This window comes from Hyperoodon ampullatus, assembly GCF_949752795.1.
Source record: "Hyperoodon ampullatus genome assembly, chromosome: 3".
In the NCBI taxonomy this organism is placed as follows: domain Eukaryota; kingdom Metazoa; phylum Chordata; class Mammalia; order Artiodactyla; family Ziphiidae; genus Hyperoodon; species Hyperoodon ampullatus.
In genome coordinates, this window is record NC_136916.1 from 83,852,886 (window position 1) to 83,920,758 (window position 67,873).

The window sequence follows — 67,873 nt, forward strand, 5'->3', positions numbered from 1 at the left end:
TGGCCTCCTTACCAGTGGGAAGGAGGAAGCCCCGGCTTTTGGGGTCAGGACGCTGAATGCAGTTTGCTTTTTGGCCACTTTCTCTTGAGGCCTAGGATCTTTGCCTGCCGTCTGGCTGAGCCTCATTCCCATAGTACCACAGTGGGGTCTTGGGTCATGCCATCGGCCAGACTTTAATCCAAGTGCTCTGGAATCCCCACGTTCCAGCGGGCGATGAGCCTGTGTCTGTCTGCTCTGGGGACCCACACTCTGAGCCCCAGGTCCCGGGCCCGGCAGAGGACGCCAGATGAGGGGGCAGGTGGAGCGTTCACTGTGGCCCGGGAGCCTGGAGTCGCCTGTCGGGACCAGGGAGGCTCCGATGGCTACAGGTTTTCCTGCTGCTTTGGTTGAGGCAAATCTGGATTGCTTTAGCGTCCCGCTGTCACCCAGGACTTTGTCTTGGCTTCCCCTTGGGACCTCGGAATCGAGCAGGTGTCCAGAGGGTGAGCCACAGGCTAGCTGGAGTCATCTCCACACCTTGCTTATCGCAGCTGGGTCCGGAGGCCTCTGGAGAGCCCTGGATTTGCAGAATGTGTCTATGCTGAGCGCTTGGGCTGTGACAGCAGTTCTTGGGGAACTTTCCAAGGGCAAGGGGTGTGAGGGACGTGGCCAGGGCTGCTTGGAGCCCAGCTCAGGACAGGGCGCGCTGGGAGCAGAGGGGGGCGTAAGGCTCTGCGTGGGGTCTGTGGCTCTTTGGGAACGGCTTTCAAAAGTCTCCCTGCAGGAATCCCTGTCTCCTTGGGCCAATGGGGGGTAGAGGTTGGGCTGGAACCAGACAGCCCACGAGGGAATTCTGGCTGCAGCGCGTGAGGCAGCCACTTTGCGTCTCTGAGCCTTGGCTTCCCCGGCTGCAGAATGAGGCCACACGGTAGCATCCCCGGACGGTGGAATGCGTCCAGAGCACACGCTCCTTAGCGCTGCCCTGCTGTCTTCTTAACCAGGCTGGGGACACTATTGCACGTTCTAGCAACCACGGGAGGCAGCTGCAGCTCGAGGTCACCCAAGGAGGCTCGTATCCAGAGCTGGTGCAAAAGCGGTTGGTCTGAACCCCAGCCTCTACCATCTGACTCGTCCTTGGCTGGCAGATTGAGGGGTGGGGCTTGGGCCGGGTTTGGAAGAGCCGAGCAGAGAGCAGGGGTGGAGGGGGCGGGCCGGCCATGCTTGGGGGCTGAGCGGGGCGCTGCGGGGGCGCCAGGCCCTGGCCCCGCTCACCTGTGGCGTTGTCCCCCCCCCCCGGCAGGTTGGCTCAGCATGTCGGTCAGCGTCCATGAGACCCACAAGTTGCGGAGCAGCACGGGCTCCATGAACATCACGCTGTTCCACAAGGCCTTGCACCCCGACTGCGTGCTGGCGCAAGCACCGCATGTTCACAGACGTCACGCTCTGGGCTGGCGACTGCGCCTTCCCCTGCCACCGCGCCGTGCTGGCCGCCTCTGGCTGCTACTTCGAGGCCATGTTCAGCCACGGCCTGTGGGAGAGCCGCGACGACACGGTCAACTTCCAGGACAACCTGCACCCCGAGGTGCTGGAGCTGCTGCTGGACTTCGCCTACTCGTCCCGCATCGTCATCAATGAGGAGAATGCGGAGTCGCCGCTCGAGGCGGGCGACATGCTGCAGTTACACGACGTGCACGACGCGGCCGCCGAGTTCCTGGAGAAGAACCTGTTCTCGTCCAACTGCCTGGGCATGATGCTGCTGTCGGACGCCCACCAGTGCCGCCGGCTCTACGACTTCTCGTGGCGCATGTGCCTGGTGCACTTTGAGGCCGTGCGGCAGAGCGAGGACTTCAACAGCCTGTCTAAGGACACCCTGCTGGACCTCATCTCGAGTGACGAGCTGGAGGCGGAGGACGAGCGCGTGGTCTTCGAGGCCATCCTGCAGTGGGTCAGGCACAACCCGGAGCGACGCAAGGCCCACCTGCCCGAGCTGCTGCGCGGCGTGCAGCTGGCCCTGCTGCCGTCCGACTGCCTGAAGGAGGCCGTGTCTGGCGAGGACCTGCTCATGGCTGACGAGCGCACGCGGCTCATCGTGGACGAGGCACTGCGCTGCAAGGCCCGCATCCTACAGAACGACGGCGTGGTCACCAGCCCCTGTGCCCGGCCGCGCAGGGTCCAGATACCGTTTCCCAGGGAGTAAGTCTCACCAAGGCGCCTGGAGGGAAGCGCAGCCCAAACTTCAGTGGGACTATTTACAGCTGTGTGAGTGATCACTGTAAGGTCGGATCTTAACAGACGGCACTGCGAAACAGAGGAAAGCTTCAAGTGAGCTTTATTAGGGGGCGCTCCCGGGCAAGGTTCACTGGTCTGAGAGAAGGGGGCCAGAGAAGTCGCACCCGGGCGAGGGTTGGGCAAGATTTTATAGGGGAAGAAGGGAAAGGGGTGTGGTGAATCTGGGAGGGCGCAGGGTATTATTCCTTATTTGGTGGTCTCTTCGGGTATCGTGGCAATATCTGGTGCCGTTGGTCCTGCCCCTCGAACAGCGGGAAGGCTGGGCCGGGTGGAAAGTCCCCAGGTCAGTTCCTGGAACTGGGTGGTCCGGAATGTCTCCAGGTCAGTTCCTGGAACTGGGTGGTCTGGAGAGTTTCGGTCTGATGCAACCTGTGAATCTGATTGTGTTCCCCTGCCTCGGGCCAGTTGGCCTTACACCAACCTCTTCCCGGCATTTGTTGACTCAGGTTTCTGTCCTGCTGCATTGGTTAGTAGGACTCCCTTCCTGGGCACGTGGCTGCTACAACCTGGTTTTCCTTCCGGTGGGAGGTCCTCAGACAGGAGCGGCCCCTTTTATCTGGGGCACCTTCTCCCTCAAGAACAGGCAGACACCCCACGCCCCACTGGACGGATGGCCGGTCCTTGTGGAGCCCTGCACGCTTTGTGCCTCTGCACTTCTTCTGGAACAAAGGGTGGCACCTCCTCCCTCCTCTGGCCTCTGCCTCCCACATGGAGCCTGTCCCTGGCTCAGACCCAAGCACGATGGGAGCAGAGCGGCGGAGGAGGGAGGCCGTGGGAACCACTCTCCCAGCCCCGCTGGGGGTGTCGGGATGCTGCAGCTGCCGTGACAGCCAAGGGCAGGCGGCAGAGAGCAGGGACCAGTGTTTGCTGGCTTCTGGGGAGGCATCTATTGCCAGGGCTGCAAGACTCCTTAGAAATCTGGGCACTTCCAAGTTCACTGAGCAAGGCAAAGCGCTTGGCAACCCGGCAGGAATTTCCTCTTTTTGGTTGTCTCTTGGGGAGGGACAGGGAGCTTGGGAGCGCAGAGCTGGGAACTGAGGCAGCTCTGCCCACGTTCTTCGCATTACACCACGCGGCCGGCTGGACCGAGGGGCCTCTCATAGGATGACAGCAGGCCTGGACTCCGGGGAGGCAGCCAGCGACTCGGGAAGGGCGGCACAGGTGCCCGCAGGCAGCAGCGGCAACAGCTCCTACCGTGTGCATTCCAGCACTTTCTCAGACGATCAGACCCAGTAAATCCCTGTGGAGCTACATGCAAATGGGATTCTTCTTTCTGAATTAGTTTTTGGCAGCTCCCTTGTTTGCGGGTGGGATGAGGTGAAAAAAGTTGGCAAAGGAAGGCAAACTGACATTCATCTTTTTTACGTAGTAGAATCTATAGCAAGGACGTTTCTTACCGCGCTGATTTGACTGGAAATGGTTCTGACTCTTGGTGCCCCCGGGTTAGGGTCCAGCTCCAGGGGACTTGAGTTCCCCGGGAGCTGCTTTGTGCTCCGGGGCTGTCCTCCTGAGTCCTGTTCCTGAAGGTACAGAAATAAGGTTTCACTGGGGAGAAGGGTCCCTTAGAGCTGGGTAGGGGGTGCCCCTTCACCAGGAACCCAGAGTATCCTGGAAGCCTTCACTTCAGGAAGCCCACAGGGACAGGAATACAACACAGTCACCATCGAGACTTAAAGGACATTTATTATTTTTTTTTGAAAGGGTGGAGGGGGACTTTACAAGGGTCGGAAGCCGCTAACCAGAAAGGAAAATAAATAAAATACAAAGCCAGTACGTTGTGGCAGAATTCCAGAAAACACGCTGAAAAAATCTTTACAGTTTAAAACTGCTTCACTTTATACATAATTACAAATTAATATACAGCATCTGGGTTTTAACCCCTTCTTATCTAATAGGATTCAGCACAGAAACGTTCATTTAGCATTTGAGAACAGACGAGAGCAGAGGTATAAGGTGCATGGTAACCACCCTCCTGCATGTCCTGGTGTTCCCTGCGCGTCCGGCGGGGCGACATGCCAGAAACCTCAGGCTAAACCGCGACCGTGGGCCAGCGGACCGGGCAGGCCCCTGTCAGTGCTCTGGAGCTGCCCATCCTGGCAGGTGGTCACAAAAGGCAGAGGCATTCAAGCAGGGTGAACACTGGAGTGAGCAGAGACTGGGCTCAGCCTGGGTGTCTGGAGCAGGCTGTCACCGTCTGTGGCAGGAGAAACTTTAGCCAGCTGGGTCTGCCTGTCTTTAAACCTTAGCAAGGTGGAGAACTCGCTCAAGGCCTGTCGAGCTTTTGACAAATTAAATCCGATTGATACATGGAAAGAAGCCTTTTTTTTTTTCCCTCTTATGGCAGCACTAAAAGACTTTTCACTTTAAAACCTGGCCAGCAGGCAGTAGATCCCAAAGCTCCGGTTAACTAGGAATGTTCCGCTACATGGAAAGAAAAAGAAAATGAAGAACCGAACCAAAACAATCTCTTTGCCCCTTTCCTTGTCTCCGAGGGTCAATCGGAGCAACAGCACCAGGTGGGGCCGTGACCCCAGGACCACAGGTGTGTGTGCCACACTGTCCCGCTGCAGGAAGGCAAGGCACACATCCCTCAACCGCTGCCACCGTGGAATTGGAAGGGTTCTTTCTGGGCTTCCACATTCCAAGTGTGTCCACACCCCTTGGCAGTGTCTGGGGTCCCCTCCAAGCCACCCTCTTCATGGCTGCTGAAGCCCACTCACCAGGACCGTCTCTCTCAACGCGCTCCCACCCCAGTCCCTGGGCTTAGCTGTCCTCTGGGCACAACTGGCCCCCCCATCAACGCCGTATCAACAACTGCAGCTCCAAGGCCGATACCAAATCCTTGGCGAGAAAGAACCGGTTATGGAAAAAGAACTTTGTGACCAATGGATGAAATATAAAGTACTTCTGTGAACGGTACCTTCGGGATGGAGTTCTGGCCCCTAAGGTTATGGCTCTACCTTTTATTTAAGGCGGGGCCTAGTTATAAACCCTACATACTAACACCCACTCTCCAAATAAAGGCACAGGACAGTAGGGGTTGGGGCTGCAACCGTGGCGGGACAGGAGCGGCTGCCTCGGAGAGGAACGGGGTCAGCAGAAGATCTCCTCCCCCTCTGCGGGTACTTCAGATGCAGGGCCATCTGGAAAAAAGGAAACCAAGGCAGAAAAAGAAATTCAGAAAAACTGCTCTTTTCATTGGTAAATTCTGTTCTTTCCTCCCCAAACACAAGTCTTCTGGGATGCAAACAGATGCCGGGCTGGTGGGCAATGACATCCGCCAGCCGGGCCTCCAGGTGACGTAGTGCACGAGGTCGTCAGTGATGTCCTCCGTGTCTACAGCTCCTTAAACTTTACAGAAACACTAGGCTTGCTGTTTATAAACAGGCCTGGAAATAGGGATTTCTCTTCCACCTCCCACACAGAAGGGAGAGAGCAATCCTAATGAGAAGGACTCAGACCTAGTGCAGTGTGATTTGATAGTACGCCCTGTGGCGGCAGGCAGGTCAGTTAATCCCGAGCTTCAGCTTCCCAGTGTTTCTGGGGGTCAGAAACACCTCTCTCAGACGAAGTAACTGTGTATGTAGGAGGGAAGTCAGCACACAGTGAAAGGTATTACAAAGCTCCAATTATTTAAAATGACAGGCACAAAAATGGCACACACACCAATGTAACAAAATAGAAAGCCCAGAAGCAAACCACAGCATTAGTATATGATACAAAGAGCATTTCTAGTCAATGGAGAAGGAAAGAATATTCAGTGAACTGTTCTGAAAAAACTGGCTAAATCTTTGGAAAAAATTAAGTTGGGATCCACAGAAAATAACATTCAAATGGGTTGAAATGTTAAGTGTAGAAAAGAACTGTAAAAGAGCTGTAAGAAAATGTGAGAATGTTTTCTGATCTTGAAACAGGGAAGGCTTTTCAGAGACAGAAACAATGGAAGAAACCACACACACACACATACACACACAATTTCAACTTTTACTATGTAAAAATGTATAATAAAAAGGCAAAGGAAACAGTGAACAGAACAAGGCAAAAAAAACCCCTTTAATTTAAAAAAGGCTCTTGTAGATCAATAAAATAATGAATATTCTAGTAGAAAAACAGGCACAGAACCTAAACCAGCAATTTACAAAAGAAGAAATACAAATGGCCAATTATATAACATATTAAAAATGATTCAACCTTATTTGAAATCAGAAGAATGCAAAAATAAATAACCGCTTGAACTTATCAACAAAATGTCAATTAAAAAATAATTCCCAGTGTTGGTGAAGTATGAGAATGGATACTCTTGTACTGACAGGGAAGAACGCTGTATAACCTTTCTAGAGAGCGGATGACATGCTGAGGAAATAATCAGAGCCGTGCAAAAAAAAGTATGAGGATGCTCTTGGCTGCATCATTTAAAAAGCAAAATAGCAGAGAAAGAACCACTGGAAAGATTAAATAAATTATGGCACATAACATAATAATATGCAGCTGTTAATTAGCATGGGTTTTTTTTGTTGTTTGTTTGTTTTGCGTTATGCGGGCCTCTCACTGTTACGGTCTCTCCCGTTGCGGAGCACAGGCTCCGGACGCGCAGGCTCAGCGGCCATGGCTCACGGGCCTAGCCGCTCCGCGGCATGTGGCATCTTCCCAGACCGGTGCACGAACCCGTGTGTCCTCTGCATCGGCAGGCGGATTCTCAACCACTGCGCCACCAGGGAAGCCTAATTAGCATGTTTTGTACAAATATGCCCTGGGGAAACACTTCTGGTGTGTTAAGAGAAAAAAAGCAGGATATGAAGCTCCAGGGAGTAGTGAAACAAATTGTATAAAACTATGTTTATGCAATTCACACTCACACATAAAATACATGTCCTGTATAAGAAAAGGCTGGAAATATGAACACCAAACATTTAATAGTAGCTATTTCTCAGTGGTACTATGTTTACTTATTTTTTTTCTTTTTTACATTATTGGATGTTTTCCAAATCTTCTACCACAAACATGTATTCCTTTTATCATATTTAAAACACAAAAACTTAATTATCAGGCTTAGCTCTTCTGAGAATACGATTTGCCCCTCATTTCACTTTATTCTTAATTAACAGCGAGAGGGAGAAGTCACAGCAGACCAGCTGACTCTGGCTGAGCATCTGTAGTGTATAATCCATGCTGGAATGCCTGAAAACCACTGCTCTTGTACTGTCTCTTGTCTGACTCTTCTCACTAAATATGAGGGGAAAGTTGCCAGGTGAAAAAATCAACTAAGGGCTACTTTTTAAGCAGCACCAGAGCACAGCAGCCTGTGTGGGATCAGGTTTACTTCATTCAAGGATGGACACGCTGAAGGGGGTTACGATGTCAGCGTGTAGACTAACATGCCAACAAACAGAAGACAACAAACACCCTTCTGTGTTTTAGGGAAAAAAGGAAAGATTTCCTTAACCTGAAATTTCAAAAGAAAGCTCCTCAGGGATTTAAGGTATTCTATTAAAAGCAGGAAGAAACACAGAGAACACCCTGAGAGGTACACCCTAGCACCCCACTGTCCTGTGTCCAATTCCAGCCTGCTGACACAGTCACACGCTTGGAGTCAACTAGGTTTGGAGACAGTAGTAACCTTGAGGAGGATTTCCTAAGAGGGACCCAAGGAGACAAGGAAACAGTGAAAGGCGTGGGTTATCCTGCAGGGTCAGCGGAGCTCAGCGGAAGGCAGGTGAAGGACTTGCATGGGGACCTGATCTCTCGCTAGGAGATGACAAGGCTACTTCTAGAGTGACACAGAGTGAAAAGCAGTGCTCGAAGAAGAAAACTCAAGCTGAGTTGCAGGATAAGAAATTATTATGCAAAACTTTACCCACAAGTTAATTTGCCACGTTCCAGACTGTGGCTTTTGGTGCCAGGCTTGTGTTACAGCAAAGGTGGCTACAAATTCTACTCAGTGTGCGTAGATGGAAAGAAATCACCATGGGAGCTTCATGGCCCACGTTTAGAGAAAGCAAGGGGCTTCTCAAGGACAGAGAAGCAGAGGCAGTACTCTGGCAAAAGGGCAAGACGAGGCCCTGGGGCCAGGGAAAGGAAACGCAACTGCACAGATCAGCCAGGAGCCCAGCTTGTTCATCATGGCAAAACAGAAATGAGTATTCCTAACCTAGCAATTATAACAAAATCATATGCTTTTAAATAGCTCATAATGTTCTTACCTGATTCTTTTAAGCATAAATACCAGGTTAGCATTACCACCCTATAAAACAAACAAAAAAAAGTGCATTTAAAAACAACGGGGCTTCCCTGGTGGCGCAGTGGTTGGGAGTCCGCCTGCCGATGCAGGGGACGCGGGTTCGTGCCCCGGTCCGGGAGGATCCCACATGCCGCGGGGCGGCTGGGCCCGTGCGCCATGGCCGCGGAGCCTGTGCGTCCGGAGCCTGTGCTCCGCAGCGAGAGAGGCCACGACAGTGAGAGGCCCACGTGCCGCAAACAAAAACAAAAACAACGAAGACTCTGAGGCAAGAATGATATTCAGCGTGTGTCTGAGTTATGCTGTGACTTCCCCGTTTTCGTTCTTTTCTACAATAGCTTCTCACTGCAGGGCAGTGAAGATTTGAGGCTGAACTGTTACTGAAGCCTTGCAAAGAGTTCAGGTGGATGTGTGCATTTAAACAAGCCTCTCAATGAAACTGGTCCAGCCACGGCCGCGGCAGAGCTGTGCACGTAGGCGTGGTGTCTGGAGACAGGCCCTACGGCCAAGAACGTGGGGCTCTGAATTGTACTGTTTGCTTAGAGACGTGCTTTCCTCTTAAGATAAAACAGGAAATCAAAACGGCAAATTGGGCGTCCAAAACAAAACCAAAGTAGGCTAATTTCAAAGACTATGAATTTAGAGGAAGTGTCAGGGAGGACTTAGGGAGTGTATTTTAGAAAGAAATACCTTTTTCAGACCACTATCCGATTCTGTTCTCCTAAGATCTTGGCCATCATCTCCCTCTTCCTTCTCACCTCCTAAACAAACAAACAAGGTTTTTTCGGTTTTTTTTTTTTTTTTTTTTTTTTTTGCAGTTGTAAAACAGATTAGCCAAGGAAATACTATATACATAGCTTAGGGACAGAATATTTCTGAATCCTATTAATGCCAATGGCAGCTAAGTGACTGATTATTAATAATTTTACTGATGCAGAAGAAGTAGAAGCAGAAAGGAAAAACAAGTGTTATTACCTCCCTTTGGCTATAGCTTAGCTGAGATCTCAGGAAAACCTCTTTTATTACTGAAAATGAACATGACATTCATAGCGGTTCCTGAGTGTTTTAGCAGCTAGATACTTACTAGGATCTCACTAAAACATTTACTGACTGATTGGGACAGAGGAGATGGAGCTACCAGAGTACAGATCATTTTTAGTTGTGATAGTTAAGGATTGCCCACAAGAACACATGAGTTCAAAACCACTGACCTTTTGAAGCATTCATCTGATGGCTGTCAAATCCTCCAAAGGTCTCTGCTCTCCGGGGCAAGGAAACGGGGCCTACCATGCCTTCTTGTTCAACAGGGCTGCTGACAGCCTGCCCAAGTGTGCCTCCCAGGCTTCCACTCACCAAACCCTGAAGGATCTTCACTGGAAGAAAGGAAACATGCAAAACTGACATCTCCTCTTTTAATGGGAAAAAGAAAATCTCATGGTAATACACTATATGTACAGGGAAGATGAACAGAAAATTCCAAAGTGACTACGTGACTTCCTTTGCTCAGAGAAAGCTCTCAGCTCAGGATACATGCGTTAGTTGGATTCTAATGGAAATGCAGAGATTAGCTCTTCAGCCTTATTCACATGAGACCTAGGAGATTTAAAAGGGTACAGGGAAGGCAGAGTAATTTATTGGAAGGAGCATGGCCCCTGGAGTCAGATCCAAAGCAGCCAAAAGGAATTCCCTAGGAAGTAAGGTGAGACAATTTGAGAACTGCAGTTCAAACTGGCAGGCTTTTTGCCCCTCCCATAGGGAGGTCAAGGGGCTAGAGCAGTCTAAGCATCTGAATTCTCAAATCCAACCAGCTAGGGTTCTCTTCTAGAGCAGCAGTGTCCCACAGAAAGGAGAAAGTGCTGAAAGTGGAATAAAATTTGAGCGGCAGAGAAGCAACAGAGATAAAGGAAAAAGAAGGTCCAGATGGAATAAGGGAGGAAACAGAGGCAGGGAATCTCCTAAGACAAGCCATTGTTATTTTCTAAAAACACTACATGAAAAAATAGAAGAGTCCGATGAAGCAAAAAAGCTATCTGAGCCTAAAAATGTAGGAAATGTATTTCACGCAAAAACGAGCAACAGAAAAACATCAAAGTCAAATCCCACACAAAGTTAAGAAAAGGCAGAGAGAGAGAAAGAACAAGGGGCATAACTTCCCTACATATAATAAAAGCACATCAGAAGGACATGTCCATAAAATAAGTGAGCTAATAAAATAAAATGACACAAGACATGAAAGAACCTAAGTCAGAATCAGAAAACACAGAAAGGAGGTGGCAAAACTCAAGTGGAAATGAAAGGAAAAAAGGTATCCCTTTAAGAAATGAAAACAACTAGAATATGAGAGCAAATAAACCCCAAAGAAAAGGACTTAATAGATGGTGAAAGGGTATTTAAACATTAAAAAGATGAAGCTATAAAAAGTACTATGGGAAAGCAAGAAGTATTGAAGACAGGCAAAGATGATCCAACATATGGATAGTGGGAGTTCTTGAAGAAGAAAATCAAAGCAAGGGTGTAGGAAAAATATGAAAAACTATAAGAATACATCTCTGAAATCTGAAAAATCTGAAACTATATGTCAAAATGGAACACTGTGAACCCAAGAACATCATTCCAGAATAACCAACACCAAGGCATATTCTAGTAAAACTACTCGGATTTAGGGGAAAAAAAATCCTTTGGGCGTCTAGGCAAAGAGCACGCGACTTACACGGGGAATATCAAATTACGGCCAGACTCTGCCAGCAATGCTTTACGTCAGAAAAAAATAAATAACATTCGAGAATTAAGATACTCAGGGGAAGAGAACATGAACCAAGGATTTTATGTCCAGCAGAACAGATTTTCAAGTATAAAGGGCACAAATTATTACCAGTATGCAAGGACTCGGTATATTATCCTCATGAACCTTTCCTGAGACATCTACTAAAGAATAAGCTTTAGACATCCAAAATGACTGGAGAGACACTGATAAAAACTGGTGGTGGTTCTTGCAGAATGAAGACTACAGGTTGGGTCTAAAAAGGGGAGAGTGCCGTATACAGTGGTTGTAAGCTGACAGTATAGACAGAGTACAACTGGTAAATAAAAAAGGGGGGAGGGAATGGGGATAGCATAAGAGAGTCATATTTAGTGACAGTAGTATTAGTATTGTTATTCTGATGTGTATGTTAGGGTAAATATAGGATATTTTATTTCTACGATGTATCCTTGAGAATGAGGATTCACAATGTGGAAGAAAAGAGATACAGATGTAATATAAAAGAGATTAAGCCCTGTAGTCCACAATTTGAATGAAATATGTATCAGTGTGAATTCATTACCCCATCCCCTCACGCACACACACAAGTATATTTCCCCCAAAGTGGCCCACTGAAAAGGCCCAACCTAGTAACGATGAAAACCCCAGCAGCAATAACCACCCCTAGCGCCTAGACAGTGGTCTTGAAACATCATTTCCCACTGAAAGAAACCAGAGCTTCTCAGAAAGATGGCTAATTCCAGGTATGGGCAGAAAACAAGATGAGCCTGGAACATCTTAATATACCAAACAGCAAAGCAGCTCTCAAAGACTGCTGGGGTCACGCCAAAAGGACTCAGAGGCCCCACAAAGAGGTGCTCCTTGGCAAAGAGAGGACCTCTTTAACTTTTAATAAGGATAAGAACTGCAATGACTTGAAGCGCATCAGACATATTTAATTCATGAGTCTAGAATAATATATTAAAAGTACTGGTCACTTTCAGAGAATGACCATAAATCAATTGACTACTTTGAAAACTGGTAAATAACGGGGGGGGGGGAATCAAGCATTTATCCTTTTATCTTGTTTCCCTATATGTTACAAAATAAAGAATACAACTAGGGCCTCCCTGGTGGCGCAGTGGTTGAGAGTCCGCCTGCCGATGCAGGGGATACGGGTTCGTGCCCCGGTCTGGGAGGATCCCATATGCCGCGGAGCGGCTGGGCCCGTGAGCCATGGCTGCTGAGCCTGCGCATCCGGAGCCTGTGCTCCGCAACGGGAGAGGCCACAACAGTGAGAGGCCCGCATACCACAAAAAAAAAAAAAAAAAAAAAAAAAAGAATACAACTAGACATTTTGTGTCCCCAGATGAAAGAGCACAACACTACGGTAACACAGCTTGCCAAAGGGATTATGTCTGAGCAACTGAGCCTCCAAGTCCAGCAGAGGAAACGGAGGGCAGAAGAACAGAACCCCTGTGTGAATAAAACCCAAAAAGAGAAACCCACAGGTCAAAGCTCAAGGATAAATTGTGTGGAAAAGAAAGGGATGGTGGGGTGGGTGGAGGACTGTAAAGAAAGAATCCTAAAAGGCATATCAAAAACCATGAATACAACTGAACCACAGGGTCTATGAACAGGCACTTGGCCATAAAGAAACCGAAGCGATTACTATAAAAGTCACAATATACTTTCGGGAGGGAGGGAGAGAGCTCTGATGGGGACAGGACATGTGGAAGGGCTTTTAGGGGTCTGGCCACATTTTATTTCTTGACCTGGGTAGTAGTTACAAGGATGTCCACCTGATGCTAATTTACTAAAGTGAAATATGTATTGGGTTGTGGTCTGTATTTGTGATTTGTTTTACAATAAAAGAGTACAAACTGGTAGATAATATTAGTGTGTAAACCACTGCGGGAGGAGACAAAGAGAGGGGCGATGCTGAATGTAAATTACCCTCATTTATGGCACTTTTCATTAAAGGCCCTCCTTTGAGAGCCTCTTCTGTGTTGGATCGGAAGAGGATCCTAGAGCTTTGAGTTGGGGAGCAATCCTCTGGCAAGGGAGTGCTGCACTCAGTCATGTCCCGGAAAATCATCTCCTTCTCTTCCAGTAAGAGTAGGATCTGCTGGTCCTTTTGCTGAAGTTGTTCTGCAGGTGCACAGAGAAGAGATCTGGTGACTTGACTGTTCACTATGATGAGATGACTAAGACATGAGCACCACCTTGTGGTAACGCACGGAACCACAAGGAACATAGCTTGCCCCACTTTCTTTTTCATCATGAAGGCAGTATCAAGCTTTTGATCTGTAATGTCTACCTGGAAAACTATCCTGGGTCTTTCTAGGCAAATACCAGAATTTCTGACATAACGAACTTGCACTCTGTTCCATTCTCCTGCCTCCTGTTTATTTCTCAACCCACACACTCTTCTCTGGCTTCTGCCCATCACTCTGCATCTGCTCTTTCCAAGGTTACCCTTCACTGCTGAATCCAGTGAAGTCTTTCATTTCATCTTTTCCAGCATGGATGACTTCCCCCATTTAAAACTGTTTCCCGGACCTCCCTGGTGGTGCAGTGGTTAAGAATCCGCCTGCCAATGCAGGGGACACGGGTTCGAGCCCTGGTCCGGGAAGATCCCACATGCCGTGGAGCAACTAAGCCCGTGTGCCACAACTGCTGAGCCTGCGCTCTACAGCCTGCGAGCCACAACTACTGAAGCCTGTGCGCGCCTAGAGCCCGTACTCTGCAACAAGAGAAGCCACCGCAATGAGAGGCCCCCACTAGCCACAACTAGAGAAAGTCTGCGTACAACAGCGAAGACCCAAGGCAGCCCAAAATGAACGAATGAATGAATGAATAATAAAATAAAATAAAACTGTTTCCCTCCCCATCCGCTTTTGAGGACACTGCTGGTTCTCTCTTCCTACCACTCTTACTCCAGCACTTTACAGACCAGACCTGCCACCTGCCATGAATGAGTGTCTGGGCTCCCCCCACCCCCCAGCCCTGGGCTCCATCCTAAACTCCTTTCTATACTTTACATGCTTTCCTCTCGGGGACCTCAGTCACTCCCATGGCTTCAATTACCTCATGTGCTGATAACTCACAAAAGGCACCCCAAATCCTACCCACTTTTTGAGCTCCAGACCGCTGAGTCCCACTGTCAGGCGGCTCTCTCCACCTAGACGCCTTGTTCTCCGCAGGTCAGAAACCTCTGTTCTCCCTTCTTGCCACCCCTCTTGCCTCCTCCCGGTAGCCTGTGGCCTCTTCCTCAGGCAACAACATTGTCATCCCCCAGTTACCCAGCTGGAAACCTGGGAGCGGTTTTGTCTCCTCCCTCTGTCCCACCACCCACCACAGTGGTTCCTTATTTCTTACTCATGTCCATCCCCCCTCCAGCCCATTTCTCACCAAACTTATCCCAAGAGTTCCCCAACTGGCTTTTCCACTCCCAGTGGGCTCCCCCAGCCCCCCAAGCAATTCTCCGAACTGGTGTCAATACCAATTAAAAAAATTTAAGTCTAAATTTTGCTAAAGAAATTGTATCATTCCCTTTGTTGCCTTTCAAGATGTGGTGGCTTCCTGGCTTAATCTCCCATCACTCAGCCCTGACTCTCCAGACATACCAAACCTTCATTCCTTGGCAGACATGTCAGGTCCTTTTTCACTTTTCACCTAACTATTATTCTTCATCTGGTGAGGTAATTTTTTTCAGATGTAGCTCATGTGTCATCTTCTCTGTGAGACTCACCACAGGCAGGATTCGTGGGTCCTACACACTTTACATGTGTCCGTGGTCTAGATGGCCTGTCATTTATGTAGATCTCCCTTGCCAGAGTGTGGGTTTCCCAATGGCAGGGACAGTGTTTTAGGGCTTGTTGCACCCCTAGCACCTAGCGTTATGCCTGGCCAGGTGCTTCATACATGTGAAAAGAAGGCAGTTCTTATCTCTGCCATCCCAATCACAGGCAGAGATTAAAAAATGAGATACTGGCTCCAGTCTAAATCTGTCCATCTCTTTTTTTGTTTTTCTCCCCATTGAAACAGAATGAAGTAATAAGTAAACTCCTTGGGCGCCTATATTTACTTGACTCTGGGCCTTACTTCTACCCAAAGCACAACACGTATTTACTTCAGAACACTCAGCAAGCACCGGCAAAGGGGCACGAGCACTGCGCCCTGCAGTTGAGCAGACAGGGAGCACAGCCCTGGCTCTGCCATGAACTGTGTGTGTGTGACCCTGGCTTGCTTGGCCTTCATGGGCCTCAGCTTTCTCACCTATACAGTGGGGACCGCAATACAGGGCTTGCAGGGATGCCAACAAAACTACATGAAACAGTAGGGCCTAGACAGAGAGTGGTCAAATGTAACCCATAGGCACACTTCTCCCCAAACCACCTCATGACGGATTTGGAACGCAGGGCACAGTGGCGGGGGTAACTGACAAATGGATCAACTGGAAAATTCTTTCCCGCAAGTACCTTTCTCTCCTTGTTTTAATCTTAGATGTGACCATGAATTCTGGCAGATTCTTCTGTGACAAAGTACAAAGACTGTCACCAGGGTCCAAGGACACTGATACCGAGACGAGAGGCCCAACATCCCCTCGATCTAGTATCAGACACATTCCTACAGCCATTGTTCACCAGGACCTGTGCCAGCTCAGATTTGGTCTCTCTTTTGTTAGGAGCTATTCCCCTCCTCGGTTGACATGCCTGCCGGGACGGCTCTGGGATGGAGGAGCAGCGGGGACTCCATGGGACTGCAGATGCCCCCAGACAGGGCCTCAGACCGCTTCCACCAGCTTTACCTTTTAACTCCCGAGCTTTGGTGTCCAACATCTTCTTTTCTTCCTCATTCTCACTGGGAATTCCTTCATCTTCATCTCTGTTCCTAATACAACCACAACAAAACAGCACATTCTGAAGATGTCGATTAGTCTGATGGCGGCCCAACCACTATGAAACCACAGAAGTACCAGGAGGCGGGGGTGGGCGAGTGTGTGTGACTCACAGGGTGCTGATCGTATCCTGGATGATCTGAATCCAGCTGTTCCGCTCCTCTTTGGAGCTGGCGTGGACTTCCACCATCTCTGGATCTTTCATCCCCATATTGATTAGGAACAAACCTTTCTCCTCGTGTGCTACCTCTCTTACAATCAGCTTCTTTAGAGAGATCACCGTTGACTTCTGGTCCTGGAAAATGGGGGAGAGCGCAGACGTTAAGACATGGATACAACATTCTAGCTCTTAAAACAACCTCCGTCTAAGGTAAGACTAGATGCCTTTTAAAAGCATACGGCTCACTCACATTTTATGCAACAGAAAAAGATTTCCAAAAAGGAAACGAAAATTTAAGGTTATCAAGGTTCGAGTCCTGTTTTCTGCACGATGAGTCCTTTCTGGTTCGTCACAGAATCTGGTTGGCAATGTTATAAATTGACAAGATTTGTAATACGTAATGTGTGAGACTTACTCCAATGACAGATTTCTTTTTAGATCAAATGCCAAAGGCTGTCAAAAGGATTATGAGGGAACAGAAAAATAATTGGTGGGGAGGGAGGTGGGCAGAAAACTGCAAGGGTATGTAAGAAATGACTCGGAGGCATCTGTCCTGAGCCAATTTTAAGAAGGTGGGAGAGCAGTAATACAGGGTTAACACTCACCACCTACCATCACGAGTTTGAATACTATTAATTACAAACAGCAGACACAAACAATTCAGCTTACCAATGACGCAAAGACGTATTTCTGGTATTTTTCTTGAAGGAAAACTAAAACGTCAGTAAGCAGGACCGCTTGAACCTCTGTAGAGGGGGAAAGGGAAGAGAGAACAATGACCACTGAACGGTGAAGCACCTTCAGGGCACTTCATTAGAGGAAAACTCAGCAACACACCCGCACAGCACATTATTACACTCCCCCAAGGCAAGGGCTTGACATTTCAGCAGGCTCCAGATATGGTCATTAGATTTTTAGAGGCATTTTAAGATGGGACTTGTCACCAAAGCCTTGTCTTGGGAAGGCTTAAGCACTCGGTGCTGGAAAGATATATCCCACAAGGCAAGATTTTTAAGAATAAATTCTTTAAAGCTGGAAAGCAGGACTTTAACAGATGCGAAATAGCAACACATTGTACAGGTCATAATAGTCAGGTCATAGTATTTCTCAACTTCTGATCACAGTAATGGGAAAAAGACACGGGACAGCAGACAGGAAGGCTGCCAGAAGGTGATGTACAAGAATATCTCAGTCTAATGAAAGGCAGGCTTCATCCACACATCCCAGAGGACACGGATGGCTAGACAACACCCGCTGCCGTCACAGGTACATGGAGTACAGTGGCTCCGCTCCCAGCTCCAACACAGCACAGTCAACCTCAACCCCTCTGCACCGTGGAAACAGCCTTCTCTTCTTCTCAATTAAGACAAAACAAAAGCCAAATTAACATCTCTAGCTGGATCCAGGAATCAAAAGAATGCCACAAACTCTTGGTCTAATCCTCTAGGAGTATGAAGTGACATTTCCCATTATTCCCTTAAGGACAAAGTGGGACCTCCCTGGAGGTGAGCCGTCTACTGACACCTAACAGGTCCCTCTGTACCACCTTCACTCTGGAAAGGGGAGCCTACAAATCTCTGGGAAAACAACGGGCTGACTTATGCAGCTGCCTCCTGGGTGGGCAGGACCCTCTTGGCCTTTTCTACCACTACTGCCAAAACTGGAGTGCCCTCTCTGTGTAATTCATTGCAAAGCTATGAGGAAAAACAGAAGCAAGGATGTCTGATTCCTAGGGTGGTCTAGTTTTTCAGCCTAGACCACAGTAATTTTCCATGCACTACCATTGGTTTTGACAGGTGTTTTTTTCTTAAACTTTACTTTTAAATAGTTCAGGTGTCTGCCAAAAAAAAAAAAAAAAAAAAGGAGCTCTAAAACATAAGTTTCAACTTTATTGAATCCTGAAGTTGACGTAATCACAGCGTCAGTAGATCAGAGAAAAACAATCCTACCCCTTTCAAGGGTTACCCGACACAGGACTGGCTGTTCTTGGCACAAGTCATTTTCACTTGGGGGTGAAAATGACTAAACACCAAATTTTTATCTCCACTGGAGACATTTTAGGCCAGAAAACCTATCGTTCTGCCATTGCTTTGACCACATTATTCCAACAGCTGGAATCTATTAGTTTTTATTTCGGGAATGAATAAACAAACTGCCGTGTAAAGAAAACACAGCACTGGCAGCAACTCTAGGAAATCCACCCTTACAAGAGAGGGCAGGTACTTCTCTACCATCAGGCTACCTCCGACACGGCCTCACAGTGGCGGTGAGGCCAGAGCCCTCAACTGTGGTCTCAGGACATCACAGAGCATCAGGGCTGGAAGGAAGGAACTGCAGGGATCGCACAGTTCAGGTTCATCATGGAGCACTGAGAGGCACAGCTGGCTGGTGGCAGGAAGGGGCATTTCTTCTCTCTGAGATGACCCTGCCCGGAGGAGCCCTTCCCGGATCCCTGTGACAACGACTGCCCTCGTCTCGGTCCCTGGTACCTCCGCACCCCTGCTGTCCTCTACCCTGCCCCTAGCAGCTGAACTACACACACTCTAACTCACCCCTTTCCTGCTCAAACCCTCCATTCTGAGTCCATTCTTCGCTCACTCCCATCACCAGCATCCCTGTCAGCCACCTAGTCTGGAGCACGCACCCACCCCAACCTGGCCCCCGGCCGATTCTTCAGCCGTATTTCCTGCCTCACTCTGCTGCCAGAGACCCCGACTGCCCACCCTTCCCGACGGGCCAGACCCTTCAGCTCCACGCTTCCACGCTTCCTCCTCCCTTCTGCCTGGCTCCCTCCTCTTGTCCTCAGTTCACGCCTCTCTATTCTGGCAACCATCATACTGCAGAGCAAGAACCTCTTTACAAGTCTCTTCATTCTCGGCCCAACTTCTAATGCAGGGTGTCCTGCGACATTCACCTTTGAGAGCAGCTGAATGCCTGGGATTTCTTTACTATGTGGTCTGAGCATGGTGAGACCCTAGCTAAGGAGTCCTGGGAATTCTCCCACAGCAGCTACCTATAGCATTACTTATACCTCGGCGATGAGAGAAGCACACATTTTCACTCACCTGAGTTTTATGTCAGCGGGGCTGACAGCACTCGGCTGCTTTGTGTGCTCAGCTCACCGAGGCCAGGGAGGTGGGCTGGGTATACTCAAGGATACTGCTGAGGTTAGAGTTACCATACAGGCCCAGAGAATACAGGTTTGATGAAAACAATTATTAAAAACAAACAAACAAACAAACCAGATGTACAGATGAATGAACAAACCTCCTAACTTCTTTCACTTCATGGGGCTGATCATTTAAAAGGTAAAAACTAAAATCCAACAGAAAGTGAGTATCTTTTATGACCTCTTTTGCTTAGACAAAGATAAAAGATGAAAAACAAAGTTTAATAATAAATCTAGTTGCTGTGAGTTAAACTTCGTTTCTCTAAGGTCTCGGGAGCTGAAAATTCCTCTGCCACCTCTTAGGAACGAGTGATGTATTTTTAATCTCAGAGAATCTATGAATTGTGCAACTGATGGTATTTCCCTCCTAGCAATTGTTTTGCCAGAGACCCTGACCCCAAATGTGCTGCCCCTCTTTCATAGGGAAAACACGTCTTCCTTAACACCTTGCTTTTTTGTATGAATCTTACCCTTTGCTTTGTTCTTTAAAAAAATTTTTTTTTTTCATTTCCCCTGACTGCATCATTTCCTCGTTCTCTTACTGTATTCTATATGGTTTTGTAAGCCATCTCAAACCAGTCTTTTCTGATACAAGATTAAGATCAACTAAATAAATGCCTGCTGCCCCTGTGTGACGTCTGGACATGGGTCCCTGGGAACAACCTGGTGACATCTGGATTCTGCCCGCTGCCCTCTAGCACACGCTTAGACTCTGACGAGAGTGAGCCTCACCTTTCCGCCTCCCTGTTGTGCTCTTCAGAAACACGCTCCCATCCCGCACGAGCTTCTTCCGCTTCAGATCCTCCTTCAGATCCTCCTTGGCAAACATCTGACCACTCTTCATTCTCATGATCGACTTGCTATCTGTCTTTGTATAAATTTCATTGAGACGGACCTTCTTTTCATAACTCGCCACTTGGCTGTCCACAGCTCCAATCACATCCTTCACCAGGCCCAGGGACTGAGCTAGATCTTCCTGTTCCACTTCACTGTCTGAGAAGGAAAGAATAACTGTCTCTACTGGGCAGAAGGAGGGGCACGCTGCCTTCTTTTTTTTTCTTTTTTCTTTTCTTTTTTTTTTTTGCGGTACGCGGGCCTCTCCCTGTTGTGGCCTCTCCCGTTGGGGAGCACAGGCTCCGGACGCGCAGGCTCAGCGGCCATGGCTCACGGGCCCAGCCGCTCCGCGGCATGTGGGATCTTCCAGGACCGGGGCACGAACCTGCGTCCCCTGCATTGGCAGGCGGACTCCCAACCACTGCGCCACCAGGGGAGCCCCAGGACCCTGCCTTCTTGCTCCACATCACTGTCTTCCCTCTATGGGCACGCTGGCAAAGCGAAGCCAACACGTCGAAGGGCACGTGCCTACCCCTCGCTGTCAGAGTTTAAATCAAGTTAGATGTTTCAAAGACACAGATGACATGCAATTATGTGCCACGTTCTAAAGTGGAAGGAACCCAACATTTTTAGGGAGGGAGAGGAGCAACCAGTTTTTTATTTACGTCTTTGTTTTACCTAATCCTTAATGTAACTGTCCAGGAGCAGCATTAGCTGAGAGAGAAACTACTAAGTAGTGGTTCAACGAGAAACAGCGGTGATTGTAGCACTTGTAGGTGGAATCACCTCCCAGTCTAGGGACAAGTGACAAGTTGCTTAGGTCACTGAACTCTCACTGGGATCACTAAGTGGTTCCGTCCCTTCTTGCTCTCATTCACCCTAAGTCTGCTGATATAACACCTTATGTTTTCACTCAAGAAAACTGTCTTTAAGATAAAACACAGGCTCTCTTTTAGACCTTCTCGACGTAAAAGAGGTCTTCTACGGGGTCTCCAGTGCTGTTGGACAGACCGAAACAGTCCACTGGCAAACAAGACTGAGTCCAGAGACAGACGCACCTTTGGTACACTGCAATATTCTTTGGAACAAAACCGGGTATTTGGTGATCCGTTGGGTTACAAGCAATATACACTCTGGGATTCCAAGCCTCCGTACGACTGAACTGCTCATCTTCTTCTGCAAGGAAGTAAACCAAGTGTCAGGATCTACCCAAGGGAGAAGGCTCGAGCCAAAACTGACAGTGACACAAGGCTCTGGACAACAGGGAAATCCCCACCGTTTCACATCGATACCTTCACAAAGGCCTGAAAATGCTTATCCTTGGCATAGAGGTCTTTGAAGTAGTTTACAGACTGGTTGTGCTGCCCACAAAACTTGCCGTATGTCTTCTTTAAGCGTTCTGCGTTCTCTCCTGAAAACTGCAGAGGAAAGAGAACAGAGGTTATGCCATAACTCAGGGTGCTAAACTCCTATTACCATTTTGTCCAAAGTTTCCAGTCTACTTGTGAAACCCAAGAGAGCTCCCTCCAAAGATTGAAAGATTAAAATGGTACAGGAGCTTTGGAAAACAGTTTAGCAGTTCCTCAAAAAGTTAAATACAGAGTTACCATATGACTCAGCAATTCCACTCCTGGACATAAAAACATATGTCCACAGAAAAACCTGTATATCAGTGTTCACAGCAGCATTATTCACAACAGCCCCAGAGTGGAAATAACCCAAGTGTTCATCAGAGGATAAATGGATAACATATGAATGAAAAAAGCCAATCACAAAGGACAACATATTGCTTTATTCCATTTATATAAAATGTGCAGAATAGGCAACCCCACAGAGAAAGTCGATCAGTGGTTGCCTAGGGCTGGGGAAGTTGGTAGGGGTGACGATGATAAAAATGCTCTACAACGGACCATGGCGACGGCTGCACAAGAGTCACGGATATACTGAAAACCACTAAACTGTGCACTTTAAATGGGATCACATGGCATATGAATTACACTTCAATAAAGCTGTTACATATATTTAAAAAATAATAAACACAGAAATATCTATGTACTGTGCACATAAGAAATGCAAGATGTGTTTTAACTCCCATTTGTCATAACACAGTAATAAAACAGAGAGACTCACTAGAAGTCTTTCATGAGGTAGCAGCCTCAAAGAAGTCATCCTAATAAGTCAGAAAGACATCAGAAACGGCCGTCATTACCTAGGGATCTGTTTATCCTACTTACCTCAGGCCAGCAGGCCTAACAATTCTGCATGGCACTTACCTCATTCCCAAGCGTGTGCAATCTCAACCATTCATCTGAAGCTACGTTCACTGTGGGGTAACCGCTGAGTTTCTGTATGTAGTCCACAAGACACATGCTAAGCATCAATTCCCGCTGGACTAACAATCTCTGGAGGCAACACAACTTGGTCCTTACCCCAAAACTTGAAAAAACGTTCAGCGTAGCCTTTCCTTTCCCCCTTTACCAACAGAAGAGCTGAGGCAGAGAGATTTTTAAGTGATCGGCTCCCATCACAAAGCAAGTGCCCTAAAAGGGTGACTCTGGCACTGGCGCTCAGAACCAACAAATGGACACCATGGGGCTAACATCTTACTAGAGAACATGCACAAATACAAGGAGCTACAAGGTCAGAGGAAGTACCAGTGCAGGTCTGAGGGTGGAGAGGAGGGGCAGAGGGAGAAACATGGAAAAGGACAGGAGGGGGATGTTCGGGGAGGAAGGGTCCTCACTTGCAGAGCTGACCGTGCCCACTTTGAGGCCCTGACCACCAGTGTGAACGCATTCACTACACTGCATCTGCATTTACTTCACGACATGCCTATCCTTCACTCCTAGAACATGAGTTCCATGAAGCAGAGGTCTACACTGTACTTACCTTTGTGGTTCCACTTGGTATTGAGTAAATCCCCAGTGAATACATGAAAAATGAATGAATGAAGGCACCAGTGAATTAATAGGGCAAGGGGTACAGACTCAAGAATACAACGAAAGGACGATATTTCCAATTCTCAGGCAAATGTTCCAGCAAGTAAGCCTCTGCTTCCACAAGGAGGCAGAGACTTGCCGGTGAGAAAGAGCTAGTCAGATGTGATGCGATCCCCTCTGCCTATAAAGGTTATACTAGCATTATTCATCTTTCAAAAAGAATGTTTTAAAAAAGAAACATTTAGAAACTGCCTATGACATATACATCTGAAAGTATCAAAACAACTTTTAGCTAAATTGCTTTTGACGTAGGATTGAAACCATACCATACCCTGATGAAAATATTAGCAAGAAATATTTTATGAATTATTTTACAGTTTCTTAGCTTCTTAGTCAAGTTTTTAGTCTCAAGCGGTTTTTAGATAAATGAGCCTTTTGATTTGAGGCACAAGTTGAAGTTGAGACTTCCAAAAACTATTTTTTGATCTCTTAAACTATAGTATCTCTGATGTTGGTACGGACTCTGAGGAAGAAAAACTGGCTTTTACTGCGCATCTACCATGTATGCTGGGTACTTTTTTTTTTTTTTTTGCTGTACGCGGGCCTCTCACTGTTGTGGCCTCTCCCGTTGCGGAGCACAGGCTACGGACGCGCAGGCTCAGCGGCCATGGCTCACGGGCCCAGCCGCTCCACGGCATGTGGGATCTTCCCGGACCGGGGCACGAACCCGTGTCCCCTGCATCGGTAGGTGGACTCTCAACCACTGCGCCACCAGGGAAGCCCCCAATGCTGGGTACTTTATATATACATTACCTCTTAAATTTTAAAATAGCATTAAAAGAGAAAATCTACTGTCCTCAGTTACAGAAGAAGAAACTGAGGGTCGGAGAGATGCAGTCACTTGCCTAAGCTCACAGAGATCGTGAGCAGTCCAGCCAGGATGTGAACGCACAGCTACGGGGCCCCCGGTGCGTGTGAGAGGCACCAGGCGCCCACCCGCTGCTCACCTGGTGCACAAGCACATCCCCAATCCTCTTGATGAGAAAGTCCTTTTCACTTTCATCCACCAGAGAGTCCTTCCTCCGCTCCAGGATCCTCTGAAAGAACTGGCTGTGGATACTGATCAGCTCATCCAAACAGGGGAAGAGCTTCTCCACCATCTGCTGCTCAAAGAGCAGGTCGGCCCTCATGCCACGGCTGTACACGTCGCTCATGATCTTGAGTATGCGGAGGTGGTGGAACTCCGTCTGCATCAGCTCTGGGGGAGGGACAAGGCTCAGTGGTCAGGAATGCTCTCCTGGAGGATTCTCCTGCAAAGTGTGTCTGCTGCTACTAACAGCCCAATTTTGTCTTAAGGCTATTTACGGCCCAATTTAAACTTTAAAACTGAGTCAACAGCTGTCTTTTCCCTAAGGTGTTTTCATCCTATTCCTCGGTTTTTCACGGGACCTCACACTATTTTCTGACAGGTGTACTGGATTCCATCACTCTTAAGTGGTGGTTTCCAATGTGGTCTTCATTGGGATTCAAGACCTTTCATAATTTACTACGTTCCTATTTCCCAGAAATGACTTGTGTTTAGTCTAGTTTCTACTGTAGCTGAGGAATTAAACTGTACTGTCACAAGAGATCTCTTTTTAGGACTATCACATAAATAAGCACTCATATTAAATAAAATGTCCAATAAAATTAAAGAATATAATTTTACAGAGAGGAAAGGATAGGAATAAGATGTCTCTATACCTCAAAGTTTTCAAAAGAAAATCTTTGAGATGCTACATACTTCAAAATTGACTTGACATAGCCCAATAAATCCCCTAATAAACAATGCCAGACAATGCACATCAAATATTAGCAGAGCACATGAAGAGTCTCACCATAAATCACTTCTTGCCGTATGACCACATCTTTCTTTTGCTGTTTCAGAAACTTGCTGTCCACTATCTGACTCCAGGACTCTGCTTCCAGCTGTTTGGACTCAATCTCAAAGTCTCCCATTAGCTGCCCTTCATTCATGTCTGTGCCTACTCCTCAAAATACAAAAAAAATCAATATCAGAATCCTGCATCTGTGACCTCTAAAAAAAACCCTCTGCTGGACATTCCTCATGGTGATAATTTCATGAGACATAAACACTCTACACTAATACAGGGATGTTCATAGAATATATATTCTATTAGAAAAGATCATTTTCTGTTCCAGAGTGACATACTCTATATTCAAGACTTCGGTTAAGGGTGATAACCGTCACATAAATCAAAGGTGATTAAGACATGATCAGGGTCCTGGTGACTTGACCTGTTTAAGAGAGTAGGCTTACAGCTGTGCCAAGAGAGCTAGAACTGAACGTGTACCAAAGTCTAGGGGAAGGAGAAGCGTTTGTACCAGAATCTGACCACATTAAAATCAATGACATCCTTCAGTGGACAACCATCTAACAACAGGGTAAGTGGGTTTACCAACTCATTATAAAGCATGTGATGCTTTACAGACAGTTCAGAGAAGTTTCACAGGAGTCAGGAAGAGGCAGGAGATGCGTTAGTGCTTGCATTCTAGGAGATGGCACAAAGTCTCTGCAGACACACACAATACATGCCGTGATTTCTGCTTACCCTCATCAGTAAGGGACTCTGTTGACTTATTGACCTTGCTGATTTTATTTCGTGAGTCTGTTGAATGAGACAGGAATTTCCGGGTGTTTGATATGTTCTCATCATTGCCAACTCTGGGGGCAAAAGGAAACACATACCGTCAGATACATTCTGAGAAGCCATAGTTTCCGGTCTTAAGTGAAGATCTGAAAAACTATAAAGTGACAGCTGGCTGCAAGTACTACAATGATGGAAGACAAATTACTTAGGTCAGGTACCCAGCAATATGCAACACAAACTATTAAGGAAGGTTGGAGGCATTTAACATCACTGCAAGCATGAACTTTTTGAGCCTTGGATTTTTTTTAACGATAGGCAGCTAGGAGAATGCTCTTCCTTCAAACTGCACACACATTATATAAGAAATTTTTCTGTTTGAAACTCATGTCTAACCACTGGACTTTTTCCCTGTGTTCCCTAAATAACTATAGACCAAGCACTTATATTAAACCATATTCTTCCAACTTTTCTTCAGCCCAACTCACCAGCTAGCACGTTAGGCACCCAGTAGATGTTTGTGGTACAACACAAAAGTAAGCCAGAGTCATTTAAAACTAAATTCTATTTAAAGGCCAACTTTTAAAAGTCATAATATAAACTCATTTGGGTAACATCAGAACTTGGAAAAGAAAGCCTTTGGTTAATTACAACAGAAAGACAAAACGATATAAAAATCCCTGAAACTTTGTTTTTAATGAGGAGGAAACATTAGCCAGCACAGAGGTTAGGAAACACAGACAAAAGGAGATTTGCATCCTTCAGTTGGGAATTTTCCTCCAGCCTAGGTTAAGAGAGTTGCAAGAGATGTTTTGAGTCCTACATTTGAGATGACTTCTTTACTGGATGGGAAGGCAGGCATCTTATCCCAAACAGCCAGCAACATCATAATTGGCCCCGTGCTAATCACAGACAGCCAAGGCCTGAACAATCAGGGGCCACAGCAACTTCTGGAGGGACCATAAAAGGAACACAGTGCAGATGAGGGATGGGGAACCTACTGTAGTACCCGGCCCATTATTCACTCCCATGACTTAAGAGTCAAGAGGCAAGTTTAAAAAAAAAAAAAAAGCGAAACAAAACACAGTTACCCCCTCCCCCCAGGTTCATCTGACCAACAGAAAAGTGTGACATATGAAAATACAAGTGATTGAAACCAAACATTCAGAATTAAATCTTTTTTCCTATTCCCACTTCTTATTTTGATCTGAAAATCATCCTTTTAGAAGGCAGGTTCTTTAAAAGCAGGGCTGGGGCTTCCCTGGTGGCGCAGTGGTTGAGAGTCTGCCTGCCGATGCAGGGGACACGGGTTCGTGTCCCGGTCCGGGAAGATCCCACATGCCGCAGAGCCGCTGGGCCCGTGAGCCATGGCCGCTGAGCCTGCGCGTCCGGAGCCTGTGCTCCGCAATGGGAGAGGCCACAACAGTGAGAGCCCCGTGTACCACACACACAAAAAAATAAAATAAAATAAAATAAAAGCAGGGCTGATCATGTATAAAAGCAGAGGACAACTGGCCTAAAAATGGTGTTTAAAGGGGATCCTTGCTACAAAATGGCGATCATGATGGTGCATCAAAGTGTAATCCTCACCCCACTCAGCTGTAGCACTAACCCATCACGTTATACATTTCTTTCTAAAACAATCTTTTTGTCAAATGGTATAAATTATTATGCTCTGTCACCTAGATGTCAACTGTGTTAGCTTTACATCCCCACTCACCCAGCAATGTTCTGAATGGAGACACTTCTGGAGAGCGACACACTCTGCTGGGACCGTCTGTTAGCAAACATGGGGGCGGCAGTGGTTTCATCGGCCAGGAGGACTGCGGACCGAGGGCGCTCCTTGGGCTGGGAGGCTGTACAGAACGAAAGGACACCAAATGAAGTATCACCGACACATGCCCACCAGCACTGACTCACCTGATGAATGCCAAATAGAAGCAAACTGCTTTAAAAGAGATTTACCCTGGGAGTGTAAATAGGTACAAAAACTCTATGGAAGACAACTTGGCAAGAGCTGTTGAAACTGTAAATGCCTATCTTTGATCCAGAAATTCCATTTAGGATATGTTTATTCTACAAGATTTACTTGTTTATATTTGAAATGACATATGTCCAAAGTTATTCAATGCAAAGTTTGGTAAAAGCAAAATGAGAATCAAAAGAAGATCAGTTAATAAATCATGGTACAGCCTACATGTGAATCCTAAGAAGCTTTAAAAAAAAATGAGGACACTCTCCATGAACTGACACAGATCTGCAGATAACATATTAAGGGGGAAAAAAATCAAGGTGCAGGGCTTCCCTGGTGGCGCAGTGGTTGAGAGTCCGCCTGCCGATGCAGGGGACGTGGGTTCATGCCCCGGTCAGGGAAGATCCCACATGCCGCGAAGCGGCTGGGCCCGTGAGCCATGGACGCTGAGCCTGTGCATCCAGAGCCTGTGCTCCGCAACGGAAGAGGCCACAACAGGGAGAGGCCCATGTACCGCAAAAAAAAAAAAAAAAAAAAAAAATCAAGGTGCAGAATAAAGTGCACAACAGACCACCTTTTATGTTTTAAAAACATAATTAATAATCCAAATTGGTATTTGCTTTATTTTGATAAAGAAACTTCAGGAAGATAAATATAAAACTAAGAAAAGCGGTTTACCTGTGGGCTGTGATGGCAGTGAGGATAAAGAATTATATATTTAAAAATGTAAACTCATTCAAAGTAAGAGAAAAGGAGACTGAGAGAATTTTAAGGATAAAAGGAGCCTCATAGATAACTGAGGCTGGTGTTCTTTGGGAGGACCTACCAAGAAACGTGTCAGGGGCTGGTGAGATATGCAAATTCCCAGCCCTATTTGTTCTGTGCGGGTGGGACCTGGGAGCCTACACGTTTACCAGCTCCCCAAGCGATTCTTCTGTACAATGTCTGAGAACACAGGTTTTGACCAATTCCTTTAGTTTACAGATGAGGAAAATGTAACACGTGTTTGAGGTCACATAGCTAATTTGTCCTCATACTGCATATTTCTCTTGAACTTGACCAAAGAGGAAACTGGAGCTCCAATTTCATGCTAAAGTAGTCACACTGCCATCTGGGTAGCAAATTAGTTTTCCTTGGTAGCTAACTAAACTGCTGCATTACCTGTCCATCCCCAGGAGCATCAGGAGCTGAAGGAAATAAGACTGGGGCAGCTGTTATGGCTTCACAGTATTACAGGATGTTTCTGACTTAATAAAATTAATAAAACCATTAATTTCCAATTCAAATTCTATTTAGAAGAAGGTGATATAATAAACACCAGAAACATGCTACCCTATAACACGACCAGACCCTTCCTGCAGAAAGCACACAGGAAACTAGGAGATGTGGGTCCCACACCAACAGGGAAGAAGGGCAACTGGCGGGGAAGAGAACATGCTCAAGTGTTCAAGAGCCTGGAGCACATCCTCAGTGTCTCAGAAGGGAAGCTGCTGAGCAGATAAAATCTGATGGAGGAAGAAACACCGGTTCTTGAAGAACAGTAGGATGTGGGTAAGTCAACAGAAAAAGAGGACATTTTGATGAGGAGAACTACATGAAGGAAGGCAGAAACACTCTATTAATGTGAAAGGGAGAAAACAAGCAAAAGAGGAAGTACGTAGAGGGGCGTATATAAGGGATCAGTGAAACGGCTGGAGAAGCAGAACCAGAACGAAGTCATGTCTTGCAGAGCCCTGAACCTTATCAAGAACAACCTGCATCTAAAAGGCAGCATGGGGGGTGAAAACAACAACTTTCCCTTGTTGAAACCAATCCACTCCACTCAGGGAAGTTGCTAACTACTCTCTGAGCCTCAGCATCCTTATTTGTGATGGTGATGGTAGTGCTGAAAGCAAACACTGAAGGAGGCCTCTCACCAAGTACTTCACTGGTGTGATCTCACTTAAACCCGATGACCACCTGCTGATACTATTACCATCTTTTCACAGAGGAGGAAAACGAGGTACAGGGGATTTAGTAAACGTCCGAGGTTATGCGGCTGTTAAGTGGGATGCTGGGACTCACACCCATCCAACTTGAATCCACAATCTGTACTCTTACCACTACGTTACCTCAGGAATAAAACAGGAAGAAGAATACATGCGGGGGTCAGACATAATAGGTATTTTTTGGAAAAATGCTATTTTATCTGATTTGAAAGAAAAAAAAAGGTTTCTGAAATAAGGGATAATGTCACAGAACAAAAGTTTAAGGAAGATTAGACTTGTAAAAGGTGTTGGAATGGGTTGGATCATTGGTTAAAGTGGGTGACAGTCTGGCACAACCTTTCTTCTAGGAATCCACATGCAAAGATGGGCAATAATTGGACTTCTGTCTAAGGGGACTCCATACCCTCCTGGTGGCACAGCCATTCCGGGGCCATCTGGAAGCACTCAGAGCAGTCGGGCACAGAGCAGTGGTCCTCAAGCTCGAGTGTGTGCATCACCGTCACCTGGAGCATCTACTAAAACACAGATCACTGGGCTCTGCCTCTGGAATCTCTGACGTAGTAGGTCTGGGTAGGGCCCAAGAATTGGCACTTCTAATTGATCCAGGGTCTACCCTTTGAAAAACACGGCCTGAGGGTAAGTTTCACATGGGCTCCCATAGAGCAAATTTAGGTGATATTCATTACTGCATCTTTATGACAGGGGTTGGAAACAACTCAGACAACCGCTTTGGGGGAACTGATAATTATAATGTGGTGTATATTTATGAAAGAACACCATGCAGCGATCTGAGACAATAGCTTACCTATAGTAACACGCATAGATCTCAAAACCATATTGAGTGGAAAAAAACCCAGCAGAATGGATAAGCAAGTCCTATCATCTAATTTACATTTAACGCACAAAACCATAAGAGATATTTCCAGAGGTACACATATGTCTAAAGATACGGCAGATTACAGAGGTTTACATTAAGTATACTGCAGTGCGTGCTGAGGAGGGGAAAGGAATGAGATAGGGAATGAAGAATGAAAAGGGGAAAATATTAAGTAAAACCAAAGTGAAGCTTTGCACAGACTGGAGAAGACAGGTTGATGTGAATGGGAGAGGTGTGATTTACCCAATTTGTGTACCACTGAAGTCCTTGGGGAAAAAAAGATTTTCATAACTCCACAGTTTGTCAAGAAGTTTATAAGCAAGATCTCATCTGATGCAACTGTAACGCTGCTAAAAGCAAGTTTCACTGTCGACTCACGCAAGAGAAATTTCAAGACACACAGGGCTAAGGTGCTGCCTTTTAAGCGAAGACACACACTATTCTAGAACCTTCCAGAGAGTTTGATGGTAGAATGGTAAGCTTTTGGTCAATGAAACTGCAGCCTTCTCTAAGTATTCAAAATAGGTATTCAAATCTTGCTTAAGAATAACAAATAAATACTACAGAAGTATGGGCAAGTCCTGAACCAGAGAGGCGAAAAGGAATCATGAGACGTGGGCTGAGCTACTTACACTTGTTTCTCATAATGACCGTGGGCGGCGAAGATGTGTCATGTGCTTGAAGGCTCCCTTTGGGCTGCTGAAAGGAAAAGAAAGCCTGAGTGAACCCTGCATTTACAATTTATCTTCTGTCAAGTTTCAAGAGGCCTAGAGCAGGAAGCCAGCTGCTCCTACTTCCCTGCTCTATTCCTGCCAATGGTCCTCAGCACCCTAGTCCTAGATAAGCCACCCACTCTGGCTCCCCTCTGAACCCGCCAAGCACTCTGATCCTGCAAATGCCGTCTCTTCTGCCTGGAATGCTCTCTTCACCTTCACAGGCATGACATTCTTCTATTTCAAGATAATCCCTCCTTGGTAGAGCCATCTGTTAGCTTCCTTCTTCTCCTCACCCGAGGCAGTGACTGGCACCCCTTAGAATCCTGCATGTGCCCCCGCCTAGTTTTTTCCTTACTTATGGTCATCGTCTGCTTGTCCATCTTCCCCACCAGAATGCTGATTCCTTAAGAGCGGCATCTGTGCCCTTTTTGCTTCTATTTCTCCACTGACTCGCATTTATACGGTGTTAAATAATTCTTAGGTAAAGTGCTAATTTTAAGACTTTTGTTGTAGCATGGAACAGAGACACTGTGTGAGAAATTACAGACTGAAGCAATTAGTCTGAGATAAATCATTAGTGAAAAAGGGTCCATTTAAAATGGAACTCCCCCTTTCAGGTTACATTCTTTTCTATGGGATATGCTGTATCCCTATCATTCTCCTTCTCTATAGCACATTCACAGTAACAGCAGTCTTACCAGAGATCACAAACTCAAATGCCTGTGGGGTCAGGCAGGTAACAAAGGACACAGGCGAGTTGGAGGAGGGGGGGAGTGGCAGTCTGGGGCTTGTATATCTTGTCTAGAGGAGGTAGCAGTCACTCAGCCCCAGTGGATTATCACCCACCACCCACCTCTCCAACATTTAAGGAACTACAGGCCAGATACTCTTCTACGTGCTTAGGAGCTATTGATGGATCACTTGGCGAGTTGAGTGCTTACATTCTAGTGGGGGGAACGTACAGATCATTAAAAGTAAATGTAATATAATAAATACAGTTGTTAAGTAGACCCTAAGAAGGTGGTAAGTAGTACTATGGAAAAAAAGAAAAAGAGCAAGGTGGGAATTGGGAATGCTGGGTAAGGGGAAATACCAGGGCTGTGAGATCTTCCATTTCTTCAGGAGAAATTGGAAATCCAAACTGGTGTGAAATACGAGTTTTCAATAAATACACTAACTCAATTAAAAAAAAAAATTACTCCATGAGCCAAACAAAATTTATGTCCATGGACTGAAAAAGATCTGGGGTACAGAGGTCTGTCATCTTTACACTAGAGTTCAGTGCTTCTCAAAGTGTGGTCCTCGGACTAGCAGCATTAGCATCATCTGGGAACTTATTAGAAAGGCAAGTTCCTGCCCCCTCCCCACCCGCCAAATTGGAAGCTCTGGGAGTGGGGCCCACTGTCACCTTATAACAAGCCCCCAAGGTGATTCTAATGCACACTCCAGTTTGAGGCCACTGCACTAGATAAATGCGTTTGGTTACTGGAAGCACACAGCATGCTGAGCATCTGTGTAGATGGAGCTGGAGAGCACTCTTCTGACAAGGAACAAAGACATTTATGAGTGACTACAACACTGAAAACCACACAGGCCACCTAAACACCCATCTGCCCCCAGCCCCGTACTCTTTCTTTAAGGGCTCTGATATGCAGTGCCTGTTATCACACAGCTGCATACTCAGAGCACGTACCATCATACACTTCCTGCTCCTGTCATGTGATCCACACGAGCCTGTGGAGAAAAGTGCTGCCAGACAGGCCCGTTTAACCCTGACACTCCCCAGCCCATCAGCGTGTCAGAGCCCCTGATTTCCACCTGCTGCCCTCATGGTCCTGAAGAAGGAAGCCAGGCGTGTGAAAGGCAGAGGAGGTCTGCAGACACAGTTAAGAAGAAAACCACTTCAACGGCGACACAGATTAAAATCACAGAGAAATGTGCATTTAACATGGAGAACCTCTGAAAGCATTTTACCTTCCAAAAGCCACAAATTCCCGAGTGCGTTAAGAAGAGAAAAATCATTTTTGGTTCTTTTAGTCTCAAAGTAGGTACCAAATGATGAAAAGAAACAAAAACTACAACCCCAAATCTCCCATCTCTGAAGATCTTATTGGTTTAGCCAGAAATGTCTTACCTTCATTTTGACCTTTGCACAGGAGGCCAGACTTTCTCTACAGCCTTTGTGGACAAAAGCACTGCAACCTGAAAAAGAGAGCAAAACCCCAGGTGACATTAATACACAGCAAACAGATCCCCCAGACTGATTTATCCACTGCCACAGCAACCAACAGACTGCCAGGTGAAGTCGCTCACAGGTCAGAATGTGACTAGCCCAAATTACAGACTGCAGCCCTCTTCTAGGAAGCAGGCATGCGATGTCATTTGGAGGAGGAGAAACAAGAGCAGATGAGATTTCTGATTAATGAAAACTAGAAATCGCAATCTTCTCGGGCAGGAAGCAGAGAGGCTACAAAACTAAAGTGAAAGCGTCTGCTGTCAATATGTAAGTCTAAGTCACAAGTAATACATAAATGATATGTATTTACATATATAGACATTTACATATACGTTTAATAACACCCACAAATAATACATAAATACAGCCCCTGAAATCTGTATGGCTGTGTCAAAGGTGGACTGTGAATCTGAAAATCTACCTATTTATGTCCTTTGACTTGGAAACCTAACTACCCTGAACTTTTTGCAACACCCCGAGCGAGTCAAGAGCCGCAGAAGAAAGGTCATCAGAACCACCCTAATACAGTACCTCTGGGAGCCCTCACTCGAGAGGAGGTAGGAGACTTCCTGAAGATGAACGGACATTTCCAGAAAGATGGAGCACAGCCCATAATCCTCCAAGGACACGAACTTATTTCAACTCTTATTCCTCACTCCTTGACCCACAAGGGCCACTTATGTAAAACCCCCCACTCTGTGCCTCACAAACGTCATCATCAGCTGCTACTGTTGCTACGAAGTCATAAAGCAGAACTGTGCCAGGACGTCAGAGGTCAAGCATCTCTCCAGGAAAGGACTGCCTCAGAAAATCAACAGACACCACCCATCAGGCAACGCTTCACACCCTGATTCAGGAAGCACTATAGGTCCTGCCCATGGTAACCCACGAATCATGGGCCAGGATGCTCTCCTGGTTCCTACGTACGGATTACGAGGATACTAGAATGGAGACTGCCAGAACCCCAGACCCCAGAGGCTTTTCCCCATTCCTTCCTCAATGCCTACTCGGTTCACAGGTCTCTTCCCTAACACCACCAGTCACAATGCGTTGGATAATCTTATGGTTTTCTCCTCCACTGAGTGCTCCTCTAGGGCAGGGTCCCTTCATCTACTGCCGAATCCTTAATTAGGTCTCCCTAGCAGAATGCCTGGCTCATGCCACCTACTCAAACGTCTGTTTGAGATCTTATGTCTATTTTATCCAAAAGCCAAGTGCCCTGACAGAACCTACCTTACAGTATGTCAAATATCTTATCAACACTAAAAGGAGTACTAGAAGAACAACCATCACACTAAACGTGATTTAGGTCCTGGCTCTCCTAATTAGTTAATGTTACTCTATGCAAGTTCCTTCTCTATAGGCCTCAGTTTCCTCAGACCTATAAAATGAAAGGAAGTACCACATCTTTCCCCAAGTTCCTTTTCTCTGTGATCCTATAAGACTCCTTAGGCTACATCTCTTCAAAAAAGAGATAATTTTCCAAGTAAATCCACTAGATTGTTCTATAAGGTTCATGTTGCAGAAGAGTTTTCAACTTAAGTCATCTGAATTGTCACTAGGACAGACCCATCCTTCAGGGCATGGTTAGGGAAAGTTCCAACTGGAGAAATCTCGGCTGAAGCTATTTCCATAAAAGAGGCGATAGGGAACAACTCTACTTTTGTTGACAGGATGGCCCAGAGCGGGAACTTGTCTGGAAGTGGGGTGGGGTGAAGTATTCTGGGCCTTTTACTCTCAGGCCTACCAAGCCTTCTATCTAGCTAAGCTCTTCTAGCTCCACCCCAAGTGAAATTCACTGTCTGGTCATTTTTCTGATGTTAAACCATCAGAAGAGACATCCATTTACCAACGGAAGCATGAGAGACTCTCTGGGGAAATCAAAAACAGGGTAAATAATATCTCCTCTTACCACTTCTATTCAATATTATATTAAGAGTTCCTGGGTAGTATTATAAGGCAAAAAAAAGAAAAAGATACAAAATGTAAAACAAACAAGCAAAAATTCCTGTCTTTATCCACAGACAACTTGCATAAGTTATTTGCTAAAATTAAGAAAGAAAAAGAAAGAAACACGAGAAAAGCTACTAGAAGTAAAAATTACAGCAAAGTCATGGGACTCAAAGTTGATAACACAAAAATCAATTGTATTTTCATATACTAGCAATAAAAAAATGAGATTTAAAAATTATCATTTACCGTAGCATCAGAAAGTGAAATACATGGGGGACTTCCCTGGTGGCACAATGGTTAAGACCCCGTGCTCCCCGCAATGCTCATTGCAGCACTATTTACAAATAGCCAGGTCATGGACGCAATCTAAATGCCCATCGACAGACGAATGGATAAAGAAGATGTGGTACATATATACAATGGAATATTACTCAGCCATAAAAAGGAACGAAACTGGATCATTTGTAGAGAGGTGGATGAATCTAGAGACTGTCATAAGAGTGAAGTAAGTCAGAAAGAGAAAAACAAACATCGTATATTAATGCATATATGTGGAACCTAGAAAAATGGTACAGACGAACCAGTCTGCAGGGCAGAAATAGAGATACACATGTAGAGAACAAACGCGTGGACACCAAGGGGGGAAAGTGGCGGGGGGGTGGTGGTGGTGTGATGAATTGGGAGATTGGGACTGACATGTATACACTAATATGTACAAAGTGAATAACTAATAAGAACCTGCTGTATAAAAAATAAATAAAATAAAATTCAAAAGAAAAAAAGACCCCTTGCTCCCAATGCAGGGGGCCTGGGTTCGATTCCTGGTCTGGGAACTAGGTCCAACATGCATGCTGCAACTAAGAGTTTGCGTGCCATAACTAAGGAGCCGGTGACCTACAACTAAGGAGCCCATGAGCCGCAACTAAGGAGCCTGCCTGCTGCAACTAAGGAGGCCACGTGTTGCAACTAAGACCCCACACAACCAAATTAATAAATAAAGTGAAATACATGGGATACATCTAAAGATTACCTATAAGGAGTTTACACTAAACACTGCGTAACACTAAAGGGAAAAATTAAATAAGGCCTAAATAAATGGAGAGGTATATCATGTTCATGGGTAGGAAGACTCATGAATTACGAATATAGTTGGAGACGCTCAAAAAATAATAGGACAGACTCAGGTACCTACCCATCCAGATTTAAACGTTGTTAACTTTTGGTTGTATTTTCCCTAGAACTCTTTTTCTTTAAGAAATACAAACGCCCCCAAAGATTTAAAACCCATTTCCCTTTCTGCTCCTCCATCTTCAGACAGAATCACTACTTTGAATCTGGTGTTATCTTTTTTTCAGCACGGTTTTATACTTTTTCTATACACGTTAAGTATCCATAAATAAGAAAATGTATTGTCCTGCTATATTAAAATGATAGGTAATTTTAATAACAAATTCATGGTCATGTTGTGAGGCTTCCATGAAATATATGAATCAGAGTACAATCTGGTTAGCACAGCCTGGTAATCTGAGTTTGACTATTTTGGGAACTGGCAGGTTGGTGGTGACCCACACTTCAGAGCATGTGTTGGTAGGTAGAGAAGCCTTTGCATCTGAGGCTAGAAGACAAGTGAGGAGTTTGGGTTAGGTTTTCATGTCTTAGTTGCAGGGACTCTGAGAGAGAAAAACATCAGAACAACGGAGACATGGGTTGTCATCTGGTCCCTGCCCAGGCTGTGAAGAAGGAGCTTCTTTCATCGGAAACTTAGGGAGCTTTGGTGCCAAGCAACACTGAGGTGTGGTACAGGGCTTTGGAGAATGCTAATCCATCCCCCCCCCACCCGTCTTTACATGAAATCCAGCAACTCTCTGAAAACCCAGCAATGGCAGTAGCAAGAGTCCTTTTAGTAGCTGCAAGGACAGCAGACAACCACCAGAAGAAGCCTAAGCATCAGGGAAGAATGGACTGGCCCATAAGGGTGACTGTAACCAATGGCTACTTTATGAGTACAATTGAGGCTACCCGTGGGTACCCCAAGAGATACCTAGGAAAGAAGTAACTTTTCAAGAGAGGTTTAAAGGCCCTGATTGTGAGGAGAAGCAAGAATAGATGCAAAGTTTTCATTTATTTGCTCAATAAATATTGAGTGTGCACCAGTTTTGCGCAGGAACTGTTCGTTCCCAGAGATACAAGAGTGAAAAAATACAGCATATAATCTGTGCCCTCATGGAGCCCAGTAATAGGGGCTATGAAGAAAACAGAACAAGGTATGTGATAATGAGGTTCTGAGTGAGGGAACATTACATATGGTGACCCGGGAAGGCTTCCTCAATCTGAGCTAGGATAATATACGACAAGAAGAAATCAACCATGCCAAGTTATGGAAGACAAGTATTCCACTCGAGGGAACAGCAAATGCAGAAGCCCAGGGGATATAATAAAGTTGCTATGTTCAAGGAATAGAAAGAAGATTAGTGTGGTTGAGGGTACAAAGTGGTAAAGGGGAAACATACAAAACAGAGGGGCATGCAGGGTCTTGCAGAGGCAGTAAGATTTAGATTTTACTAAAATTGCAAGGGTTATTAATACTAACATGACCACATGTGTACTCACACATTGGAGAAGCCTAGAACGTATTACTTGTAGTATAAAGAAATATTTTTACATATAGGGAATTGCATCTCGAAGATAAAGGATTTTCTCTCATTACTACACAGCTGAAAGAGGTCATAGAATTTGGGGGTTAGGATTATGACGCTTAAGATTCAGAGAGTTTGGGGATAAATCTGAGCTTTACTCTTACTAACCATAGGAATTTTTAGGGCCTCAATTTTATCATTGAAAATTGAAGACCATAAACGCAATTCTTTTTTTTTCTTTACCTCAGAGTTGTTGTGTGGAACAGTTAATCACATGTAAACACTCTGTAAACAGTTAATTCCCTTAAAAAGATATAAATTGTTATATCTCATGAACATATTTATAGGACAGAAGGTTTGGCATTGATTCTGATGCAATATATTACATGTTTCTGCTACAGTAACCACTTAGAGTCAATTTTTAGTATCCTTGTTAATTGAGAAAATTATTCAGGTAATGCAAACTTTGTTTTATTTCCCTCTGAAATAGATTATGTTTTATAGGATACTGGCTTTATAATTATGTTTAGCCTGAGTTCTTATATAATTTGCAGGCCTCTGGAAATGAACATTCCCGAAACTTAACTCAGTATCCGTCCACCACAGTCTTACTCTCTCATATATTCTTCTGTTGGCATGAAACCGTGCACCCATCACCCAAAGGAGAAATACTTCAACTCCTTCCCCTTTATCCGTATGCCCAATCAATCGCCAAGACCTCTCACTTGTAACTTAGACATGTCACCTATATTTAGACCCTTCCCTCCCATTTCCATAGACTTATCTTCCTTGGGAACCTCATCGTCCAGATAGAGGACTAACAGTTGTTATCATTTTTTTCTTTTTTTTAACACCTTTATTGGAGTATAATTGCTTTACAGTGTTGTGTTAGTTTCTGCTGTGTAACAAAGTGAATCAGCTATGTGCCAGGCACTGTTCTAAGTCCTCTACAAGCTTCAGATTGCCCCATGAAGAAGGTACTACTGTTATCTGCAATTTATAAATGGGGAAACCTAGGTGTGGAGTATTGAAGCATCTTTTCCAAGGTCATGAAGCTGCTAAATGGCAGAGTCAAGATTAGAACCCCAGTGAGTCTGAATCTAGGGGCTAAGCACTTAAGAACTCCTCTGTGCTGGGCAACATGTCACCGTGTTCTCACTCCAGACTTCCCCCACATTACTGCCATAAAATCTTCCTCCAAAACAAATCTGATCTTGTCATTTCTCTGCTTTTAATAACATCCTGTTAGCTCATCACTGCCTTCAGGAGAAAGTAACATGAAAAATAAGGTTCTTTACCACTCAGCCCAAACTACCTTTCCCACCTTATGGTCTGACCCTATAATCAATCTACCATCCTGTAGTCCTGGCACCCTGAGATGTTCACAGCATCATTTCCAGGTCTCCCTGTCTCTGCAAAAGCTATTTTCCTACTGGAAAAGACACTCCTCCATTTCTCTGCACGTAGCAGTCTGACTTCAACAAGAAGATCATATGGCATTGGCACTGAATCTCAGTTTCATCATTATAAAATGGGCGTCATAATTACACTCTTCCTCAACTCACAAGGGAACTATAAGGACAAAATGATATAGTATGTAAAAACTTTGTAAGAATAAACTACGTGATTGGGTATAAGCAAACCTATTCAACTGTAAGGTTTTACAGTTTTTCCCATCCCCTCTAACCAGCCTTGGAAGGAGAAAGAATTCTTAACCTTCCTTTTCTTGGGCCAAAATGGGAAGTAAAAACGAGGTACTCAACTGCTCTAAATGTCATAGCTCTGAGGGGTTGTACTGAAAAAAGGTGGGATTACTGTGAACCACTATTTGTGTGTGCAGATGGATAACAGTAAGATAGAGGAGGAGGAAAGATGAATTTACGATGGTTTCAATGGGTTTTACATACTCCCCCTTTCATGTTTTCTGAAGAAAGATTCAAATAGTTCTTTAAATGGTTTTGGGATTCTCCACTGAGGTTTCTCTGAAAGCAAAGCTGTCAATATAGGATCATTGTGCACACGGGATTTACACAGCTTCCCCTCGTGGTTACCAGATCCCCTTTGATTCTACCATGAAGACAAATGCTCTTTTCTGTGCTACCACTGAAATTTGTTCTGGTATAACTTGCTGTACCATAATGACCCGTTAACATGACTGTCACACACAAATATACACACACACACGATGTCAATCATGGGTGTCTCAATGACTAGGATCACATACTATTCATCTCTGTATTCCTAATATCTACCATGGTTCCTAGCCCTGGTTGCCTGAAGAGATGGAAATCTCAAAACAAGAAAAGGGTACAATTCAGTTTTTCTAATTCTAAATCCTTTTATTAAAAATTTCCATAGAGAGGTCTTTTCATACTTTTGTAGTTCTTTTTTTTTTTTTTAGTTCTAACATTTCTCAGAAGCAGTGCTTTACAAATAAAAGAGAAGCACATGATTTAACCAGGAGACGAGAGGTCTGAGGTCTAGAACCCCATCTGCCATCAATCAGCAAGGTGACCGAGACAGGTCAGTTCATGCTCCTGGCCTTCAATCCCTCACTAGCAATTGAGGAATCTGGACTCCATAGTCTTCACGGATGTTTAAGCTCTAGAATTCAATGATCCCTTAATAATACTTGGCTCCACGTGCCTCTGGGGGTGGGGGCATAAAAGAAACAGGAATTCCCAGGAGTGAGCGGTTTCCACTTTGGCTTTCTGTTTTCCTTGGATCACTACTGTCCCTTCACCCTCTCGCCACGGGAAAGCTCTATTCTTCATACCTGATCAGGTGTCTCAGAAACAGACAAAGGCCAGAGAGGATGGAAAATGATTCGCAAAGAAGCCAAAAGGGGAATTCTGTAACTATGTATTTTTCCATTCCGTTTTAATTTAAAACCACTTACAAGTGACAACTCCCAACCCGAGGCAGGTGCCGTGGGGTAGCTCATTACACCCTCGGGACTCCGTGTAAATCTTTTTTTCTGAGAACAGCTATTGTCTTCCAAGGAAAAGCTTTTAGCATAATGTCAAGCTGAATAGAACACTGCTTTCCTAAGAATATTTTTAAGAAAAAGAACAAGAGAAAGGTATTCTTTCACAACTGCAAACACAGCCTCTTGCTTCCTCCACCTCAGGCCCCCTGGAAAGAACAGCATGTGAGCCATAGGAGGCTGAGGCAGTGCCATGAGATCACCTCACCTCCTGAGACACAGGAAGGTTACACTCTGCTCCTTCAGGTTACAATAAATGCAGGGTGGAGGTGTCTCTGAGGGCAAAAACAGCAGACCCAGCCCCCTTCCATCCACCTTTGTTGTTTCTTGGCTTCTCACCAGTCAGTGAGTCGGTCAGCCACTCTTCACCTGGAGAATGAGAGTTTCTAACAAGAGAATGACATTTGCCGTCAGAAAATTCCCACAAATTAGCTCCCCTCTCAGGTCGTTCTTGAGGGTGGTCAAGACAATACTGCTACAGGGTCTGTATGGATAGATATCCAAAGGGGAAAAGAATGAGCAAAAAATGCTGAGAAAAAAATGAAGCATCCATCACAGAGATGTAGTTCCCCAGACTAAAAAGGAACTCAACTTTCCCTGGACTGAAATGGTTACTGAAATTGTGAAGGACCTCGCTGGTGGTCCAGGGGTTAAGACTCCATGCTTCCACTGCAGGGGGCACAGGTTTGGTCCCTGTTCGGGGAACTAGAATCCTGCATGCCGCAGAGCGTGGCCAAAAAAACAAACCAACATTTTTAAAAGATTAAAAAAAAAAAACAGAAAATGTGAGGTGATGGGGGAAATGGGGAGAAAATAGAAAATTTAACAAAATGATGATGGTCTTTAATAAGCTGTGTGTTTGCATTGTGTGCATTTCTGGGGAATTTCCCAGTGAGAGCAGACCCTAAGGGGGGGGACATTCTGGAACTGTGGGGTGGAGACCTGGGGTCTCCTCCTTGAGTAATCACTTACCATGGGGCCTCAGGCTGGTTATTCACACTTAGTGAAGCTTACCTTGGCCACGTGCAAACTGGAGATAATGACAAGTACATGGAGGCCCATGACAGCAAAGGCAGCACTTGTGCCAAAAGCAGGAAGCAGGCCTGAGTTGGAGAATGGCTGAGCCTTGGTAAAGGCAGAACTACTCTCCCTTCTAGGGTTTTCATCCACCTCCACTAGGGTTTAAGGAAACAATGCTCCCCACTCCAAGGCTTTTTTTTCTTTCTCAATTCTTCTCTAGTTCTGCGTAAATTCAGTATCTTTTCTCAGTTCAAATCCAAAAAGCACACACGTGCATACACACACACACAAACATACACCATTCCTGAAGAGTACACAAACTAAAGAAAATATGACTTCTCAACTCTTTACTTGGAAGTTGCATATTCAAAGGCTCTGCTAATCAAAGTACCTCTTGACATACAACGTGTGAAAGGATTTAACTAGGCTAAGTGCAATTATGCCAGAACACCATTAACCAATGGAGAGTAGTCTAGTAGTAGTACGAGAATCCACATCCTGGATGGATCTTGCCTACCAAACCTACCCCCAGACCTGCTCATCCGTTGCCTTCTATTCCAACCTGTTGGAGCCTGTATCCCATCTTCCTGGATTCTATTCACTCCTCACTTACTCTCTGCTCTGCAAACTTCAAAAGTCCAGGGTTCCTTTGACCTCTGGAATCCTACCGGTTAAGAAGGACCTGGACTTTCTAATTCCTCAACGCCTCATCCACTGAGAGTCTCTGAGGCTAGGATGAGCCGTTTATCCTTTGGTAACAGCTCCCTTTTATCATGTTTCTTCCATTATGGCATCAATGACGATCTCTCAGAGAAATTCCCTTTTCACTGTCCCACTGAAAAGGGCAGAAAGTGACTCTGCTCTTGGTGACCTGCCAGCATTTTGGCGCTGAGGGCTCAGATCTCCAAGTGGAAAGTGTGCCTTCTCTCTTGGGACCATTGTGAGAAGGTACCCGCCCTCAATTCTCGGGAGAACAATAAAGCATACGCCAGGCAAATCTGGGTACTACTGAACCGGAAATATATTTATCAAGAAGGTAAGGCTAAATGTTTCCAGGAAAATATCTTTTTTAAAAAATGCTTTTGAAAAATAAATCAAACCAAATCAATCCTTCCAGGAGACTCTCTGGAGCCCAGACCCTAGGAAGGACTAAAAGTAATCAATAAACTGTTCTGAACAATCCCCTCGTCAGACTTTAGGCCAGACCACTAGGGAATCAGTCTCCAGCAGGGGCTTTCTCCCAGGGCCCCGTAGCCATGCTCTTATCTCCTGGGGTTCCAAAATAAAACTGAAGTGATAATCCTGCACAGTGGAAAGAAAGTCCTTCAGTGAACAAAACCTCCTTATGAGGGGTGACTGGCAGCCACTGAGTCGGAAACTAGCCAAATCACGGCTAAATACAACTGCAAACTGAAGCTGGCCTGGTCCCTAGGAGGGAGGAAGTGGGTAAGACAATTGAAGTTCACCTGCAGGGAAGCTTGGAGGCAGGAGAGTCTTGAGCTGCTGACTCATTTGCTATTTTCTTGTCCTAAAACAATGCATCATATTTTGCGGTTCGAAGAAACTTAAGTGGTTTCATTTCTGATTTATAGGCATGTATAATTGCATTTTGGAGGGTAGGTGATGTTCATGTTGTGTGTTTTTTTTATATTTATTTATTTATCTACCTATCTATCTATCTATCTATCTATTTATTTATTTATTTAAAAGAAACACAGCAATGGCCTGGGTTCAGGTATGTATTGAAACCTGCTAAACAAATTTTTGATTCTGCAGCCCGTCTGGGACTATGTTCCCAGCACTGAGGGCCAAGACATGCAATCTCAGCTCTGTGCTGGGATCTGAGAGGTCTGGACGTTCTGAACCTTCCCTCCCTCTTTCCTTCCTGCCACAGTGTCTGAAACATCCACCATGAAAATGCTTCCTTTGGGTTAGGAGAGGAAAATAAAATTCACTGTGAGCAAGAAGAGGGTAATACATTCATTTGTGGTCAATTTAGTGTGAGTTGCTTTAACAACTAAACTAGCTTGCAATAGTGTGAGGACACAGAACAGGGAGGAGAGGAAGTTCTGGATCACAGAGGAGCCTGAATAGTGATGCTGAATACTTGTTCTGATGATTGCGTTAGCACATTTCTTGTGTGTGTGGACCCAGGAATCAGAAAAAGAAAATCAGAAATCAGGCACCACCACTGACTGTGGTATTTAACCTCCCTGAGCCCCACTTACCTCATTTGTAAAAACGGAGAGTCCTGAATTCAGCCCCATTATGAAAGATACCAATCAGCTACATAACCGATAACACATAACACTTTCAGAGTATGTGCAAGATAGGTTGGAACTCTTCTTGTATACTTAGCAGTAAAGGATAGTAGCATGGGAAGGACACTAGCCTTTTCACTTTTTAGCTAAATGACCTTAGATTAGTCCCAGGACCGGCTACTCAATGTGAGCGCCCAATGCAAAATGAAAATGCAAAGCCTCCTTCAAAACTTTTAAGATTTTCAAGTTGGTGACAGAAGAACATTAAACGAAATTCAAGGCCCTTCTAAGCATCGGACCTGTGCAACTGTACAGTTGACACACCTATAATGACATCCCTCATTAGTCTTTTCTCCTCAGGATTCAGCTCAACGATTGTCACTTGCAAGTCAATTATGCCCAAAAGAAAATGAACAGCATTCATTTCACCACTTTCTGGGTCCTCTCCATGCCTGCCCATCTTGAGATGAACAACTGCTGACATGTTGGCACACGTTTAAGACAGAACACTGTAATGATGCATGAGAAGGAGGTAGAAGATAGGTGGGCCCCAGGCTGAGCAGCTGCAACCGGTCCCCTGTTCACACTTCGACATAAGATACTAGCAGGAGCATCAGGTCTTGATTGGGTGAAAGACAAATCGACCACATTTTTTTCATTCTTGTGGTCAAGGGGATTTCCCAGCTTGCGCATGCACAGAGAAGGTCCTCAGTCTAGCGAAGGGGTCAAAGGGAGAAAGAAACACCAGTCCACAACATCTCCTGTCAAACCCCCCAGAAACCTTCATGCTGGAATCCATCTTGGCTGAGAGATGTGTATGCCACCAGGAAGGACCCCGAGTCGGGCCAAATATGGGCACAAGCAAGATGGTTGGCCAGAGACAAACACAGAAGACTGCCCCCATATAAGCTATCTAAGCCACCATTATTGGGAGCAACTCACTCCTCGAGTTTGCCCGTGTGGTTTGCTTCTAATAAGTGCTTTATCTGTTTCACAATCTTGGTCTCTTTACTGAATTATTTCTTCAAAGATGACAAGAACCAAGGTCCTGCTTCCAGCCACCTCACCACCACCACCCAGAATCACCACACCAGAATCAAGAGTATACATTTATTATTACCAATCTTAGACCATAAGCAGAAAACAGCCTCCTTTGATTCATATGAAGGTGTGCTAAGAGATATTTTTTCTCTTTTTTTTAAGTGAACTATTTTGGAGTGCCAAATTATTTAGGGGCTTTTACTATGTTTCAGGTCCTCTCCTTATAGTAAGAATGATCTCTGTGGTTATAATATCAACAAAAGCACCATTGTCAGCATAAATAAAAATGCAAAAGCAGAGGCAGCTCCATGTCATAATTACACACTGGGTACCACTCAGCTCCTATTCAGAAACTGAGCCTGCACAATGAAGACATACATAGATCTACTTTCTTAAATAAATTACTGTTCTATGAAGGTTGCCCTGGAAGGATTACTGTCTCTAACTTCCAAGAACTTCTCATTTGCAAGGGAAGGACTTGGCAACGATTACAGAAATTGCTCTCAAAAGCATAAAACACATAAGAGAATTTTTAGAAAATCCCATATCATTCATTAAAGCATTTTAAGGCCTTATTAATTCAGATAATGGGATAATCGGTTGTTGATTAGCTGGATAGTTAAGCATTCATTGTCATATGCTGATGAACTGTGAGAAATTACATTTCCTATCCACCAAAGACTCACCTAATGCAGTTAGCACTTCATCAGGTAAGGCTGCATCTGGAAAAACTAGCTAGATTTTTATTTTCCAGTCTTTTCTTTCATCTCCCAAACTTTTCCTTAATGAAAAGTATTCCTTATTCTGCTTGGTCGAAAACTACATCAGGAGCCAACTTTAAAAGCTGGCTAGCAGGGGGACCTTCAACATGGAGGAGTAAGATGCGGAGATCACCACCCTCCCCACAAATACATCAGAAATACATCTACATGTGGAACAACTCCTACAGAACACCTACTGAACGCTGGCAGAAGACCTCAGACGTCACAAAAGGCAAGAAAATCCCCACGTACCTCGGTAGGAAAAAAGAAAAAACAGAGACAAAAGAATAGGGATGGGACCTGCACCTCTGGGAGAGAGCTAGAAGGAGGAAAAGTTTCCACACAGTAGCAAGCCCCTTCACTGGCGGAGACAGGGGGTGGCGGTGGGGGGAAGCTTTGGAGCCATGGAGGAGAGTGCAGCAACAGGGGTGCAGAGAGCAAAGCGGAGAGATTCCCGCACAGAGGATCGGGGCTGACCAGCACTCACCAGTCCGAGAGGCTTGTCTGCTCACCTGCTGGGGGTGGGTGGGGGCTGAGAGCTGAGGCTCAGTCTTCGGAGGTCAGATCCCAGGGACAGGACTGGGGTTGGCTGGGTGAACACAGCCTGAAGGGGGCTAGTGCGCCACAGCTAGCCGGGAGGGAGTCTGAGAAAAAGCCTGGAACTGCCTAAGAGGCAAGAGACCATTGTTTCGGGGTGCGCAGGGACAGGGGATTCCTTCCCTGTCTGCCCGCAGAAGGCAGAGCACCACCTAAATGAGATCCAGAGGTGGGCGCAAGCCATGGCTATCAGCTTGGACCCCAGAGACGGGCATGAAGTGCTAACACTGCTGCTGCAGCCACCAAGAATCCTGTGTGCAAGCACAGGTCACTATCCACACACCCCCACCCCCACCCCAGGAGCCTGTGCAGCCCGCCACTGCCAAGGTCCCATGATCAAGGGACAACTTCCCCAGCAGAACACACACTGCGCCTCAGGCTGTTGCCACGTCACGCTGGCCTTTGTTGCCGCAGGCTCGCCCCACATAACAAGTATAAATACCATACCCCTCCTTCACCCTGGCATAAGTGAGCCAGAGCCCCATAGTCAGCCGCTGTTTTAATCCCATCCTGTATGGGTGGGAATAGATGCCTGAGGGTGACCTACATGCAGAGGTTGGGGCAAACCAAAGCTGAACCCCAGGAGCTGTGTGAACAAAGAAGAAAAAGGGAAATTTCTCCGTGCAGCCTTAGAAGCAGCAGATTAAATCCCCACAATCAACTTGATATAGCCTGCATCTGTGGAAGACCTGAATGGACAACAAATCATCCCAAAATTGAGGCGGTAGACTTTGGGAGCAACTGCAGACTTGGGGTCTGCTGTCTATGACTGATTTGTTCCTGATTTTTATGTTTATCTTACTATAGATTTTAGCGCTTGTTATCACTGGTGGATTTGTTTATTGGTTTGGTTGCTCTCTCCTTTTTTTAATTTTTATTATTATTTTTTTAAATAATTTTTTTTCTTTTTTTCTCCCTTTCCTTCTGAGCCGTGTGTCTGACAGGGTCTTGGTGCTCCGGTTTGATGTCAGCCCTGAGCCTCTAAGGTGGGAGAGCGGAGTACAGTACATAGGACTACCAGAGACATCCCAGCCCCATGTAATATCAATCTGTGAAAGCTCTCCCAGAGATCTCCATCTCAACGCTAAGACCCAGCTCCACCCAAAGGCCAGCAAATTACAGTGCTGGACACCCCATGACACTCAACTAGCAAGACAGGAACACAAGCCCAGCCATTAGCAAAGATGCAGCCTAAAATCATACTAAGTTCACAGACACCCCAAAACACATCACAACATGTGGCCCTGCCCACCAGAAAACCAAGATCCAGCCCCACCCATCAGAACACAGGCATCAGTCCCCTCCACCAGGAAGCCTACACAAGACACTGAACCAACCTCACCCACTGGGGTCAGACACAGAAAACAATGGAAACTAAGACCCTGCAACCTGTAAAAGGGAGACCCCAAACACAGTAAATTAAACAAAATGACAAGACAAGGAAATATGCAGCAGATGAAGGACCAAGGTAAAAACCCACCAGAACAAACAAATGAAGACGAAATAGGCAGCCTACCTGAAAAAGAATTCAGAGTAATGATAGTAAAGAGGATACAAAATCTTGGAAATAGAATGCGGAAAATACAAGAAATGTTTAACAAGGACGTAGAAGAACTAAAGAGCAAATAAACAATGATGAACAACACAATAAATGAAATAAAAAATTCTGTAGACGGAATTAATAGCAGAATAACTGAGGCAGAAGAACCGATAAGTGACCTAGAAGAGAAAATAGTGGAAATAACCACTGCAGAGCAGAATAAAGAAAAAAGAATGAGAAGAATTGAGGACACTCTCAGAGACCTCTGGGACAACATTAAACACACCAACTGGGCTTCCCTGGTGGCACAGTGGTTGGGAGTCCGCCTGCCGATGCAGGGGACACGGGTTCGTGCCCCGGTCTGGGAAGATCCCACATGCCGCAGGGCGGCTGGGCCCATGGGCCATGGCCACGGAGCCTGTGCTCCGCAACGGGGGAGGCCACAACAGTGAGAGGCCTGCGTACCGCAAAAAAAAGCAAACAAACAAAAAACAAACCAACATTCAAATTATAGGGGTGCCAGAAAAAGAACACAAAAAGAGTCTGAGAAAATATTTGAAGAGATCATAGTTGAAAACTTCCCTAACATGGGAAAGGAAATAGTCAATCAAGTCCAAGAAGCGCAGAGAGTCCCATACAGGATAAATCCAAGAAGAAACATGTCAAGACACATATTAATCAAGCTATCAAAAATTAAATACAAAGAAAAAATATTAAAAGCAGCAAGGGAACAGCAACAAATAACATACAAGGGAACCCCCACAAGGTTAACAGCTGATCTTTCAGCAGTAACTCTGCAAGCCAGAAGGGAGTGGCAGGACATATTTAAAGTGATGAAAGGGAAAAATCTACAACCAAGATTACCCTACCCAGCAAGGATGTCATTCAGACTCAACAGAGACATTAAAACCTTTACAGACAAGCAAAAGTTAGGAGAATTCAGCACCACCAAACCAGGTTTACAACAAATACTAAAGGAACTTCTCTAGGCAGGAAACACAAGAGAAGGAAAAGACCTACAATAACAAACCCAAAACAATTCAGAAAATCATAATAGTAACATCCATGTTGATAAGTACCTTAAATGTAAAAGGATTAAATGCTCCAATCCAAAGACAGACTGGTTGAGTGAATACAAAAACAAGACCCATATATATGCTGCCTACAAGAGACCCACTTCAGACCTAGGGACACATACAGACTGAAAGTGAGGGGATGGAAAAAGATATTCCATGAAAATGGAAATCAAAAGAAACCTGGAGTAGCAAGTCCCATATCAGACTAAATCGACTTTAAAATAAAGACTATTACAAGAGACAAACAAGGACACTACATAATCATCAAGGGATCAACCTACGAAGAAGATATAACAATTGTAAATATTTATGCACCCAACATAGGAGCACCTCAGCACGTAAAGCAAATGCTAACAGCCATAAAAGGGAACATTGACAGTAACACAATCATCGTAGGGGACTTTAACACCCCACTTTTACCAATGGACAGATCATCCAAAATGAAAATAAATAAGAAAAAACAAGCTGTAAATGATACATTAAACACGATGGACTTAATTGATATTTATAGGACATTCCATCCAAAAACAACAGAATACACATTCTTCTCAAGTGCTCATGGAACATTCTCCAGGATAGATCATATCTTGGGTCACAAATCAAGCCATGGTAAATTTAAGAACACTGAAATCATAGCAAGTATCTTTTCCAAACACAATGCTATAAGACTAGATATCAATTCCAGGAAAACATCTGTAAAAAATACAGACACATGGAGGCTAAACAATATGCTACTTATTAACCAAGAGATTATTGAAGAAATCAAAGGGGAAATCAAAAAATACCAAGAAACAAATGACAACGAAAACATGACAACCCAAAACCTATGGGATGCAGCAAAAGCACTTCTAAGGGGGAAGTTTATAGCAATACAATTCTACCTCAGGAAACAAGAAACATCTGAAATAAACAATCTAACCTTACACCTAAAGCAATTAGAGAAAGAACAAAACAACCCCAAAGTTAGCAGAAGGGAAGAAATCATAAAGATCAGATCAGAAAGAAATGAGAAAGAAATGAAGGAAACAACAGCAAAGTTCCATAAATCCAAAAGCTGGTTCTTTGAGAATATAAACAAAATTGATAAACCATTAGCCAGACTCATCAAGAAAAAAAGGGAGAAGACTCAAATCAACAGAATTAGAAATGAAAAGGGAGAAGTAACAACTGACACTGCAGAAATACAAAGGATCATGAGAGATTACTACAAGCAACTATATGCCAATAAAATGGACAACCTGGAAGAAATGGACAAATTCTTAGAAAAGCACAACCTTCGGACTGAACCAGGAAGAAACAGAAAATATAAATAGATCAATCACAAGCAGTGAAATGGAAACCGGGATTTAAAATTTTCCAACAAACGAAAGAACAGGTCCAGAGGCTTCACAGGCAAATTCTATCAAACATTGAGAGAAGAGTTAACACCTATCCTTCTCAAACTCTTCCAAAATATAGCAGAGGGAGGAACACCCCCAACTCATCTATGAGGCCACCATCACCCTGACACCAAAACGGGACAAAGATGTCACAAAAAAGAAAACTACAGGCCAATATCATTAATGAATATAGATGTAAATATCCTCAACAAAACACAAGCAGATAGAATCCAACAGCACACTGAAAGGATCATACACCATGATCAAGTGGGGTTTATCCCCAAAATGCAAGGATTCTTCAATATGCAAATCAATCAATGTGATACACCATATTAATACACTACAGGATAACAACCATGTAATCATCTCAATAGATGCAGAAAAAGCTTTTGACAAAAATCAACACCTATTTATGATAAAAACTCTCCAGAAAGTAGGCATAGAGGGAACCTACCTCAACATAATACAGGCCATATATGACAAACCCACAGCCAAAATTGTTCTCAATTGTGAAAAACTGAAACCATTTACTATAAAATCAGGAACAAGGTTGCCCATTCTCACCTCTATTATTCAACTAGTTTTGGAAGTTATAGCCACAGCAATCAGAGAAGAAAAAGAAAAAAAAGGAATCCAAATCGTGAAAGAAGTTAAGTTGTCACTGTTTGCAGATGACATGGTACTATACATAGAGAATCCTAAAGATGTTACCAGAAAACTACTACAGCTAATCAATGAATTTGGTAAAGTAGCAGGATACAAAATAAATGCACAGAAATCTCTCGCATCCCTATACACTAATGATGAAAAATCTAAAAGAGAAATTAAGGAAACACCCCCATTTACTATTGCAACAAAAAGAATAAAATACCTAGGAATAAACCTACCTAAGGAGACAAAAGACCTGCATGCAGAAAACTACAAGACACTGATGAAAGAAATTAAAGATGATACAAACAGATGGAGAGATATACCATGTTCTTGGATTGGAAGAATCAACATTGTGAAAATGACTCTACTACACAAAGCAATCTACAGATTCAATGCAATCCCTATCAAATTAGCAATGGCATTTTTCACAGAACTAGAACAAAAAAATTCACAACTTGTATGGAAACACAAAAGATTCCAAATAGCCAAAGCAATCTTGAGAAAGAAAAACGGAGCTGGTGGAATCAGGTTCCCTGACTTCAGACTATACTACAAAGCTACAGGTATCAAGACAGTATGGTACTGGCACAAAAACAGAAATATAGATCAATGGAACAGGATAGAAAGCCCAGAGATAAACCTACACACATATGGTCACCTTATCTTTGATAAAGGAGGCAAGAATATACAATGGACAAAAGACAGCCTCTTCAATAACTGGTGTTGGGAAAACGGTACAGCTACAGGTAAAAGAATGAAATTAGAACGCTCCCTGACACGGATACAAAAATAAAGTCAAAATGGATTAAAGACCTAAATGTAAGGCCAGACACTATCAAACTCTTACAGGATTACATAGGTAGAACACTGTGTGACATAAATCACAGCAAGATCCTTTTTGACCCACCTCCTAGAGAAATGGAAATCAAGACAAAAATAAACAAATGGGACCTAATGAAACTTAAAAGTTTTTGCACAGCAAAGGAAATCAAAAACAAGATGAAAAGACAACCTTCAGAATGGGAGATAATATTTGCAAACGAAGCAACTGACAAAGGATTAATCTCCAAAATATAGAAGCAGCTCATGCAGCTCAATATCAAAAAGCAAACAAGCCAATCCAAAAGTGGGCAGAAGACCTAAATAGACATTTCTCCAAAGAAGATATACAGATTGCCAACAAACACATGAAAGGATGCTCAACATCACTAATCATTAGAGAAATGCAAATCAAAACTACAATGAGAGGGCTTCCCTGGTGGTGCAGTGGTTGAGAGTCCGCCTGCTGATGCAGGAGACATGGGTTCGGGCCCCGGTCCGGGAAGATCCCACATGCCGCGGAGCGGCTGGGCCCGTAAACCATGGCCGCTGAGCCTGCGCGTCCGGAGCCTGTGCTCTGCAACGGGAGAGGCCACAACAGTGAGAGGCCCGCATACCGCAAAAAAAAAAAAAAAAACTACAATGAGGTATCACCTCACACCGGTCAGAATGGTCATCATCAAAAAATCTACAAACAATAAATGCTGGAGAGGGTGTGGAGAAAAGGGAACCCTCTTGCACTGTTGGTAGGAATGTAAATTGATATAGCCACTATGGAGAACAGTATGGAGGTTCCTTAAAAAACTACAAATAGAACTACCATATGATCCAGCAATCCCACTACTGGGCATATACTCTGAGAATACCATAATTCAAAAAGAGACATGTTCCACAATGTTCATTGCAGCACTATTTACAATATCCAGGATATGGAAGCAACCTAAGTGTCCATCAACATATGAACGGATAAAGAAGATGTGGTACATATATACAATGGAATATTACTCATCCATAAAAAGAAACAAAATTGAACTATCTGTAGTGAGGTGGATGGACTGAGAGTCTGTCATACAGAGTGAAGTAAGCCAGAAAGAGAAAAACAAGTACCGTATGCTAACACATATATCTGCAATAAAAAAAACAAAAAAAACCCACCTGATTCTGATGAACCTAGGGGCAGGACAGGAATAAAGACACAGACGTAGAGAATGGACTTGAGGACACGGGGAGGGAGAAGGGTAAGCTGGGACGAAGTGAGAGAGTAGCACTGTCATATATACACTATGAAATGTAAAACAGACAGCTAGTGGGAAGCAGCTGCATAGCACAGGGAGAGCAGCTCGGTGCTTTATGACCACCTAGAGGGGTGGGATAGGGAGTGTGGGAGGGAGACGCAAGAGGGAGGGGATATGGGGATATATGTACACATATAGCTGATTCACTTTGTTATACAGCAGAAACTAACACAACATTGTAAAGCAATTTTACTCCAATAAAGATGTTTAAAAAAAAGAAAAAGCTGGTTGGTTACAAGCAAATCACATTTGTGCTCAGGACTCTAATATTAAATGGGCATTTGTGTGTCTGTGAGAGTGTGTCTGTGTGTGTGTGTAAGCCTGTGTGTTTTAGTTTGGTTTTACAGTTCTTGGCTAGAGCCTCCTCCACACTGTCAGCTCTTCTGATCCAAACTGTAATCCAGGTCATCAAGGGAATTCTTCAGCCAGTCCTCCAACCCTCAACTTCCTTCCTTTCCTAACCTTGACTGACCGTGAGCATAGTATAACGGGAGTGAGCATGGTGAGAAAAGTCCCTGGATTAGAAGTTGCAAAATGTGATTCATTTTCCAGTCCTGGTTCTGTTTTAGCAGAAGTGACTGTCACTTGTAAACTGCTCTCAATTCCAACAAGTCATTTCATCTTTCTGACAATTTGCAATTTATTGTTTTCTCCCTTTGATAACAGAGCAACATGAATATTTACCCTTTTGTCATATCAAGAAGAGTTGGGTTTCTATAAAGGTAGACCAGTCCCCAACGCTTTATGGAGCTTCTGATCTCCAAGGGACAGAGTGCTTCCAAGACTCTGAGGAACCCCACCCTCACCACCAAATCTTCAAAGAAGAGGGTCTGCCGTTTACTCACGGAGCTGCTCCAGGTGGTCAGTGCTGTTAGATTCGGGCATGGCAGTGACGGTCACCAATAGACATGAATTCCCTCCTAGTGTCTGGCAGAGAACCTCCTGACGGAAGTAGACCTGCTTGGGGTTCACGCTTTTTTCCAGAACGTCAAGGTGAGTCTGGAGCAGAGATGAAACAGAAGTGCATATTAAGATTTTTGATAATAACAATAGGTGAAAACAGCAACAAAGCTTATATTCATTTAACTCCTTATAGTTTAGAAGTTTGTTTGTTTCTTTTTGCCGTACGTGGGCCTCTCACTGTTGTGGCCTCTCCCGCTGCGGAGCACAGGCTCCGGACGCGCAGGCTCAGCGGCCATGACTCACGGGCCCAGCCGCTCCGCGGCATGTGGGATCTTCTCGGACCGGGGTATGAACCCGTGTCCCCTGCATCGGCAGGCGGACTCTCAACCACTGCGCCACCAGGGAAGCCCCTAGAAGTATTTTTGTTAACCTAATCTGCCTGACCGTGGGCATTTAGTGGTTTAAAAGGGTGCTCTTCCTACTCCCCGGAAGAAGTTCAGTGAGGCTGAACAGGAAGCAGCATGCCTGCCTATGTCTGCACAGTAGAATATCTGTTTTCAAGTTGCACTGAAAGCAAAAGAACAGGGGCAGACAACATTCTTCCCATGACAGTTGCATGGAAAGAATGCTGTTACCATGAAGACAGAGTACATGCAGGACACTCGGGAACATGAGACAGAGCTTCAGCAGTGCAGATTACTTTAGAATCAAGCAATACAAGGAGAGCTGGGAGCATATTGAAGGAAAATAGAAAGCAATTGATCCAGGGAGAATGCTAAGCAGAGAACCACTAACTGGTAGCAACTGATTTTCCCTACCCTACCTTCCCATTTAAACACTCATTTAAAATGCAGAAAGATACCAAAATGGGGTAACCACTGAAAATAGGGTTCTTGGTCAACAATCTTTAAGACCTCTGAAGATACTTTCCATAACCCAAACAGTGGAATTAGTCATAAAGGTGTTAAGAGATTGCCTCCCAACCACACTGCATACCCTAACAACAGAGACTCGGTGACTTCAGTAACCAGTGAAAGGGAAGCGGTCCTTCTCTAACACAAGAACGCCAGTGCACACAATCGTCCTTCCAGCTAAAGATCAAATAGGTATTAACATATTCAAATAGGTATTAAGAGGGCCAAGGAAAAACTGCCCACCTTGCTATTTAACAAATAACATGTCTGCTAGACAAATGAAACAAACATGGCTCCTATGAAAATATTTATAAAAGATTCATAATATATTTTATGAAAAATGGAGTAATGCCTTCAAAAGGTAGAGGAAGTGTTTACATGTGAAAAAGATGTACTACAGAGGTGCTAGGCAGAATAAATGGCTCCCCCAAAGATGTCCATGCCCTAATCTTCAGACCCTGTCAATATGTTACCTTACATGGCAAAAGGGACTTCACAGATATGTTTAAGACTGAGGTCTATCTGACGTGGGGGGATTATCCTGCATTAACCAGTTGGGGCCAATCTAATCAAAAGTACTTAAAAGCAGAGAACATTCCCCAGCCACAAAGGACCAGAACCACATGCAAAGGACTCAGCCTGCCATGCTGGGGGGTAAAGGGGTAAAAAGTTGAGGAATGCGGTGTCCTCTAAAAGCTCGAAAAGGCAAGGAAATAGATTCTCCTCCACCATCCTCCAGAAGGAACACAGCCCCAATACCTTGATTTTTGCCCAGTGATTTGTATCCATGTTGAACTTCTCACCAAAAGAGCTGTAAGTTAATTTTTTTAATTGTTTAAGCTACCAAATTTGTGATAATTTCTTACCGCAGCAATAGAAAACCAATATACTGGGAAATAAGAGAAAGAATTTCCTCAGTTAAGTAAAAATCTTAGCATCTGGGTAGGAATAGACTAAGATCTACTTGTGTGCTATTGAAATATTTGACTTACAAGGAAAACGAAAAAGTTCCAAGGAAAGAAAAGATTACCAGATGATTCTGTGGCCTTTCCTACAGCTTCAGGGATACCTGAAAATTTGACCCTGAATCATATCCTCCTTACAACTGAGACCCCAAATCATCTGCCTCCACACAGCCTGTTTCCTAGATTAATATGAATTTATTATTCCTTGTCTGCATCAACATAAGTTTAATGTCCTAGGAAACTCTTGCCCAGGAAAATAGAAATTACAAATAAATCTATTTTTCATAAATTTATTATTTTTCAGGAACATTTCATCAACTCTTCAATAGAAAGTATCAATGAATTGATCCAAGACCCTCTGAACCCCTCTCAAGATTCTTGCCTTACAGTGTCCACCGATCTTTAACCATTATATCATGATCTTTACACAATGCTAATCAAGCCCCTACATTAAAATACCTGACCTTAACAAAACTTTAAAGTCTTAATAAACACTCCAGCTTTGCCCTTCCCCCTTTGAGACACTATCAAGACTCTATCACATTCTCCCTTATCAAATAGATTAGTTTCCTATCACTTCTGTAACAAATTACCACAAATTTGGTGGATGAAGACAACACGAGTTTATCGTATTACAGTTCCAGAGGTCAAAAGTCCAAAATGGGTTTTACTGGCAAAAATCCAAGGTCTTGGCAGGACTGCACTCCTTCTGGAGGCTCTATAAGGTAATTCATTTTCTTGCCTTTTCCAGCTTCTGGAGGTCAGCTGCTTTCCTTATCCCATGGTGTCTGCCTCCACATTCAAAGCCAGCAATCACATCATTCCTACCCTGGCTTCCGTGCTCAAATCTTCTTCTCTGACTCTGACTCTTTTGTCTCACTCGTTCATGGCTAAGGACCCTTGTGATTACATTGGACCCAGTCTAATAGTTCAACATAATCTCCCCATCTCAAGAGGCTTAACTTAATCACATCTGCAAAGTCCTTTGTGCCACATAAAGTAACATCCTCACAGGTTCCAGGGATTAGAATATGAACATCTTGGGGTGGGCGGTGGGCACTATTCTATCTAAAACACCAAGGTACACAATACACTTAGGTCTATGTTAGAAACAGGTTGTTCTGGTGGTATTTCTCGGAGCCAGCATTTGACACAATACTAAGAAAAGGAATTAGAAGGATCATGGCTACCCCAGGTTCAAGATGAGATTCAGCAAAGGCCCATTTATCGGACCAAACCTTTGTACTTCAGTCTTCTGGTTGTTTGTCAAGTGCTAATGAATGCCACACATTGCTGTGATGCACCAGCACTGGAGATCAGGTGGTAGTCTCACACCCCTGAGGAGACAAGGAGGCTAACTAATGGTATACACACAAACACAAAGGCCCTGCTTAGAGTTTGAAAGTACACAGGATTATAATCAAGTAAACCTATAACCAGCCAAGGTTTTGCTCATGAATTTCTGCTCATACACGCTCAGTTAGGCAAGAGCTCAGAAAACATATCATCTTATCTTTATTGACAATAATAACTTGAAGACAAATTTCAGCTGCCCCAAATCAAACTAAAGAATGGTATCAAGGGACAGTTCAGTTAAACAAGTTTTGTCTAAATGACTATTGGAAAACACAGCTACTACATAATACAAATATAAAAAATAAGTTTTGAGGGAGAAAACACATATTACCAAATGTTAATCTCATCATCTGGTTCTAAAATGAAAGTGAAAAGAAATGTGTAAGTAAGGAATAAAGTAAAACAAAATACTAACTTTTCAACTTACATGAACATAATATTATTTAATTCTTGAAAATGGAAAGGCAGAAGAGCAAGATGACTAAGTGGGCAGGCTCTGGAATCAGACTGCCTGGGTTCAAAGTTTGGTTGTGGATTCTAGAAGACTCGTGGAAATTCTGTACTTAACCTCTCTGTAACTCAGTTTTCTCATCTTTAAAATGTATATAAAATGGCATTACCTATGTCATTCAATGATTGCTATAATTTAGCAGTTTATTGTGTATGAGAAGTGCTGTCATACAGGAAACACTCAATATTAGCTGTTACTTTTGTTGGTTTGTTTGTTTGTTTTGTTTTTTTTTGTTTTTTTTTTTGCAGTACGCGGGCCTCTCACTGTTGTGGCCTCTCCCGGTGCGGAGCACAGGCTCCGGACGCGCAGGCTCAGTGGCCATGGCTCACGGGCCCAGCCGCTCCGCGGCACGTGGGATCTTCCCGGACCGGGGCACGAACCCCTGTCCCCTGCATCGGCAGGCGGACTCTCAACCACTGCGCCACCAGGGAAGCCCTAGCTGTTACTTTTGATGAGGAAATGTAGGTTCAAATTTTTTTCAAGAACTAAAAGGGAAACACTAGTAGAATTATAAACACTGTAGAAAAAAAAATCAAAGAAAATATGGTCACTCCATGTTGCATAAAAGAGAAAGAAAGAAAGAGAGAGAGAAAGGGAAGGAAGGAAAGAAAGAAGGAAAGAAGGAAGGAAGGAAGGAAAGAAGGGAGGGATGGGGGAAGGGGGAGAGAAAAAAAGAAAGAAAACCAGTGAAGCATGGAAAATAGCACAAAACCAAAATGACAGAAGTAACACCAAAAATTGTCTTGAGAATAAATAGGTTAAACAGCCTTATTAAATGACAAAAACTTTCAGATTAGTTTTTTTAAAATCCCACTGCCTATTGTATATAAAAGGAACTTTCAAAGAGAATTAAAGAAAGACCCATGATGTGTATGAAAAACACTCCTGAATTATCTTCTTGTTCTGGTTGCCTCCACTAAAATATTTTAAAAGAGAAATATTGAAACTAAATCGTTAAGCAAACATAAATTAAAGCAGGCCTGGCAATAGTGATCTATGACAAAGTCATAGTCAAGACCAAGTGCATTAAATGGGATTTAAAAATCTTATTTTGATAAAGGGCACAATTCACAATGAACATAAAAAGCTCATAAATCTTAAGAATCAAATAACACAGAATTTAAATGTACAGCACAAAAATGGCAGAAAGGGAAATAATTGTACTAAGAGTGGGAGGCTTTAAAACAGTACCTCAGTCTTGAATAAACCAATTGCAAAAAAAATCATATAGAGTATTTGAACAATATTGTTTTTTATAGATATATGTCAAGCTGTCTTTACAGAGAGCATCCTTTATTTTTTCTCAAACATTCAGGGAACTATAACAAAAATTAATCATATGCAGGACTATAAAAAATAGTCACTAAAATTTTTTGAAAAAGCAGATATTATACAAGCCACATTTTCTGACAATAATTGAATGAAATTAGACTTAAAATGGTTTTAAAAACAGGAAAAATAAAACCATTAAGGAATAGAAAAACATCCTCCTAAAAGAAGCTCATGAAAGAAATTCATATATTAAAAAGAAAATAAATATTAAATCAGTGTAATGAAAGCGCTAATAGAAGAAGTGTCCATCTGGCATCCCAGGAGAGAAGGCACAGGACAAGAATGAAAATGATCCCTTCAGAAGGTCGGCCCGTCTCAGCCACGCTGGTAAAAGGAAATTCCAGCACCCTCATAAAGAGTCAACATCACCCTGGATTTAAATGATACTCTGTGGTCGTAAACAAATTATTTTAATCACTTTCATACATTTCTGGGTGAAAGTTGCTCCCAATATTAATTATTGAAATCTGAACTGAGTAGACGCTGCCTCACAATTACTATCAAGATTCCAGGCCCCCAAACTAGGAAATCAATACCCTTTCCTGAAGCATTTCCCAAAATGTAATCTTCAGGATGTTATTAAGTGCTGAGGTATAGGGGGGTGGAGATTCATAGCCAAGGCACCTGGAATATGGTGAATTAAAGAAAATGAAAACATTTTCATGGCTGCAGAATTGTTCAGATTCTTTAACATGCCAATACACATTTTGAACTCTTAGAAGAAAAACTAGCAAACAGTGTTTCAAGAATTTATGTGACTCTTCAACCCTCTTTCTCTAAAGATCTCAGGATCGTGGAGTGTTGCAGAATACGCTTTGGGAAACACTGTCTGTTGAATTGAGGGGTTTTGCTTTGTTTTGTTTCTTTTGTTCTTGCCATCAAAGCTATTTGTTTCACATTTTATTATGGCTACAAGATGTGGGGGAGATGGGGGAGAGATAGAGACGCTTCTCCAGAAAAGTACTGGCCATCATTCTGTGATGTCACAGAAGTTACGAACAGGCCGTAGCTCTTCTTGCCAAATCTTGAAAAAAAATAAAATCTAGATTCTATACATCAGATAAGGGGAGGAGGCTTGGAAGCAGTTTTGTCTGTACAAGTCATCCAACACAATTAGATACAAAAGAAAAAAGTAAAAAAAAAAAAAAAAAAGAAAAACCATCTTTTGCCCACGTACATTGTCCTTTAAAACAGGGGTCCCCAACCCCAGGGCCATGGACCGCTACCGGTCTGTGGCCTGGTAGGAACCGGGCCACACAGCAGGAGGTGAGCGGCAGGGCGAGACAGAGAAGCTTCATCTGTATTAAAACAGCTCCCCATCGCTTGCATTACAGCCTGAGCTCCGCCTCCTGTCAGCATTGTGGTGAGCTGTATAATTATTTCATTATATATTACAATGTAATAATAATAGAAATAAAGTGCACAATAAATGTAATGCGCTTGAATCATCCCGAAACCATCCCCACGCCCCCAGCCCATTGAAAAATTGTTTTCCACGAAACTGGTCCCTGGCGCCAAAAAGGTTGGAGACCACTGCTTTAAAACACTGTCACATTAACGGGCAATGCTGGAGGAAGCAAAGTTTGAAAGTTTTCTTCTCCTACGAGCTCTTTATTAATTTCTTATTATGACACTTTTCATGATTACTATAAATATTACAATTCAACAAATGCCTAATATCTTTTAGCTTAAGCCCATTTTCTGTAATTGCTCATGCAGCCATCTCCCTGTGCCCCTCAATGAAATCTCTGTCCCTTTGACCATTCCACCTGCCACCGGATACATGACACCTCTGTGCTTAGTGCATTAGTCTAGCTCCAGCCACACAGACAACTTCCAGAAGTAAACCAATGATAAACTTCCGTTGGTTTGCCTTTTGCGAAAATGGCTTTGTATTGTTCTCCTGAAGATGATTTTTAGGTGAACGTCCCCATCTCACGTCCAGCAAGGCCGTGTCTAATTGGATATTGTTGGGATCACTGATGAGAGAAGCAGGGCTTCTGAATGTGTGTGCCAACAACCAACCGTAATAACAGCCCTGCAAAGCCACAGGGGTGGGTTTCTTTATAAAAATGGGAATGAGCTCAAGGCAATTATGGAAACCCCCAGAGAGGCTGTCTTAAAAGAAAATCCTACCTACCCATGAAAGACATCCGGCTGATAACTCAGCCCGCAGCCTCACGGGTGCCTCTCGGCAGGAGTCTTCTGCCCCTTCTGCTTTATCAGCTACTCCCATTAAACTTCCATAAAAGGCTTCACTTGACCTCAGCAGGTTACCCTGCTGGTGGCTACTGATAAAGTAAGAAGCACTATACACTCATTGTCATCCCCTAAACTGCTACACTCCCTGTCCCCACTAATTCCAAAGAAAGCTCACCCCTAAGGAGATGGCCTATTTTATTTGCGTACTGCCTAGTTCTCCGTTGTCACTTAAACACACTCATCAGAGAATCGAAGGCTTCTCATCACAAGAGAACAAAAGACACCTTTAAGTTAAATAAAAAACAAGAGAACATCCTGTAAGCAGGTTCTAATGAGCTTTCTCAAACTGCCCCAGTCTGCCAATACCATTCTCCCTAAGTTACATAGATTGACTTTGAGACTGAGAGAAGTGATTAGTCTCTAGATGTGTATTCACAGATTTGCTGATTAGTGACTTTAATACCCTTTTCCCACTAAAAATAAACCAAGTTATATTGCTGATGATTTGGAAAAGAGAGCAAAGAAAAAATAATTATAATCAACCACCCTAAGAAAACCATCAGTAGATTTTGTATTTATTTTTTGGGGTGCTTTATTGCGATTTTTTTTTACATAATTTTAATTTTATTATGTATTGTGAATGGGTATCTTCCAATCTGTCCAACAGAGAAAATAATCACGCATCATCATAAAAGAGAGAATAATAGGGACTTCGCTGCTTGTGCAGTGGTGAATAATCCACCTGCCAGTGCAGGGGACATGGGTTTGATCCCTGGTCCAGGAAGATCCCACATGTCGCAGAGCAACTAAGCCTGTGCACTACAACTACTGAGCCTGCTCTCTAGAGCCCGCGAGCCACAACTACTGAAGCCTGCACACCTAGAGCCCGTGCTCTGCAACAAGAGGAGCTACCGCAGTGAGAAGCCCGTGCACCACAATGAAGAGTAACCCCCACTCGCCGCAACTAGAGAAAGCCCGTGTGCAGCAACAAAGACCCAATGCAGCCAAAAGAATAAATTAATTAATAAAAATAAATTCATTAAAAAAAGAATAAACATTCTAAGGGTCACCACCTAATATTGTTTACTAGTTGTAGGCACTTGGCTAACACTTGCTATGTATCAAGTCATGTAATCTTGATAACCCGTAGAATAACCACTTCAATGGTTCCAATTTTACAGATGTGAAAACTGAGGCTGAAAGAAGTTAAATAGCTTGTCCATGACTACACTGCAAGACAATACAGAGCTTAGACCCAAATCCAGGCCTGTCTGACTCCAAAACTTGTTCTTACATTGTGCTCAAAACCCTGGAATTCAGGGGTTCCTGTGGTCAGTGACTTCACCATCCATCCACACACCCCTCAGCTCCTCCAGAATGGCTCTTTGTGTTCAACTCCTCAACATCAGGACCCTTTACTGGTGCCTGTCCTTTCCTTCTGCCCACACAAAGATAGGTGTCTGTCTATTGATTAAGTGACAACACTGATTTATGACTTGCTCACTGCATCTTTGATCTACCACATGTTAAGTCGATATTTCCTACTGGACACATTTTAAACGTGAGCCCTTTAGAAGAGATTGTGAATATGGCATTCTAATTCTCAATTCTTTCTTTTTCTCTCCCTCTCTCCCCCTCCCCTCCCTTACTCTCCCCACAGTACACTCCATTTTATCTCTCAAGATCATGCTGGTAGCATCTACCACAGTGGGTATATGCGTCTGGTGAAAACCCTACTCTACCCTCCAAAAGCCTTAAGCTCTCCCAACACATGGATCCTACTTCTGATCACTTTTCTTATCTCTTGCCAACTCATGTAGTTATAAGTTCTCAGTGAGGTCCCATTTTCTTACTCTCTAAAATGTCCATCAGAAACTCTCTTGGGGCGCCATTTTCAACCAATACTCCTGGCTACCTAGGGGCAATCCAGAACATAATCCAAATACTTTAACAAGTATTGCTAACAACACTTTAACAATCACTGCAATTATTGATACCTTGAGATGGATGATTAAATAGAACTCCTTTTGCTTGCTTCATAATTACAATAATATTGTATTTCTTTCTTTCAGCTTTATTTTAATACTATAATTTGGACAATTATCCAACAGAGTTCCTGGCAAGCATCTGGAAGATAGCAATTTGAAAGATCCAAATACTAATTCCCTTATTACAAGAGAATAATAAAACTTTTAAGGTTGCAAAATTATATTCATGTTGAAAATCCTCCAAAATACATGTCCTCTGCTATAAAAATTTACACAATTGTGAATTCCACACAGAAATATATTTTCCACCCCTCAGCATAACCCCCAAGTAACATCCAGTTAATTCTGCCCTTGGGGTATCATTCACATTTATCTCTGATCTGTTGGAAGAAAACTCTTTCTCCTTAGGACATGTCCAAAAATAAAAATGACCACTGTGCATTACAGAATGTACTTATTTTGTTCAGGATGGGAGGAAGAGTTTTTTAAGAGAAGTCACAGAGTCAATTATTGTCTTAAACCTGGAGAACACAAAACCCACGCATTACTGGAAATGGAAAACCTAAAATTGAGTATATACATTTTTTACTTCAAGGAACAAATCGTCTTTCTTATTCTGTTCTACTCATTTAGAAGAAATGAAAAGCTACCCTTTTCCTGTCTCTCTCTCATTAACTCTCCTCTTCCTAGTGGGAAGACGTTCAGTCAGTAGGCAAAGTAACAAGCCAATAAGCAGCAATGAACAAGACCTCTCTCTTCCTCTCACTGAGATCAAGTGATGGTGGGGTCTTCTTTTCTTGAATTTTTGTCCCCCCTCAATATGAAATTATCCCCAACTTGACCTCAGTGGCTCCTAAACTATTTGTTGATTGTAAACTTTAGACCTTGTGCTTTAGTCTGACAAGAGTACTGAGTGGTCCCAAAGACAAAAGCTATGACATACAGTAGTTACGGCAATGGCAGCCCACTTTTATAGGTGCATATAATCATCAGGTTGTGTGATTATATAACCTCGAATGGTTGAGTTCAAGTCATCAACCCAAGATTTTTGTCTATAACTCTGGGTGCTATGGATGTGGTTCAGGTGAGAAGAGTGTTGTTCCCCAAACACGATCCCATTTTTATTCCAAGATGCTTTGATGGGTCCTTGCTAAGTGCCTACAAGCTGATTCAAAGTCTGAAATTCAAAGTAAGAAGCCAGATGCAGTCAAGGCCGGCTGAAGGAGTTTCAGACTTTCTACTCAGACAGGAATAGATGTCAAAGGCCAGTACTCTGTTCCCTGCTTGGCCACTAGCTAAATGTGAGATTTCTAGGCTTCAGTTTTTCCATCTATAAATGATAAAGGTGAATTAGACAATTCCCCAAGCCCCTTTGTATTCTAAACTTTTATACTAATTGCCACTGAGAATCTCCAGGAGGTCAAAGATATTCTAACAAGGGTAAAGAATAGTGTCTTGGAACCATGGATCATTCCCCCGACGGAAAAGGCAAACACGCATTCAAAAAGGAATCCTCTTCCCCAATAGACTTTTCACGTGCAGGGTTTCACAGGCGAGACAATAAGAACAGCTGTTGAAGGGGATCATGAATCTTGCCTGTTGTAAGTCCCTAAAGGCAATGAGCATGTTTTACAACAACATGCCTTGTTACAGCAAAGGTTGTGATGCACATTTCTTGGATTAAGTTCTTGAGATCTCTAAGTGCTGTACGCAAATAATACTAGTCGTATATCTTTTCCAGTCTGGGAAATAGTAAAAAAAGAATCTCTCTTTAGGCAAACCAACCTATGGAGAGTATGAAGCAGTTAGCCAAGTGGTTGAAGGTACGCCTTCTCAATGCAGAAGAAATTGTATTTATACTTGAACATTCCTTCTGAGGGGAAAGATGTTCTTGGTTATCGTCTTTTCCAACTCCCATCACAGACTTGCAATGAAAATGCTCATCCTTCAGGCTAAGTGATATATCTGTTTGCTTATACACATATTATTATGAATATGCTAAGAACATTTTGCATTAATGAAGAGGGTGAAAGTATTTTATAACAGATACTTTAGCTCATTAATCCTCAGGATATCCATGAAATAGCTAGGGGAAAGGGATGGTTTGCCAACTTTCTCAAATGACAGGAAACTGCATGGTTTAAGCAGTTTGCTCAGGTTGGTCAAATGAGCCCTGTGCAGGGTCTGATAGGACATCGGAATGCTGACTTCGAGTTTGGACAGGTTGACACTACCCTCCTCTCATAAAAAGATTGTGACCCTCATTTGCAGTGATTCAATACTTTATTGTTCCACCCTTCTTGTCTGCCCTGGATCCTGCTAACAGCCTCCAGCCCGTGGCCGTGGGAACCACTGGAAATGCGGAAGCAGCTGTCAGGTGAACTCAGCGAGTTTTTCCAAGCTTCACCTCCTCAGCCTCTGCTTCACTCCTCTCAATGTGTCTATGTCCTTTAAATCTGCATCTCAGCTGACCTGCATGGTTTTACCCCATTTCAACGGAATGATCTCATTCCAATCTCATTTATCCTTGCTTAATTTGAGGGCTTTTTAAAGATAGAGCCCCTAAGAAATGTCCCCCTGCCCTCCACCTCCCACACTCAACCTACAGATGAAGAGCACTATATGCCACTGGGGCCTCCAGAATGTCACTGGTCATGACCTCAGCCTCAAACTCTGTCCAAGGAAGGAAAAGGGACAAATAGAAAGCCACCAAGTTAGTGACAACAAACCCTGGATCCCTTGGAAGGCTGAAGTCCCCACCAGGATGACAGGGTCTCCTGAATGTTTCCAGGAAAACCTCCAAGAGCCCCTTCAGTTGGGCCGCCATAAGGCTGTAGAGAGGAAGTTACCATGAGGGCGCTGTAGGTGTAGGGATAGTGGTAGGCCAGGTAGCAGACATCCTCGGCATGCGGGAAGGTGACGGCAAAGGTGAGGGTGTAATAGCACTTTCCAGACTCTGCCCCTGTGATGGCTGCGCTCTGGCGATAATGATTTCTACAAGAGAAAGGAGAAGAGACAAGAATGAGGGAAAGGTGGGGAAAACAGTCATTTAGGGTTCGAGATGCCATAAACCTTTGGTGTTATATACTAGCAAAACGTCCTTCACTTGAAACACCTGGTGAGCAAAATTTAGAAAACGGAGAAATAGAGAAGTGAGCTTACTGCCAGGTCATGAGCCCAAATCACCAACATCTAGGCTAACCCATCTGTCTCCTAATTGTGGCATCTATGCCATAGGCCTTTCCTTGCTGTGTCTGAAAATGAAGGCTAGAGAGTCACTGAACTAGAAAACAGAGGAAAATGTGAATAATTCTCTTCTTCCTGGGATTTTATTAGAGACATATATTTTATTACCCAAATCTGGGTTCCTCAACCCCTGCCTCTCTCCAGATAACACAGAGTCCAGCTCCTCCTTTCCTTTCTGCCTGCCAGATGGTTTCTTAGCAATCACTACCCTATACAGAGTTCCAACTCAACACAATGTATGTCAGCTTGTTATCACTGTAACAACCCATTGTGTGGATGAAAGAACAAAAGCTTAGAAAAATCCATTTGTCAAAGGTCAAAAGGCTAATAAGTGGCCAATACAGGACTCAAACCCAGATCTGCCTGCAAGGCCTTTGTTCTTTCCACTACACAAGACTTTCTTCCCAAAGGAATACATATGTCACCCCAAATGTGCTTCAGCTTCTTACAGCCTGACAATCCACATTTTCCTTTGTCAAAGATGAAGCACCAATGTTGATACTTCAGAGAACACTATCAAAGTAATCTGCACCCAGAAGTACATTCCAAGCAATATTTTCCCCATACGCTGCCAGTTACGCTCCCTCCTTGCCTCTTAATACTGAGACAGCTGTGCAGGCTTTCCTGAGAAATGTTATCCTCAAGGCTGCATTATAATGCAAAATACACCAGGACACCAAAAGATGTAATTCCACCTTTGAACATTTACAACGTTGGCTTTCTTGTCCATTGTGCTTTGGGGTTTCATTGGGGGAA

General features: G+C 44.1%; 1 protein-coding gene and 1 pseudogene across 2 annotated transcripts; one reads left to right on the forward strand and one right to left on the reverse strand.

Moving 5' to 3' along the window:
- Window positions 1–1,243: 1,243 nt before the first annotated feature.
- On the forward strand, window positions 1,244–2,270 carry LOC307051002 (kelch-like protein 25; annotated as a pseudogene). The gene has a single exon. The product of its transcript is annotated as a kelch-like protein 25 (transcript).
- A 5,743-nt stretch (window positions 2,271–8,013) lies between these two features.
- Window positions 8,014–34,298, reverse strand: LOC307049547 (A-kinase anchor protein 13-like; the record flags this gene model as incomplete). The annotated part of the gene is made up of 18 exons (XM_079699106.1): window positions 8,014–8,035; window positions 8,469–8,509; window positions 9,194–9,264; window positions 9,715–9,876; window positions 13,200–13,394; window positions 16,057–16,139; window positions 16,260–16,441; window positions 16,976–17,052; window positions 20,208–20,468; window positions 21,368–21,485; window positions 21,602–21,727; window positions 24,256–24,506; window positions 25,126–25,272; window positions 25,861–25,973; window positions 27,617–27,752; window positions 31,366–31,432; window positions 33,584–33,651; window positions 34,217–34,298. 18 exons carry the CDS (start codon window positions 34,296–34,298, stop codon window positions 8,014–8,016), a joined length of 2,202 nt encoding a protein of 733 aa, XP_079555232.1.
- Between the last annotated feature and the right edge of the window lie 33,575 nt (window positions 34,299–67,873).